The sequence below is a fragment of the Lemur catta genome, chromosome 4 (assembly GCF_020740605.2).
Source record: "Lemur catta isolate mLemCat1 chromosome 4, mLemCat1.pri, whole genome shotgun sequence".
NCBI lineage: Eukaryota > Metazoa > Chordata > Mammalia > Primates > Lemuridae > Lemur > Lemur catta.
This window is the reverse complement of record NC_059131.1, coordinates 92,855,920-92,928,008: the sequence shown is the minus strand read 5'-3', so window position 1 is coordinate 92,928,008 and position 72,089 is coordinate 92,855,920.

Below are 72,089 nucleotides of genomic sequence, written 5' to 3'. Positions count from 1 at the left end.
TGTTGTTCCACCTGCTTCCTATCATTTGGTATTGTTGGGGTTCTGGATTTTGGCCATCCTGGTAGGTATGTAGTAGTATCTCATTGTTGTTTTAATTTGTATTTCCTTGATGACCTATGATGGAGCACATCTTTTCTTGTTTATTTGTCACCTATCTTTGGTAAGATGTCCATTAAGTTATTTGGGTCATTTTTAAATTAGATTGTTTTCTTTTTGTTGATTTTTAAGACTTCTTTGTATACTTTGGATAATAGTCTTTTATTAGATATGTCTTTTGCATATATTTTCTCCCAGTCCATGGCTTATCTTTTTATTCTTTTCACAATGTCATTTGCAGAGCAGAAATTTTTAAGTCCAGCTTTTCAATTATTTCTTTCATAGATTGTGCCTTTGGTGTTGTATCTAAAATGTCATCACCAAACCCTCAGTCACATAGATTTAACCCTATGTTATCTTCTAGGAGTTTTATAGTTTTGTGTTTTACATTTATGTCAGCAGTACATTTTGAATTTTTTTTGTATGAGTGTAAGGTTTATATCTAGATTCATTTTTTGCCTGTGCATGTACAGTTATTTTTACATTATTTGTTGAAAAGACTGTCTTTTCTCTCTTGTATAGCCTTTGCTCCTTTGTCAAAGATCAATTAACTATATTTGCATGGGTCTGTTTTCTGCTGTCTCTATTCTGTTCAAATGATCTGTTTGTCTCTTCTTTTGCTAATATGACACAGTCTTGGTTACTATAGCTTTAAAGTAAGTCTTGAAGTAAAATGTCAGTTCTCTAACTTCAATATTAATTTGGCTTCTCTGAGTCTTTGGATCTTCACATAAACTTAGGATTATTTGTCAATATTCACAAAATAGTTTTCTGAGATTTTGATAGAGATTGCACCCATCTACAAATCAAGTCTGGAAGAACTGACATCTGGGCAATGTCAAGTCTTCCTATCTGTGAACATGGAATAGCTCTCCTTAAATTTAGCCCTTGACTGATTTTTTCCATAAGAGCATTGCAGTTTTCCTCATATAGATCTTACACATATTTGTTATATTTATACCAAAGTATTTGAATTTTTAGGTGGTAATGAAAATTTTGTGGTTTTAATTTCAAATTCCACCTGTTTATCACTGATATATAGGAAAGTAATTGGTGTTTGTACATTAACTTTATAACCTACAATCTTGCTATAATTGCTTATTAGTCACAGGAGTTTCTTTTTTAGTATTTTTGGATTTTCTGCATAGACAATCTTATCAACTGTGTGCATAGACTCTTTTATTTCTTTCTTCTCATTCTATATACATTTTCTTTTTCTTTTTGTCTTGTTGTATTAGCTAGGATTTCTAGTACAATGTTGAAAAACTGTGGTGAGAAGGGACATAATTGACTTGTTCCTGATTTTAATGGAAACTCTCCTAGTTTCCCAACATTAAGTATAAGGTTAGCTGTAGGGTTTTTTATAGATACTCTTTATTGAAGTTGAAGAAGCTTCCCTTTAATTATAGTTTACTGAGAGTTTTTATAATAAATGGGTGTTATATTTTTTAAAATACTGTTTCTGCATCTATTAATATGATCATGTGATTTTTTTTTCTTCTTTACCATGTTGATGTGAGGTATTACATCAAGTGATTTTCAAATTCTGAACCAGTCTTATGTACCCAGGATAAGTCCCATTTGGTAATGGTTTATAATTGTTTTTATACATCATGGAATTCAATCTGATACTATTTTGTTGAGTATTTTTGCTTCTGTGTTCATGAGAGATTTGATCTGTAGTTTTCTTTTCTTGTAATATCTTTGGATGGCTTTAGTATTAGGGTAATGCTGGCCTCATAAAATGAGGCTTCATAGAATCCTCAGAGATTATAGAGAATTGCTGTGATTTATTCCTTAAATGATTGGTAAAATTCACCAGTGAACATATCTGGATCTGGTGTTATCTTTTTTTGGAGGGCTATTATTTGTTCAATTTCTTTAAAAGATATAGGCCTATTCGGATTGTCTATATATTCTTGTGTAAGTTTTGACAGATTGTGTCTTTCAAGGAATTGATACATTTTAAATACACTATCAAATTTGTGAGCTTAGAGAGTTGTTCATAACATTTATGAAACATTCTTTTAATGCCCATAGGATCTGTAGTGATGTCCCCAATTTCATTTCTGATATCGGTAATTTGTGTGCTCTCACTTCTTTAGCCTAACTAGAGATGTATCACTTTTATTTATTTTCAAAGAACCTAATTTTTGTTTCACTGATCTTCTCTATTAATTTCCTATCATAAATTTCATTGATTTCTACTCTAATTTTATTATCTTCTTTCTTCTGCTTACTTTGGATTTAATTACCTCTTCTTTTTCTAGTTTGCTAAGGTGGAAACTTAGATTACTGGTATTATAGTTTTCTGGCATTTATTCTGCTTGGTGTTATCTGAGCTTTCTGGATATATAGCTTGGTGTCTGACACTAATTTGGGGAAATTCCTGATCATTATTATTTTGCACGTTTCTTCTCTTCCTTTCTCTCTTCTCCTTGTAGTATTTTCACTGGGCATATGGTATTCCTTTTACAGTTGTCCCACAGTTCTTGAATATTGTGTTCTGATTTTTTTTCAGTCTTTTTGTTTTTCTCTTCCTTTTCAGTTTTGGGGATTTTCATTAATATATCTTTAGGCTCAGAGATATATTAGGGTCAGCCATGTCAGTCTACTAATGAGTCCATCAAAGGCATTTTTCATTTCTGTTACTTTTTTGATCTCTAGCATTTATTTTTGGTGTCTTCATAGAATTTTTATCACTCTGCTTACATTGCCCATCTGCTCTTGTATGCCATTTGTGTTATCCATTAGAGCCATTAGCATATTAATTTTAGTTGTTTATTAATCCCCAGCCTGATAAGTCCAACATCTCTGATATTCACTATGAAAACCTGGTAGAGCTCCAAAAGGTAAAACTAATGAAAGTGTGGGGGGCCCCCAATGACTTGGTTCACTTGGAGTTTTTATCTCTCAGATTTGTCCACACTGAGCCTCCAGGGATTTGTTAATAATAGTTCAGGTTTTCCTACCCTGGCACTGATCCCTGTGAGGATTGCTGGGTTGCTGCTCATGGATTTCTACTCTGATAAGTTGTGATTCTCTGTATTGGCCTTTGGGACTCTCCAATTTTGCGGGCAGTGGTTTGTCCTGGGCAGGAGGATATGGATCTAAAGATCATATGAATTATTTCCATTGTTGATATAAGAAGAGTTGTTAATTTTTCAGTTTTTTCAGTTTCTTACATGTTGTTAGGATGGAACGGCAACTTCTAGGATTCTTAAATGCTGGAATATAAACAGGAAATTCCTGTGCATATCTTAGAATTGACCAGGCTTTCAGTTCTTTTAGGGAAAACTCTTTGCCCTTTACTCCATATATTCTTTTTTTTTCAACAAGGAGTTTATTGAATACCAGCTAGTTACTAGATATTATTCAACGTACTGATGGTACAGAAATAAGCACAATAGATAAAGTCCATGCCTTCGTGGAGTTTACATTTTAGTAATGCAAATAGGAAAGTAAACATGCAAATTAAAGGGAAGATAATATCATTAACAATAAGTACTTTGATAAAAATAAACCAGGGTCTTATAATAAAATAAGTGTCTACAATAGAGGGTGGCAACATTTGATGTGAAGCACAAAAACAAGAGAGAGGCAGCCATAGAAAAATATGGTTGGAGAGAATCCCAAGAACCTCACACCCTTACTACCTGTGTAACCTTATGCAAATTATTTATTCTGTCCAAGTCTCAGTGTCTCCTATTGTTATCTGAGGATAATAATAAGCTAGAATAAGTAAATAAGTTAACACACATAAAGTACAATTCCTAACACATGAAGACACTCAGTAACTGTTACTGCATCATTATTGCCACTATTAAGTCACTTGGATTTTATTTTCATTTCTAGGCAAATCATTGGCATGCTTTCCGCATGGGGACACTCGAATCACTAAAGATGTTTAGCATAATGCCTGCTAAGTAATTCATTTTATACCATATCATTTTCTTTCTGAAATTTTCTAAGTGAATTTTAGTCAATTAAATGATCCCTACATACTTAGAGATCAGCTACTCCATGTATTCCATGGCTAGCTTCTCTGCATAGTTTCCACTGGAGAGAATGCAAAAGAAATATAAAACATGGACCTTGATTTCAGATATATTGCTCTCAATTGAAAATTTTTATGATGTTTGTGTGTAGCCCTATTTTAGAATGTATCTAACTGTCTCCTTTTTCTTGACTGGCAGTGCTTGTTTCAGTCTATTCCAGTCTTCCTTGTTTCATGAAGAGTGATAATGTTAGTGAAGAAACAAAGTGAAGAGTCAACCATGTAGGATTGGTTAAATAAATTATAAGCATGAATATTCCCACCAATAAAAATCAGGCTGTGTACCATAGCATAATGATAGGGAGAAATATCAAAAAAATATATATTTCATAAAAATAAAGCAGATTACAAAAATTCTGGAAGAAAATCCTTTAAAATATCAGCAGTGATTAAGGCTGGGTAGTGGGATGATAGTATTATAGATTAATTTCCCCAGTCTCAGTCCATTTTGTGCTCCTCTAACAGAATACTTGACACTGGGGAATTTATAAAGAATACAAATTTATTTCTCACAGTTCTGGAAGTAGGGAAGTCCAAAATCAAGGCACTTGCAGGTTTGGTTTCTGGTAAGAGCCTCATCTCTGCTTTCAAGATGGCACCTAGAAAGCTGCTTCCTCCCAAGATGGGAAAGTGCTATTCCTCAGATGAAAGAAGAGTGGAAGGGGTCAAATACACTCCCCAAAACCCATTTTATTGTAGCATTTATCCATTCATGTGCACAGAGCCCTCAAGACCTAACCACTTCCCATTAAACCCCATTTCCCAATACTGGTGATTAAGTTTCAACACAGGAGTGTTGGTGATTAAGTTTCAACACAGGAGTTTCGGAGGGAACAAACATTCAAAACATAGCAGCCCTTTTTGATCTATATTTTCTAAACATCTCAAAAAAGTATGGATTATTTTTATAATCCAATAAAATCAACCAGTTACAAATGAGATTTTAAAAAAGAGATTCACAATCAGTACAAAAAGAATTCAAAGAAAATTACAGCAGATTGTATAATTTAATGGGATATATTTTTAGCATAAAATATGGTCCATGATTTCTATTAAATCCTGATATCCTCTGTGATCTTAGGACAATAGATTTTCTGTTGAAGAGATATAGGAGATATCCTCTGGTTATTGTCTAACCATTTCTTAACCCAAGAGGGTCCCTATAGGAAATAATTTGACTGTATATTTGTTCCAAAGTCCATACTTATTTCTTTACACTACACTGTGTCTATATTTACGTCTTCAAGAGAGACTTGAGTGTGAGATGTGAGAAGAACATTCCATTCCTTCTCTTTTATCGTATTCTGCATTGCCCTTCAATTTCTTCCAACTATACTGAGCCTATACTTCTGTTATAGTTGCTAATGCACAAATTGTTATCACCAGACTCCGGGCTCCTTGAAGACTGAGAAATGGTGTAACTCAGTCTCATATCCCTGGTACCTAGAACATTACCAAGCCTATCCGTAGCATATAATTGTTTGCAGAATTTATTAGGTAGCTGCCATTTCTTCCACATTCCTTCTATATGTCAGAAGTGTCAGTGCTGCAAAATTCTTAAACTCTGGATTCCAAGAGAACCTGAGAGCCAAGTTGCTCATTTCTCTATGGACACCTTTATATTGTACTAACATTTCAAGGATTGCTTTGCTTTCTGGCTTTTTTTACTTGTTTAGAAAATCCTGGCAATGAGATACTTTAGAGAGCAGCCCAATGTCTGACAAAATCTTTGTTTTCTGACCTGTAAAAGAAATTAAACTCTCAACAAAAGAGCAATTCTCCACCTGCAGTCCTAAGCACAGAACTTTAATGTAAATGACAATTGCAGGAGCCCTTGGAAAGGGGAAGGGGAAGGGGGTGAGGTCATGTGACAAGATTTCTACTCTGTCTCAGCCATTTTCTTTGGCATTTAGAGGAGTTGAATGACAGGTAAAGCTTAGAGCTTCGGCTGCCAGGAACAACAACAAAAAAAAATGCGGGTAAATTTAATCGTTTGTTCAAGTCTCTAAATATCCTGTATAGCTTTCAAGCACAAAGCAATCTTCCTATAAAGAAACAAACCCAGGATGTGGTCACAAGGTAGAGTTCTACCCCTTTGTGTTAAAGTGCCTTAATGATCAGGAAAAAAATAGATTTGCCTGAATGCTTTTTATGGAAAGCACTTAACACAATAGTTACGCAAGACAAACTTCAGCACAAGTGGATATAACTGATATGATGAGTCATCCTATGTGGTTTGAAGCCACCACAAGTGAATGTCTTTTAATTCAGCCTTCATGAGCCCAGAAGATCTTTTGTAGGACTTTGAGAGTATCCATGGCATTGACAAAATACATTTAGCTATTTAAATCATAAGATTGAAGGGCAGTCTGATTTAAAAATAATTCAGGTGAGTGGCATAAGGATGCCAAAGCTTTTATTGAAAGCAATATTGATCATTTCTTTTTCTGTCCAGGTATCATATTATACACATACACACACGTGTGTGGGCACATACATACAATGACATCACCTTAAGATCTGAGTAATAGAGACAGAATAGAAATATATTATAGTTGGCCATAACATCTTCCCATGTAAGCACATTAGTGATGCTTACTTAATCTTTTGGCATCAAGTCATTCTCTGGAGTAAGAAGTATGGCTTTCTGTTTTAGTTTCATGATTCAAGTTTGTAAACACCTTTGCTCTTTGAAGAAAGCAATAATCTAAGATGTTTATTACCATATTGACTATGTCTTTGATGCGTTTCTAACACTATCTGGAGATACTCTGGAGTATTTAAATTACATGTGAAAAATCTGGCCTAATTATCACTACTATGTCATGACAGTCATAACACATTGATTATGGCATTTCTTTCTGTTGACATCAAATGGTACCTCAGAATCCTTTTCAGCAAAGTGCTTAAAGAAGCCACAGTAAATCAACTAAAATGATCATGTGCAATAAAGCCTACTTTTTATTCACAGTGTGTATTAAACAACTTAAACTTCAAGGCTGTGATTTTCAAGTATCCACACTTATCCAAATGAACATTTGGCAACACCAGGTTCTGCAATAGAAATTATTAATGCAGAGGCTTGTTTTAAACTGCTGTTATTTAATTTTTCTGGTATTTTATGAGTTATCTTGATCATACATTCCTTTTATATCACATTCTTTGTAGCACAATGTGGGGTTCATTGTAGCGTAATCAATAAAAATTGTTAAGCAATCAGTTGATAAGGAGATGATTTGTTTACAAGCTGTGTTGCTGTAAAAGAAAGAATTTTGTACTAAGAAGCCAAACATTTGAATCCTATTCTGCTTTATACCTGCAAATAACTGTGGCTTTGGACATGTGTTTCAACTTTTCTGGGCCTCAGTTTTCTCATCTGAAAATAGGGTGATGAACTAAATATTTTCTAAGGCTTCTTCCATTAAAGAATACATTTATTGTTCTGAAACACATGCTTAAATGGGTGTTCAGGCTCTTTAAAAGGAATTAAGTTCAGTAAATATCTATTATCAAAGGTACATTTATTCTTTGTCTTTCCATTTTGATTTTCTGTACCTCCCACTTTTATTTCCTTAATTTATTTAGAGAGTCCAATATTCAGGTACCGTGTGGCTCTGAGAAACAGTAAAAACATCTCCCATACACAAACCATCAAACACACACATACACACACACACACACACATTAGATCAGTGAAGAAACTACCTTGAGCTACTGACTTCAAATTTTACTCAGTTTTATTCCCTGCCAAAAGGAGCTACTGGGGACCTAGTAATCCCACTGGACTCATGTCCAGGGAAAATCTCTTTATTTCTCAATAGTCCCTATCATTTGTGCATGTGCTATTCACTTTGAAAAGCCTTTCACCAGGAAAATTCCTGTGTCCTCTGATAGACTGAGCAAAAATGCCAGCTCAGGATTGATTCCTTTGTAATTCTACTTGTCAGTGCCGGGTACTCTGCAGTGCTTACTTAGTACTTTACTTGTGCCTCTGTGGAAGTTATATATTGTAATTTAAAAATGTCTGTTCCTATGTTTCTCTCCCTGCTACTTAAAAGCAGTCATAACTTAGGTCCATGTAGTTTATCTTCAAGGGATGTGCTAGACCTGCTCCTCTAAGATTCTGGAGTTCACCTAATCTCCTGTTTCAAGGCAAGTCCCAGAATGCTATTCAGGGGCATTCTTGACCTCTTTCTATTGCCATACCAACTTAATTCTGATACTTATGCATTTCAAGTCCAGAATTTCCCTGGAGAATCTCACTAAAGTTTTCAACCTTTTTTAAAAATGAAGCTTATTTGAGAAGATGATGTACAAGAAGGCTTCAGACCCTATGCTGTTAATTATTTTTAAAGAATAATAGATTTATCATATTTAAAAACTAAAATCATAATTTTCCTTCATGTTACTTCCATGATTATCTGCATACGTTACTAAAGAACCTGAAATCTATATTCTTAGAGTTTTGTTCCTGGTCTTCTAGTGCTCACAAGAAATCTGACTTCTACAAGCAGACAATTCCCAAAGGAGTTACTTCCAAAGTATGGTATTTTGCATTAATTTTCTCATCTCTAAATTCACCTCTGACATCTATCTTCACATGGGTAGAAGTCTGTGTGTACAGATTTAATATTTAACAGCACGTGGGATAGCGGGTTTAAAGCATCAACTAGCAACTAGCATATGATGGCAAATGCACTTGTCAAATGGATTGAAAAGAACTTTTTCATCTCTACGTCCACCAACACCTCTTATTAGACAAATCATCATCATTGGGGATCTCTGACAACAGACCTTTCCAAGTCTGATTCTGTCATGTACTTGGCAGACATGTTGACTGCAGCAAACAATCCCCTATCATCAAGTTTTCCAGATGTTTGCACAGCGGGTTTGGTGTTTTTAAACTATCTAAGACATGGTCCCACATGACAAATGTTCATTTTCAAAATTAAAGCTTATTACAAATTACCTGCCAAGTACTATGTGTCAGGAGAGACTGAATGAATTAGAAATGTTGTCCATTGAGAATGAATGAATAAGAAAAAAAAAAATAAACGTAAATGAGGCAAGCTATTACACATCCTAGAGGGACATAGGAAGAATTTTAAATAACAGTAATTTACTAAAAGCTGTTGCATTAATACTTATGAATTACTTAAAGATGCTTGTTCCTACCTTTTACCATGAATCAGGCTTCAACTTTTATAATGAAAAATATAATGGCTAGGAGAGGCAAGGATAATTTCTAAGATGAGCCTGTTTTTCTCTCTTTAATCATCAGCCACAGAGGTTCAGGTTTGATATACTGGGAGAAAAATGGTCTGATATAGCCATCAAAACAACTGAAGTCACTTCCCTTTTTGCTGCCTTCTTGCTGTGTAGTCTACTTCTGGTGACTAATCCTTGAATCCCAGTTTCCTCATCTATAATATGGGAACAATAAAGTTTGAAAAAACACATTGTGATTAAAATGAAGTAAACAGAAATTACTATTTGCATGTGCTTTGTAAACTATAAAGTATCATGACTTTATACTGAGGTCATAATAGCATTTACTGCCATATATTAAGTGCTTACTATGTACCAGATACTATGTAATCCTTCCCATGGATTATCTTGTTTAATCTTTGCAACTATTGAAGGTAGGCAATGTCACCTCCATTTTAAAGATGAAAATAACTGAGTTTTATATAGAAGTTAAGTAATTGACCTAAGTAACTGCTAGCTTGGGTTGTGGGGAGGATTGGAACCAAAATATCTAATTCCAAAAACATGCCTTCAACTTCAGTGCTGTGCTACTATCCTTTAATTATAAGAGCATAATGCTCAGTGATGCCACTTTGGTGTAAAAAATTTTGTAGCTTTCATTTAAAATTGCCTTCAGATACAAATTCATCAAGGCACACAAAGCAAGCAGCCTAATGGCTCTATAGACAACTCTTCCTTTTGACATCAAAGAGCATCAGTGAGTCTGTGTCTGATCATCCTGCATCTCAGGCAGAAAGACAATGAATATCCACAGCCAAGAGTTCTGTCTTGTAGAAGATTCTACAAAATTGAGATTCCTTTTCAAAATGGCTGTGGGTCTGTTTTCTGTCACATCCTCACAGCACTGGGTATAACATTAATTGTAATTCCAACCACACGGTCCATTAACTGTTTATTTACGTATTCAGCTTCCAACTAGCCAGAATTTTTCAATTACTGTACCCTAGAGGCAAGAATAGAAGGTTCATACTAATATTTGAAGAAATGAACAATGTAAATTCTCTTGTTGCTGCCTAGGGAAATTTTGGGTCCCAAATAGAGAAATATGAAACCAGGCTGACCACAGAGTCAGGGTTTACTTCATAGAGCAAAATAGAAACATCTAGATTTTCCATCTTTAGAATTATAATCAGCAGCAGGAAGCAAAGCAATACCACTGTCCCTGTTATAGGAATCTAAAAGCTTTTTATAGAAAGCACAGCAGCAAATGTTATCACTATGCTTGAAAAAGCCATTTTCATTATCAGTTGCTTTTTTTCAATTGATTATGACTTTTTCTTTAAAAAATGTGTTTAGGCAAAAATTTTCTATGCTTGATTTAGCCCAAGGGAAAATTTTTGGTGAGTGGGGAAGGAAAGAGTACACCGAGCTGAATTCCTTCTGCTGCCTTTAAGCTATGCACACATGGACAAAATATATTACATTTTACTGAAATTGTTTTTTATTTTTAACTTCTATTACTTAGAAAGAGCTTAACAATGAAAAATACAGCTTCATGGTATAACAGTCTTTATTGTGCAAGCCAACGAATGAGCACAAGGTAAATTTTTTCAAAGTTATAAAGATTTGAGTGACAGGAGAAAGAATTCTTTCAAAATCATTTCTTCTTTGTCTAAAGGGGTTGCATCGGACTGAAGCCTCTTCAGAATACTGAGGATACACTGATTCATATTAGCAACCTCCAAAGTGAGCAGAGAAAGCCATAGAGGTGAAGGCTAACATCATTTAAAACAAACTGAATTAATAGGGCCACTCAGGATATAGTGTGAAAGTATTTATATATCTGGCTTAGCCTAAAGTTTTGTTTTTTTGTAAGCAAGGAGGGAGGGCAAGAGATAAAGATGTCTAAAGCTCATCAAAGCTCTTTAGATTCTTCAGAAAAAATAACTACATAGATGAGAAATCTGAGGCTATCCCCATTATGCTGGACAAAGAGGTGGTGCTCCCTGACAGCAAATACTAAGACTTGTTTGAGCAAAGCAGGGGATTTAGAAGTCTAGCACAAAATAGGCTTTCCATTTCATAGAAAAGAAAAGACAAATAACTTTAGAACAACATTTTGATTTAGCAGATGTAAGGGACCTCTGAATTTAAATTTCGATATATAAATCCCAATTTTGCCATGTAAAATTAATAATGGATTTCTCTAAAGCCTAAGCTTCTTCAACCTCTGCTGTAATTCTCTCAAGAAAGCATTAAATGAAAGCATTTCACTTTAGTTGAAAATCAATGGCACTTCAGTGAAGCATGCATCTCCCAAGTATTATGGAGTCAAGAATCATATAGTTCCGCTAGTAAGACATGGGGCTCTGGCTTTGGTGGTAATAACTTCACACAACATAGGAGGCTTTGAAAAAATTCATGCAAAATAAAGATTTGAATATTCAGTGTGAGCATGCTCAAATTCTCTTTGAAATCCCAACTCAGATACATCAAAATATAAATAATGAGGATGATATGATAACAATAGAAATGAAGATAGTAATAAATATAAATATTTATTTACTGTTTAAGGTAGACCAGAAAACACAATTCCCAGAGCTGTGGGTAGAGTTAGAGGACAGAAGAAACAAGAATATCTCCCTGGAGGAAGAAACAGTTCAGCTGGGTTTGAAAGATGGGTAGAGTTGAAGCAGATAGCGACATGAGGCCCAGGGGAAATTTTGATGTGTAATGCCTTTGAACCTAGGGTATATTCAGAATGCCAATTTCGCTGGAATTTTTGACATATGAATGAGCAATAATGTGGGCAAGGATTAGATTATAGAAGACTTTTACTGACACTCTAAGGAGTTTAAACTTTATTTACCATTCACTGGAAAGTTGTGGAGTGGAGTTCTAATATGGTTAGAACTCTGCTTTGAGAAGATTAGTCTGACAACACATTAACTCATTTATCCAAATTTTTACTGAACAATAATCGTCCTGTTACCATATGCCAGGACTTACCCCAGGCAATGGAGATTAATGGTGAATATGACTCATTCTCCACTTGCCTAGAAATTATAATCAAGAAAGTTGAACATAGAACAGTGTCATCCATACTATAATAGAGAAAGTACAGGTTAGTACTTGAGAAGAGTACCTTCTCTGGAATTGAGATAATAGAAACAACTTCCTGTAAAAATTGATTTCAAATTGTGTGTATGGCACGTATGTGTGTATGTGTGTGTGTATGTAGGCATATGGGAGGCTCATTGGGTAAGAGAGTCAATCTGTGAAAAGGCTCAGAGGGATAAATGTGTTGCAGGAACTTGATGCAGGGCTATTTGCTTTCCAACCACATAGATTCTTAACGACCTTGGTTATTGTGCACAGGGTTCCTGGTTGCTTCACCCTGCAGACAGGGCTCACCATCCGTCAATTTCCAGGAGAACCAATCAAGCATTATGCACAAGGACCTTATGAAAGCAAATTCTGTTGAATTAAATTGGCTCTCTTCATAGACCCAGAAATCATCTGGTCTGAGATTTTTTTTTAATGCCAAATATGAATGGTTCAGTCAAGCCTGAAATAAACACCTTGATTGAGTGTGGCTTTTATTGTTCATTTATTCATTCAATTATTCAGTATTTGTTGTTTGTCAACACCATAGAACTCACTATACTAGGCACCTCCTTTTTCTAATCCTTTATTCATAATTAATCATTTACCTCATTTTTTCCTTATAATACTTTTTGTAGTTTTATTCTGTCACTGCAAGTTGTATGTATAACTGTGCCCTCAAGTAGACTGCAGCATTTTGAAAGGAGAAATTGCATCCTCATCTCTGTGCTCCATTCCAACCAATGGCAAGGATACATAGGGGTTCTGTAAATGATGGATGCATGGATAGATGGAGGGATGGGTGAATGGAGGGATGGATGGATGGATGGATGGAGACAGATATGAATAAGAAATTTTTTTCTGCCCTCAAGAACTTTACTTTTTAATAATGCAGCTCAAACATGAATAGATAATTAGAAATATTTTCCACTAGTCAGACCATAGTGTTTTCTCTTTTCAGTTTGTTTACTGCTGTAGTACTATAATCTTATCATGATCCTAAAGATACCGCAAAATAGTCTCATAGGATATTTAGAGTTTTAAATAGTTCTTTATGTTAGTTAAAGTTTGATTTTTAAGTCTCCAAAAATACTGATTGCTGAGTTTTATCTTTAAACTCAGAAAAAAGCAGCCCCAAATTCCACATTTTAACATGCTGTTATTTTGCTTAAAGTTACAAACAATCGAGGTGGATAAGAACAGAATAGGAATTCTAGAGAATGTCTGCAGTCATCATTAATTCAAGAACAAAGAAAAAGTGTGACTTTACCCTTGCACAAAATAGAATTAATGTCATTTCCAACTCTTCTATACAGTAATTCCATTTGACTGTCATTTACCCAAAAGTCCTGCCATATTTTCTTCTTCCCATTCAGTAGTTCAGCACATCTTTAGTGATTGCTCCATGCTGTGGACTTGGTCTGGTCAACCTGGCAAAAAAGATTCAAAAATTTCAATAGGGTTGTCTATGTAGACTTTTGTTTCTCAATGACTAATTTAGAGAAAAATAAGTAATACTTTTATTTCTTTTGTATGCACTATTAGAGAAGCATATCTTTACATTTTATTGGAGTGTAATAATTAAATAATACAAAAGGCGGTTTCCCCTTGAACTCAGTTAATCATGCAATATACTCCAGAAGTTAAGAAATGGCATGATGTAACATAGAAGAGTTGATAATTATAGTCAAACTAGTTCCTCAATCCTAGTGAGCTTCAAATTCCTATTCTATAAAATAATAATAATAATATTGAAATAATATTATAATGTCACTGTAGAAGTTTCTAAAGATAATACGTGTCAAAAATACCAGGCATTATTCTTACATATGATAGACTATAATTTATTGGGTGATCACTTATTGTGTGGAGACAGAATACTAAGCACTCTACCTGCATTTTCTCATTTGGTATTTCCCCAAACTCTATGATGCAGATTTTATTTTGTCATTATTTTAAATGAAGAAACTGGCACATAAGGAAGGGAAAATTTGACATAGATCATAGAGCTGACACATGACAGACCAGGATTCAAACCTACTTCTTGATGGGAGGTGGTTATAAGGTAATATTGAAATTTCTGAGCTATGTTTTTCTATCAAATAAAAAAAATCTGGACTTAGTAAGGAGAGACTTTACTTGAAAAGGGTAGAGATGGAGGGGGAAATGGACTATTGCAATAGAGGTAAAGCTCTGACCATAAGATCAGCAATATCTCAAAGGTTAGGAAAATAGGGTTATTTTTTTACTGAGACAAGGGAACGAGGCTACAAATAACTGGCTGTGAGATGTAAGGGTTATATAATTCCATAGCAGATCACAGGACATTTCACTGTGATACAAGCCTGTTTTCAGGGCTGGGGGCAGTTTAGGAGGGATTTGTGCTGACTCAGGCTGATTATTAGTCAAAATTAAGGGCCTAAGGGAAGGTGAGAAACTCAACTAAAGTTTGATTATCAAACATTTTGTTCTTATTAATCATGAAGATAAGCAATTCAGCTAATAATTTATAAGGCAAAGAATTGGAATTTAGAGTTTTTATCTAGCCTTATCATAGGCAAACAAGGGAGAATCCATGCATCTTATTTAACTCATATGGAAGAGGGTCATTCTTTATGCCCCAGCATACAAAAGGATGGGCTGATTTCTTAACCTTCACTCTTTTCCAAGATCACAGGGTTCAGGTAATGGTGAATGTTGTCACTTCCCACTGGGTAGAGATGATGAAGTTGAGGTAAACTTTGGCAACCACATGTTCAGAGTGGCAGGGTCTCTGGAGAACATTGTAATCACCCTGCTCTAGAGTGTTAATGACTCAGTATGTTCTAGGAATTTTTTGCTACAGCAGCTTACCCAGCATCCTAAATAGTAAAGTACTCAGTCTTAGAACCCATGCCCATTGTGATTTGAGCCAAGTCACTTCAGTTCATCTCATGAAACTTAGTTTCCTTATCTGCTAAATGATGGAGTTGGACTTGACAAATACATATTAGCAGAATTATACTAGCTCTGATCTTCAGAAATTTATGAAGGTGTAAAGATTTGTCCAAATGCCCTGTGGTTTGATGTGTAGAATTAGAGGCTGAACCATGCCTTAGCTTTTTCCCTGATACTCAGGCAGCATCAGTACAGGGAGCCATTTAGGGATGTCAATAACTATCTATAGCTCTTTCATCAGCCATTCAGAATAATGATATCAAAGTTGCTTTTGTCTTCCATTCTGGCAGTCAATCATGCATCTTTTGAAAAACTCTAGTACTCCCTTTGTGTTACCTGGCAAAAATGGGATGATTCTTTGATTTCTTCTTTTGTGGTTTTCCTAATTTTCTACATTTTTCTTTCAGTTTCTCTATAAATTTTTGTGTGTGTGTCATAGAGACTCAGTTTTGGGTGTTGGTTCACGCTTTTGCAAAGGCCAGGGCTGGTTTTCTACTTAATATTCAAGAAGTATTGTTGAAACTTATCTCTTTCAGGAAAAGTCCACAAAACTTACCTGCACTCAGTGGAGGACTTACTTTAGGCTCTGCTGTTTGTCTGGGTTTGGATTCTTAGCATAAGTTAATTGAAGCAGGACTCTGTGGGTCTTGAGCACAGCACTCTGAGAGATGTTAAAATTACCCACTTACCAAGCCTTTCAGGATCCTTAGAGTTTTAAAAATATACGATGCTAATAATAAATGGACTTTGTATTAAAATTTGAGTGACAGCCTAAAGTGGGTTTTCCAATGAAATAAATGTACGTTAGAACTTAAATTAAGGAGTACACCCATACTTTATTATGATTTTTGTTCAAATTGGAAAGCATTAAGTACAAACCTAGTGGACATATGGCTGGGAGAGCAGAGGTGGCAGAGCAGGTGTCCTCAGGCATTTAGGTACAGAGTGGATGAGACCTAAATGCAAAGACCTTGGTGACTTGCTGCCTGTGTGAACTGGAAAAAGTACATTTCTCCAAGTCTTAGTTTTCTCAACTATAAGATAATGACAAGAATAGTTACCATAAAGTACACCAGAGAGGAGCAAATAAAATACCGTGTGTAAAATATCTTTAGCTCTGTAGGCATATGGTAAACATCCATTAATGCTGGGCTGGTTGTTAAGACCATGGCGTTATTCAGCATCGACTTACCCAACTGGACTTACAAAAATTCACTAGTCAAAACTATTAGCTATAAACCTAGGAGGAAGAAAATAGAATCTCTTAGCTCTGAATGTGGACCACTGTGTGGGTTTATAAGAAAACTGCTCCCCGTGGAAAGACAAACGTAACAAAAATCTAAAAGTAATGTTTATAAACAGGTTTCATATTAGGCAGGTGTAGCTAGTTCCTCATCTCCTCTTCACAATTAATATCAACCTTTTCTTTCCTTTACCTTTTTTAGTAGCTGTCCTACTTAGAACACTGAGTTCTTGTCCATCGTCCTGCTTCTTACTTGATTCCGAAGGCTGCCACTCTTGGCATGTTCCCAGATGTAAATTTTCTTCATTTCTCTGCTAGAATTCCACCAGGAAACAACAACCGGGCAAATCAACGTGGAAAATCAAAATCCAAAAAAATAAAAAAATAAAAATAAGAAAAAGAAAAGAAAAATATAAAAATGTAAAAGTATATTTAAAAAAGAGAATATATGGACACAATTTTCACAGATGGATGAGTTTCAATGTGAACAAAAATAAGGGAGACTGATTTTGGCTGGTTGATTGTATCAAAAAAGATAATTGAGTTATATGGTTTGGAGTTATACAGAGCATGTATTTATGGGATAATTGAAATATCACTTACCATGAGCTAATAAATCCAGTTCTTAAAACTCAATGCTGTCAAATACTGAAATTAAATAATCAAAAAGAAGAATATCATTCTTTGGTAAGTATAATTCGTTAAACAAAAGTAACACTTCGTACTTAGGAAGTTCATAAGTATATTTGACTGGCCATTGTTATCTGGGAACTTTTTGAATGTTGATGGCAGTAATGGGACAGAAATTAATCAACTGGGGCTGGTTTTAAGAAATGGCTTCAGCCCCTAAGTGGTTTGCCAAGTTTCTGTTAAACATCTCACATTATTGAGGATACAAGTCAAAATCACTTATCAGCAATTCTTCTAAATAGCAAGGAACATGTATTAAAGAGGCCATGAAGGAATTTCTAATGAGAAAAAATGCTCTTACTTTTTGAGAAATTAACTGCTCCAATAAATTGCAAAGATAAAGTAGGAAAAGTTATCACAATAATGTCTGTTGTAATAAAACTAAACTGTACAGTTGATAACAGTTAAAATGCCAGAAGGTGAGTTAATGACATACTATTCTCCTAAAAGCCCCTTTGGTCCTTACTCTGAAATATATTTCTGAGACTCACATATAAAGGATATAGTGGGAACTCCATGGAAATACTGTATATTCACATGTTCTACAGATTAATTGCCTATGAACTTTTCAATATATGTAAATTGTAAAAAGCAGAGTATATTGAATGAAACTTTCAGGAAGGTGAAATAAAATAATACTAGGACCAGTAATTGATTCTTGAAGTGTGAAAGAGATGAAAGTTTGGGCAGAGAGAAATCTGTCTGTACCATTTGCCGGCATTGGACCATTTCTATCAAAGATCATGAGAACAGGGGCAAAGGTGGTGTCATTGAACTCTCCCTAGCACTTTCTGTGGATTCATGAATGTAGGAGAAGCCAGAAGCTTCTGTTATGATATTCTGCAACGTCCGAGGCAATCTAAGGATTGTAGCAATGCAGGGGAATTCATAAGGATAATGGAAGGGAAAGAAAGAAAATAAACAGAAATAGCACAAGTGGAAATTGGAAAGTAATCTGAAGCAGGAGAGTTTGGGGCTGATAGCTTTACTATGCATTATTGAACTTCTCTCATACGTAGTAATGATCAAAATGGCCATGCAAATAAATGTGTATTTCTCTGTGAGTGTGTGTGTGTGTGTGTGCATGCACATGTGTGTGTATGGAGATAAACGGGAGAGAGAGAGAGAGAAAAGAAGAGGAAGAACAGGAAGGGAAAGACTGAAGTTGAGACAGTGTTAGAAAGCCAAAGATACCATATGTACCCGTGCTCAGATACCAAGGCTGGAATACTCAGGGTCAGCTTCTTGCCACATTGTAAAAGCCAAATGGTCCAGAACATTTTTCAAACAAACAGCAGAAGGGAAATAAATAGAGCAGTCTCCTGTTACCATGAGTTCAAAGGCAGCCAGGCAAGCGCCCTAGACACATAACCACATTCTAACTAATTAAGTAAAAACAACAAAAAATGTAGTAGAACAATTATCCAAGAAGTAAAGGAAATTGAAATCTGCCAAAACTTCACACACACACACACAAAAAAAAAGGCAAGAAGAAATAGTGCAAACCATGACAGAAACAAACCTCTCTGCTCCGAGCCATCTGTGCCACCCATCAGCTGGTAATAATGTGACTGAGTAGCAATAGAAAGAATCAAAGGAAGAGCTTTAAGAAGGCATGGCAACACTAATAGATTCTTTTCTGGGTTTCTGGTCTTTGTTTACAGATAATTATAATTTGGCAATGTGTTCAGAGGCCCATCATATGAATGTGTCCCTTGTGTTTTATTTAAGCAACAGCTCACAAAGGACGTGCTTCTGTTTACTACCATGCCAACTAAATGTTTGTAGAGGGAGAAAACCTCCAAGTGATGCATGGATTTAAGATTATGAGTTAAGTGAATTACAGAAGATGGCCCAACCAGATTCCTAGATAAGTGTATTTAACATGTTTACCTGTCCAGTGAAGACAAATTTAGTTATCTTATTTGAAACAAATTTCTCTTTCAAGTTATGGCCATTTCATCTTATTCTATTGAGGGTTTGCTTTCATATGTTCCCAACACATCTTTATGTGTCCTTGGTTATGGTGAAATCTCAAAGAAATGGAAAATGAATAAGCTAGCTTTAACGTATATAGGAACAGCTTATCCTGAAAATGAGGAAGTACTTTACAGAGAGGATATGGAAAACAATAAGCTGTTTAAACTAAGCTCATTCATATCGTCAGATTTATCTGCAAATATGGCTTGTCCCTTTCTTTGCAATGAAATCTCAGAATATCAACGCATCAATTGGTAGTTGTTGGTTCCATGTAGCAGGAACAAATTCTGGTTAATTTGAGCAAAATCAGAAGTGTAATTAGTAAGGTAGAATTAGTCAGAGATTCAAAGGAAGTGCTAGGCAAACATATATCAGCAAGGGAAGATAAGGCAATTCCAGGAATCTAGACAACAAGAATTAATAGGCAGTTTCTTCCAAGTGCTATCCTGCAGATGGGTAGAATGTGGCCTTTTTCAAACTCGGTGTTGCTCAGTTCAATATGAAAATTTTGGTAGAGAACTTAGTTATGTCCTAGCTTGCACCATTTATCTACCCTTACCAGAGGGAGACATGACTGATCAATTTACCAAAACTGTAGCGAATGAGGAACATTGAACTGCTGTTACCAGAAAAGAGGGAATAGATGCTGGAAATACAGAAAGCAATTCTATAATTAAGTACATTCCTGATGAGAAATTAGTGTACAAAATACTCTGAAAAAACTCAACAACATAAATAGTTCAGGGATATTTCATGCTTTTTAAAATTTAATTTATAACTGCCCAATTAGAATAATGAAGAAAGTTTTATTAAGGGATTCATAGTAAGCCACTATTTATTATGGATAAGTTATGTGTTAAGCACTGTAATAAAAAGTTTCACATATATTGTCTCATTAAATTATCACCTAAAATTCCTGTTAGAATTTATATTTCTATTTTGTCCCTATGGAAACTGAGGATAAGAAAGTTATATTGACTTGCTTATTGCCACTCAAGGGTGTGATAGGCCCTAGAAAATGGCTCTAGCAAATTAATGTTTAGTTCATTTTTTGTTTATATTTCTATTATGTGTGCAGAGTGACTACATTGAGCCTATGATTGAAAAGTACGAATCTTGTATCACTAAAGTACAGATATAAGACCTGGGTAATGATCCAAAAAGAAAAAAAAAGACACAACACTAATTTTTAGGTAGCCATCAATGTTAATACTATAGCTAAAAAACATGGAAGCTCACATACAACATGATGAGCTCAGCTATACATAGCAGATGGAACACATGCTTACCATATCTCCTCCCAAAAATCTCACTAAAAGTAGAATGAAAAAGGGAAATAAAACCACCTGGGGAACCACTGGTAAACCAGAGATGAAAATAAATATTTGGAGCATAGAAAGCAGAAGAGAAGTTAGCAATACAGAAAATATAATACCAGTACATTTTCTGAATTTATGATGTTATTGACTATAAGATACACCATTAGTTTGTTTCATTAAGGAATAAAAATCACTGCTAATTATAATTTTTTAATTTATGATTATAAATGTCCAGTTATCTATTGCTGTATAACAAGCCACCCCAATCATAGTCACTTAAATCAACAATAGTATTTTCATTATCATCATTTTCACTTCAGGGGGTTGACTGGCCCTAGCTAGCGCAGGGTTTTTCAGACAATTGTGATTAGCTCGGGTTATCTCAAAGTCTTCACTCACATGGATGCTGATGATTAATACTAGCTGCCATGTGGTACTTCAGCTGGACTTATTGGCCAGGACACTTACATGTGGCCTATATATATAGCCTGTGCTTACTCAACAGCATGGTAGCTGAGTTACAAAAGCAAATATATCAAGAGAGACAGCTGGGAAGAGCCATAGCTCCTTGTGACCTATGTTCAAGTCACATAGCCTCATTTGTACCGTACACTGCTGGTTGAGGCAGTCACAAAGGTTCAACCAGGTTCAGTACAAGAAGACATACATTCCATGTATTGATGGAAGAATGGCATAGTCATGATATAAAAAGAACATGTGATGGAAGATACTTTTACAACTTTCTTTGGAAAATATAATCTGCCATAATGCTATTAAATGCAATATGATTGACCTCTTTCAAAAATGTTAAAATATGAAAAAATTATCTGAGAATTAATGAGAATGGTAATTGCCTATAGTTGAGGAGATGTCATATGAGAAGGAGCAAGTCCGTGTTGCAGAATCTTAAAAAGCTCAGGAATTTGAGTCATCAGCTACCTTAGAAGTTTTCTGTATGGCCTAGAATTGGTTTAATGTTTGAAGAAGGAGCAATTAGATTCGTGAGACTTTCTTCATCCTGCGTATCTGGGTAACTATCCTGCTTACTTGTAACTGGAGAAAGCTTGCTATGTGGAGAAGTTAAAATCAAGATTTTCCAGGTCTTGTAGATAAGAAGCACAGTATTGAAAATAAAAATATTAAGAAAAGTCTCCATATTATACAATAAGACCCTCATCCTTCTCCTTGTTAGATCTCAGAACTTTGTCTTCTTCATCCATCCCTCACTATTGTCTTTTATAGACAGAATGAATTGGAAGCTTCTTCTTGGGAAATATAAAGATGACAACTAAGCAAGTAATGGGCATAGGAAGTGCTTGGAAAAATGTACAGGAATGAACATTTGGATGCATAAAGGCAAAGACTACTAAGATCCTGTCTTAATCACTCTGCAGTGAAGCCTTGTTCACCCAGAACTTCCAATAATCCCTTTAATGCTTTAACTTGAAAAATGAATGGGTAGTATCACCAGACATGTATGGAAAACTTCAGCATGAAAGGAGATTAAACAAACAATAGTTGGAGGGAACTTACCATAAGTAGGATCAAACAGCAAGCAGGAAAAATCTTAAAACAAACAAGCAAATCACCCTGAATTTGTAACCTTGGAGAGATAAGAGAAGATATTGCATTCCCAAAATAAGAACAGGGTGATTCTAAATGGAAATAATTATAGAATAATAAACAGCTCTTGAAAAGACAGCTTTAATTAAAATTCAACAGGAATATTTAAGAAAGTAGAAGCAAAAGATCAAGATTTTGAAAAAATATATATAAGGAGAGATTTCTTTTATAATAAATGACAATCCAGGAAGTCCATCATCTGACTAATATGAATTCCAAAAAAAAAAAAAAAAAGCACAAGGTAAAACTAAAAAGAGAAAATTATCTAAGAAATAGTGCAAGGAAATTTTTTAGAATTGAAGACCCACCTGTATGCAAAACAATAAGGAAAAAAATGAAAGAAAGAGGAAAAAAGATCCACACTAAGGCATATCATCATAAAATACATAAAACTAGAATAAACTAAAATCCAAATACTCCCCTGGAGACAATAACAAGTCATACAGAAAGGAAAGAGAAGTAGAATGTCAATTGACATCTTAAGCAAAACTAGAAACTAAATGACAATGGAATAATGCTTTCAAAATTCTGAAAAAAAAATCAACATAGGATTTCATATACAGTTAAACTACCAATCAAATATAAGACAACAGAAGAAAGACATTTTTGTAAAGATAAGCTTTCAAACTATAGTTAACCCTTGAATAACATGAGGGTTACTGTCACTGATTCCCCCTCAGCACAGTTAAAAATCCACATTTAACTTTTGACTCCCCCAAAACTTAACTATTAGTAACCTACTGTTGACTGGAAGTCAGCCGATAGCATAGACAATTGATTAACACATATTTGTATGCTATATGTATTGTATACATATTCTTACAATAAATTAAGCTAGAGAAAAGAAATATTATATAGAAAATCACAATGAAGAGAAAATATATTGACTATTCATTAAGTGGAAATGAATTATCATAAAGGTTTTCATCCACATCATCTTCACTTTGAGTAGGCTGAGGAGAAGGAGGAAGAGGAGGGCTTGGTCTTGCTATCGTAGATGTGGCAGAGAGAGAAGAAAATCCACGTGTAAGTGGACCCGTGCAGTTTGAACCTATATTGTTCAAGGGTCAACTGTATTTATTGCCCAGGCGCCTTTTCTTAGGCAACTGTTCCAGCATCTCAGAATGTGTTTCATCAAAACAAGAAAGTAATCAAGAAAGAAGACCAGGAATCCAGAAAGGGTGGATTCACCTTGAAGTCGGGAGAAGGGCAACCTCAGCATGAAAACAGCATTCCAGGCCTGAGACCCAATGAATTGAGAATGGAAGAGGAGGATGAAGATCTTCAGGAACAATGTCTCCAGTGTGAATGGAGAAATAAATAGATGACCTAATATGTTTGATCACATAAAAAAGAGGATCAAAAAGTGGTTTCATATTTTTGTAGAGTTTAAGAAAGATTAAAGATAGGGACACAGAAGGTTATGCAAAATATAATTCAAGGAAACCATTTATTAAAGCATGGAACAAAACAAAATATTGCATAGGAAAGATAATTGAAATATAGTGCTTGACTTGGCTCAGGAGTGAAAATAATTACTTAGCAGCTATATTGCAAACTCGGAAACTTGCTTTATCAGAATAATTTTGATATAACTACATTGGGTAAATGAAAGAATGCAAAGTGGATAGTGAGGACATTTGAGTGTTAAGTCTCCATATTTTATTATAAAAAGATAATGAAAAGTACCTAAAATTAATAAATCCAGAAATGGAAATATTAAGATGTTATGGGAATTAAGAGTGAAGAGGAAAAGGAAAAGAGTCGCTTTTGTTGGCATTTGTTTTGTCTTGTAGTACTCTTTGCCTTTTTTAGATGATGCCTAGGCATTATGTTGTTAAGAATCATTTGTAAAACTATAAGAAAAAATAAAGGCTTTCAATTAAAACAAAATAAGGTCTAAATCCCCATTCCTCTACTTATTACCTATACTTCTCTTCTATAGTTTCAGCTTTCGGTATGTAAAATGAAGAAAATAATAGCAATTACCATGTATAGCACTTATAATTTGCCACACTAAACACTTAAATATATTATTTCATCTAATCATTATAAAGGTTCTATAACTTTTCATGTTATTATTCTAATTTTACAGATAAGAAAAATGTATCACAGAAAGATTCAGCAATTTGTCCAAGTTCATGTAGCAGGTAAGTGATGAAATGGAATTTGAACTCACACAGCAAAATAACAGAAATATCCCCAACTTGTGCCATTGCAAAGTTAATATGGAATTTAAATGAGAACTTCTAGCAGTGTACTTGGCAAAGAGTAAATGCTCAATAAATATTTGTAAATAAGTGAGTGAATGTCCATTTAACAACTTCATTAAATGCATAAAACACATATAATGCACATGTAATAATGTTGATGTATTGAGTTCTCACAGTTGTTAACCAGGCATTACCAGGACTTCAGTGTATGATTTGGGCATATATTGAAATATACAGACACACAACTACCAAGGTATCTACAATTTAATGAATCATACGATAATGAAATTTACTATATTGATTTATCCTGCTGCCTAGTTAGAAAAAGTTTACAGACTGTGAAGGAAATTTTTCATTATGAAAGTATGAGCAGGTAAAGAAATTTCTACTGTTACCTAATAGCTAGAAATTATGTTTTTCTAATCTGTGCTTCATGAAGCAAACTCTCCTGCCAGTTCTTCCTTCTCATCTTTGTACTGGATCAATTTCCCTATTGATTATGCTAATGTGTGTTGCATCAGACATGCCACCCAGAAGCTGGAATGTCTAGAATTGAAAGTCTGTTAGGGGCTATGAATGGATTTCTTATCACCCTGGTTAGGTTGGCCTCTGTATAATATTTTCATCACCCTTTGAGGGACAATGTTACCAAAACAAGTTCAGATCTCATTTCAGTCAACAGTTAATTATCAAATATCCATAAAAAAACTGTCATTAAGTGTTTCAAATCCTAAGTGCCTCAAAGAGAGCTCCACATGCCTCAAAAATGGCAAAAATAATTTCTTCAATGATTTTAAAGATGAAAATACTATAAGGAATACTTTGATAGCCACATATAGCATTAGAACTCAAGAAAATTGGCTCTTTAAAGATTTAAAAAGGAATAGTAAAAAGGATTTGTTCCCTGCCAGATCAGATTTATTTGGTGGACATGATTCAAGAAGTTTAAGCTGAAACACAGATTTCCTAATTTTTCTTTTTTAAATTTCAGATTATGGGATTACAAATGTTTTGGTTACAAGGATTGCTTTTGTACTGCTTGAGTCAAAATTATAAGTGTATCTATCACCCAGATAGTATATATTGTACCTGTTAGGTATGGTTTCACCCACCCCTTTCTCCCCTTTCCCACCTGCATGATTTCCATTGAGTTTTATTTCCATTTGTGCACGTGTGTGCTGATCAGTTGGTTTCAAATTAATAATGGGCACCTGTGGCATTTATTTTTCCATTTTTGTGATACTTCACTTAGGAGGATGGTCTCTAGTTCTATCCAGATTATTGCAAAAGGTATTAATTCATTTTTATGGATGAGTAGTACTCCATAGTGTACATACACCAAATTCTATTAATCCACTCATGAATTGAAAGGCATTTGGGTTAATTCCGCATCTTTGCAATTGCGAATTGTGCTTCTATAAATATTCTATTGCAAGTGTCTTGTTGATAAAAACGACTTTTTTTCCCCTTTGAATAAATACCAAGTAGTGGGATTGCTGGATCAAATGGTAGGTATACTTTTAGTTCTTTGAGGAATTTCCATATTATTTTCCCTAGAGGTTGCACTAGTTTCCAGTCCTACCAACAGTGTATAAGTGTTTCTTTCTCTCTGCATCCATGCCAGCATCTACTGTTTTGGGACTTTTTGATAAAAACCATTATCATTAGATTTAGGTGACATCTCAGTGTCGTATCACCTATTACAGTGAGGTGAGGTGATGTCTTATGATTTTAATTTTTATTTCTTTGATGATTAGTGATGTTGAACATTTTTTCATATGTTTATTGGCCATTAGTCTATATACTTTTGAAAAACTTCTGTTCATTCTTTTGCCCACTTTTTAATGGGGTGATTTGATTGTTTTTTCTTGCTGATTTGCTTGAGCTCTTTGTAGATTCTTATTATAAGCCCTTTATTGAATATATAACATGAAAATATTTTCTGTCATTCTGTATGTTGTCTACTTGCTCTGTTGATTGTTTCCTTGGCTGTGTAAGAGTCTTTTAATTTCATCCAGTCCCATTTATTTATTTTTGTTGTTGCTGTGATTACACTTGCAGCCTTCTTCATAAATTCTTTGCCAAGGCAGATATCTAGAAGAGTTTTCCAATATTTTCTTCTATACTTCTTACAATTTCATGTCTTAGATTTAAGTTTGTTATCTATTTTGAATTAATTTTCTGTGAGTAGTGAGAGAGACGAATCCTGTTTCAATCTTCTATATGTGGCTATCTAATTTTCCCTGCACCATTTATTAAATAGGGATTATTTTCCGTAGTGCATATTGTTGTCTCCTTTTCAAAGATCAGATGGCAATATAAGAATGGATTCATATCTGGGTTCTCTGTTCTGATTTATAGATCTATATGTCTCTGTTTTTGTCCCAGTACCATGCTGTTTTGGTTACTATAGCCTTGTAGTATAGCTTAAAGTCTGGTAAAGTGAAGCCTCCAGATTTGTTCCTTTTCCTTAAGGTTGATTTGGCTATTCAGGCTCTTTTCTGGCTCCAAACAAAGTGTAGAATTATTTTTTCTAGATCTGAAAAAAATGATGTTGGTATTTTGATGGGGATTGCATTGAATCTGTAAAACACTTTGGCTAGTGTAGACATTTTAACATGTTGATTCTGCTGACCCATGAGCACAATGTTTTTCCATTTGTTTGCATCATCTGCAATTTCCTTCCTTAGTGATTCATAGTTCTCTTAACCATAAATAGAAAAGAAAGGACTCAAATAAGCTTGATTAGAAATGGAAAAGGAGACATTACAACTAATACTACAGAAATACAAAATGTAATCTGTAAATACTATAAAAATCTCTATGTACGTAAACTCAAAAATGTTGGAAAAATGGAAAAATTCCTGGAAACACACAACCTCCCAAGGCTCAATCACGAAGAAATAGAACTCCTGAACAGAATGATTATGAGCAACAAAATTGAAGCAACAATAAAAAAATCTTCCAGCAAAGGAAAGTCCCAGACCAGATAGTTTCATAGCAGAATTTTATCATACCCATAAAGAATTGGTACCATACTGCAGAAATTATTTCATAACATGTAGAAGGAAGACATCCTCCCCAACTCATACTATGAAGCCAATATCACCATGACACTAAAGCCAGGAAAGGACACAACAACAACAAAAAGAAAACTACAGACCAATGTCAATTATGAATATAAAAGTCAAAATCCTCAATAAAATTCTAGCAAACTAAATTCAGCAGAACATTGAAAAAATAGTCCACTGCGACTAAGTTGGCTTTGTCCCGGGGATCCAAGGATGGTTCAACATAAGTAAATCCATTAATGTGATTCACCACATAAACAGAAGCAAAAGAAAAGATTATATGATCATCCAAGTAGACATAGAAAAAGCATTCAACAAAATTCAGCACCCTATTATGATAAAAACTCTTAACAAAATAGGCATGGATGGAACATAACTAAAAATTATAAAAGCCATATGTCACAAACCCACAGCCAACACCACACTGAATGGGGAAAAGTTGAAAGCATTCCTACTCAGAACTGGAACAAGATAAGTATGCTTACTGTCACCAGTTAGTGCTGGAAGTCCTAGCCAGAGCAATCAGGCAAGAGAAGGAAATTAAGGGTATCCAAATGAGGAAATACGAGGTCAAACTATCGCTCTTTGCCAATGATATGATCTCATATTGGAATTGATAAATAAATTCAGTAAACTCTCAAGGTACAAAATTAATGTACACAAATCAGTAGCATTCCTATACAACAATAACAGTCAAGCTGAGAATCAAATCAAAGACTCAATGCCTTCCACAACAGCTACAAGGAAAATACCTAGGAATATATTTAATCAAGGAGGTGAAAGATCTCTACAGATATCTTAACTTTATTCAATATTTTTTCAACTATCCCACATTTTCTGCTTTTAAAAAATAATCTCATTGAATATGATGAATTATAGAATAAAATGATTAAAGATTACTGAATTTGGATATTAAATAAAGAATACAATCACTGGTTGCTCACATATGTCATCATGATACCTTGTTCAGAAATCCCAGAAGTTTAAAATAGCAATTGGACTTTTAACAAGTTTTCTACTACCAGAAGATGCAAACCAATTTCTCATTGCTGTTCATGACTACCAAACTCTAAAAATTAATTTTGTTTTCATTTGAGCCTTAGAAGACTTAGTTTTGAATGAAGAAAACAGAACTAAGAAATTAAGATTGATTTTAAAAGAAGATGGATATTAGGAAAGCTTACTTTATATTTTTAGAGGAGTATCCACACTGTTTGGAGTTTCTTTGGAACTCATCTTGGCATTTTATTATAAGATGTACATTTTAGCATATATTCATTCTTACTTCTTTTAGGTAAAAAAATTAAATCTATCATTTTACCATAATACATTAGCTATGCTGAAATTTAAGTAGTTCTTCTCCTTTTAAAATAGATTCACGGTTGTGTTATATTGCCCAGGTTGATCTTGAACTCCTAAGCTCAAGAAATTCCCCTGCATCAGTCTCCTAAGTAGCTGGGCTATAGGCATGAGCCACCATGTCCAGCTTGAAGTAGTTGTGGGCTTACTTCTTGCTGGTTCTAAATGGCTGCTGCATGCTAATTTAAGAAAAAAATGGTTTATTAAACTAATGGTCCTTTTGTTTGTCAGCAACTCTCAGAATTGTATTTTGAGTTTGTTTTTGAACATATTGAACCTCATTCTGTCCTTAGTAATAAAAACATTACCAATTATTTACCTTGGTAGTCAAAATTTAGTAGGGAACTGCTATTCTTAAAAGAAAGTAGACAGTTAATCTGAATCATTCAGGTAAGATAAAATTCACTCCCAGTAACATCATGCAATTGTGACTGCATTTACCAAGAAACCATAAAAAAAATTCTGCAAGTATTTTCAAGATGTATCTGCTTTGAAAGAATATCATATAAATAGTGTAGGTAGAAATGACTACCTCATTGGGATCTTGTCATTTGAACATGGTTGATTACCTTGAATGTCTTCAAAGAAATGAACACTGATATTTAAGAAAGTATTGTGATTCTTTGGTCCAAATGATTATAGAAAGGAAAACCGGGATCTGGAAAGGGTCCAAAGGATGGTATTTGAATTTGGTTCTGAGCCCATCCAAATGTTACCATTGTTACGGTTTGGAAACATCTCATAATGGGAGAATTTATTGAACTAAATAGTGATAGGTTTAATGTATGATCCTCACATGGAGCAGGTCATTTAGGGATTCAGACTACCGATAGACTTGTAGCTTGGAAACTTGGTGAGACTGTTCAGTGGAGGGAGATGAAGGAGCAGTCCAGAGGAGCAGGCAGATTGCATCATGGTGCTCCACAGTATGCCTTTGTAATTTGTATACAAGTGAGTGGAGGAGCACTGAATCAAGAAAACTTAATTTTGACAGGTCTGATATGTAGTCTATTTTGGTTAACCAAAAGGAACACATACATTTACTACATTAGAGAAATTTCCATTATTTTTCTCTCAGCCATGAAAATCGATTTTGATGTGATTACACTCAGAGGATGCTTGATCTGCCTCTGACAGAACAAAATGGATAAAGACAGTGGGTGGTGTAGCATGTGGGATACTGTGGTTGAGCTGGACTCTGTGACAAACTGAAAATGGCAGGATTCAAATACCAATTAGGATCATTTATGTGAAAATGGACCTCTGCTGTATTTAAATCGTGAGAAGAAATATCACAACACATCAAGTAACCAGATATTTTCATCATTTCATTTTCACTGTAAACTTTATTTAGAAAAGTGCAAGGATATCACTAGTTATTACCAGTAAATATTTTATTTATCTTTTTAAAAAATATTGAGCTTTTATTATATGCAAGGCATTTTATTTAAGAAATCTTTATTGAACTTCAGATTTGATTTTAAAAGAAGTAAGAATTGGAGATTGTGTGTTAGCTGGAAATTTCATTTGTGTTTCTGTTCAGAGCTCTTCTTTTACTATTTATAAAACTATCCTTACTTTCATTCATTCACTCAATAAATATTTATTGAGCATCCAAATGCAAGGCACTCATCTACATATCTGGGACACAATAATGAATAAAGTAGACCGTACTTGTTCTCGTGGAGTATAGAGTCTAGTTGAGAATGCAAACAAGTAAAGAGTAATTACCATAAAGTGTGGTAAGTTCTATAGTAAAAGAAACATAGAGTTCCACAGGAGCATCTAGAAGGGATACCTAATCTAGTATGGCATTCAGAAATTTACTGAAGGAAGTTATATCTAAATTGAGCCATGAAAGAATAAGTAGACTCTATTCAGTAATAGTTAGTCAGAAATGGGGGGTTAAGAGAAGGGTTGGGGTCTGTGAGTATGTAGTATATCAGGAAGAGGAAATAGCATGCTCATGGGTCAAGAGGGGAGAGAGTGCATGACATAGAGAAAGAAGACTAAGTGTTTATATTACCTAGACAGTAGAATGTGAGAGGTGGGGTAGGAGTAGTAACGGGGAATAACATCAGAGTGTAAGCAATGATCACTCTATGCAGGAGAAAACAATAACAAGGAGCTTAGACTTTTATCTGAAGAAAATGGAGGTCATTGGATGGTTTTAAGCAGCAATATATATATTTTTTCTTAATTTTTATTTTTAATTATTATGGGTATATGATAGTTGCATATCTTTATTGGGTTCATGTGGTGTTTTGATACAGGCATATAATGTGAATTAATCAAATCAGGGTAATTGGGGTATCCATCACTTCAGGCATTTATCATTTCTTTGTGTTAGGAACATTCCAATTCTACTCTTTTAGTTACTTTCAAGTATACCCTAACCTATTGTTGATTATAGTCACTATGTTGTGCTATTAAATATTGTATTTAGACTTGCACTTTAGTAAGAGAATTCTAACTACATGGAAAAAATAGATTGGCTGTGAATAAGATTGAGAGAAAAACAGTAGGGAACTGTTCACGTAATTCAGGGAGGAGACTGTGGTAATCCTAACAGGAATACTGCCAGTAGGGATTGAGAGAAGTAGTAGACTATTAACCTTTTTAAAACTTTTTATTTTTTCATTTATTTGAAAGAAAAATTGGTATAAGTATGTAGTTTCTTGGGTCTGTGGATTGAGGAAGAGGCAATATAACTGCAACAAAACATCTAAAGCCTACAATAAACGTAGGCATCACCAATTTTGCAAGAAATGGTCCCTAAATTCCCCATCTCTTATTAAAGAGAGAAAGAAAGAAAGAAAAATAAAAGAAAACATTTAATTTATGCCCATAAGACTCCCACTGTTTAAGCAACAAACACATATTCAACAGAGGAAAGCAAGCCCTTATATCTGAGGGTTGGCATAAAGAAAAGAAAAAAAAGAAAAGAAAAGAAAAGATAATTAAACAAGTAATTAAACCAAGAATTCATGAAGTTGATGAAAATGTTAGGCATAGAATATAGAAGAGCACTGTACATAAGGTATAGTGAAATAGGAACTGCTGTCTTAGAAGTACTTAGTTAAGAGTTTATTATAATAGAAATGAAAAGATACATTGTAGACTGTGTAACTTCTAAAATTAAGCATATAATGGTTGAAATTAAAACTTTGATTTACTAGATTAAACAGTAGAATGGATACAGCTAAAGAGAAAATTAGTGAACCAAAATATATTAATATATCCAAAAGTAGTCAATAGAAAGCAGAGAAAAAAAGATAGAAAATGTGAATGAGACGTTGCAAGATATAAAGGGCAATATAAGTAGATTTAGTACACATGTAGTTCATTCCCAGATTGAGAGACTAGATGAGAGGCAATACTTAAGGAGATAATAGATTTTCTAATATTGATGTAAATATATATCTACAAATCCAGGAACTGACATCTTCTTCAAGCAGGATAAATGTAAAGGAATCAAAACTGTAACATATTGTAATGAAACTTCAGAAGAATAAAGATAAAACTTTAAAAGCAGTCTAAGAGACATAGTAAGTGCTCAACATTTTAAGCTGTTTTGATTACTAATGGATTTAACTCATCAGACTGCTTTCCGGGACCCAGGCAACGCTAGCAGCTTGTGTAGTTCACAACTGATGACCCAAGTTAGGGGGTAAGTGTACTCTTCCTGATTTGGCATAAACTTTTGGGCATGTCTCTGAATTAACTGTTTCTATGCTATCTCATTCTGTCCTGTTGGAAACCCGGTGAGGTTGATATTGTTATGCTCACTTGACAGAGCGAGATGCTGGAACTTAAGGAGATTTTGTGATTTGCCTGAGGTCACACAACTAGCAAGTGACATAGTAGGGACATAAATCTGGACTTCTAATTCCAAATGCATTTTCCTCTGAATGCTGTTCCTTGTAGTGGCTTGCCTTCTAGTTCTTATTATAGTGAGTCCTACGTTAGAATGTCTTCAACTTAAAAAATAGAACATAACTATTTTTTAAATATTCAAATAAAAAATAATTTAAATAATTAAAAAGTAGCCAAAGAGAAAGTACAGATAACCAACAAATGAAGAACAAATGAATAAATAGAACATCATTGGAATCCAAAAAGTAGTAGCAAGAACGTGCTGAGGGAAATGACTGCTAACTTAGAATGGTGTCGCAAAATCGGTCTTGGGTAAAAGTGTGAAATAAAGCCCAGTGAAAATGAACACTGGCGAGAAGTTATCAGAAAGAAAACTGGACTAAAGAAAATTCTAAATAATATATGTAAGGAAGAAGGAAAATCAAATTAAAACAGGGCATATATATTGTACAAGTCAGGGACAGAATGATCAAATTTAGAATTCTTTGATTCTTGAATTATTATGAAGGAGGGTTAAGACATTATTAAATTTGGAACTTACTAAAACTAAATTTGCTTGCTAAAATTTCAAGGGTATATAAATTCAGAAAATAATGAAATGAGGAATAAAACATTAACTAAAATTATAAAATAGTAAGAATCATGGTAAAAAGGAAACAAATATAAATTGAAAAGTAAGATGGTAAAAATGGACCCAATGCATTATAATCACAAAAGTTAATAAATGCACTATGCTCATGAAATAAGAGACAGAGACATCAGAATGGATGTTTAAAATGCCATTATTTGCTATCTATAGAGACATGGCTAAAAATAAAGACATGGAAAGTCTTAAAGTAAAATGATGGAAAAGATTTATGAAACAAATATAACTTTAAAAAAAGCTGACATAAAATTTTTAATAGGAGAAAAAATATATCTTAAGATCAAAATCATGTTTAGGGATATAATTCCTTATCAGGTAATGATAAAAGGTGAAATTTATCATATTACTATGCTCCTAATAAAACTATCTCAAAATAAAATGTTGATAAAACTTCTGAGGAAAGTTAACAACTTCTTCATCTTTGTGGCAAATTTAACATTTTAAATTTCTCAATTCTTGATAGGTAAACTGGAAAAGATAATCAGTGAAAACACAGAAAATTTGAAGAACATTAAGAATCCAGAGTTGATAGACTTATATGGAGTCCCACACCCAAGAATAAGAGAATATGGATTCTTCTCAAGCACCTGAAACATTTATAAATACTATGTACTGGATCATAATGTAGGTTTTGACAGATTTCAAAATATGGTCAATATAAAAACCACATTCTCTGATCACAAGGCTATTAGTGGCAAAAAAGTTATCACGCACACATACTTCTACATAACTCACGTATTATGTAAAATTGTTGTAACTGAATGGTAGCAAAACTACTTTATATAAAAACTTTTATTTAGAAGGAAATTTACTAAGTGCTTGTACATAAAAAAGGAAAATCTGAGTAATAATGAGCTAAGTGTGCAACTAAAGAAGGTAAGACAAAACCTCAGCATAAAAAAAAAGAAAGGATGCAATAAATCTAACAGCATGATAAAATGAGAAATAATTATAAAATTATTTTTAAAACAAACAAATTTTGTTCTTTGAAGAATGGATAAATTTCTTTGAAATGGATAAATCTCTGGAGGATTGATCAAAGAAAAAGAAATAAGCATAAATAATACAAAGAGAAGAGTGACATAATGAGTGTACAAAAATCAAAATAATATTAAATAACAGGAAAGTGTTGGGAATGAGGTTCTTATTGGATAACTATGCCACTCAGTGAATTAAGAAACACATGAAGAAAAAGAGACTTGGAAAAATATATTCAGACATTGAGTTTCTGGGCTTCATGGGATAATACAATGACGGTATCAAATAGCCATTTGGCATGCAAGCTTCAAATTCAAGAGAAAGATTTATAGGTAGAGGCAATTAAAAATAGAAAAAAGTGTATTAAGTATTTTCTACATGTCACTGATTCTCTTAAGCAATGTATACATGCTTAATTACTACATAAAATAAACAATTTTCAACAATTTACGAATAACTGATCTGAAGCTTAGACACATTAAATAACTTTTCTACCAGATACCAAGTAAGTAGCAGAATAAGAATTCAAGCCTTAAGCATGGGTCTCCTGTCTCCAGAATTCATGTTCTTAAACATTGTCCCACACTCTTCATCTGAGCTGGAGGTTTATAGATTAGAATTATCGGGCTATAGTTGGAAATTGATGTCCTGGAAGTAGAAACTATTAGGCAGGGAAAATATTTAAAATAAGTAGGTAAAAGGGTTTAGAACAGAGTCCTGAAGATTGCCAATAATTAAAGGGTAGGGCAAGGATAAAGAGATGCTCACAAAAGAGGCAAAAATGAAAGGGTCAGAGAAGTATATGATAAGTAAGGAGAGTGCTGTAAGAGATAAGTCATAGTGAGAGGGCATTTCAAGAAAAAGGAAGCAGTCAATAGTGTCAAACTCTGCCAAGTGTTCAGGTAGATAAGGCCTGGAAATTGTTTATTGGATTTAACTACAAGGCCATCATCGCTGACATTGACAAGAGCAGGATCAGCAGAGTTGGGGAAACAGAATCCAGATTTTGGAAGGTTGTGGAGTGAAAAGGAGAAACAGAAGCAGAGACCACATTCAGACTTTCCTGATGTGTTTGGCTGTGAATAGGAAGAAAAAAATATGTTGGTTACTGGAGGAAGAACGTAGGAGTGATTTTTTTTTTTCCCAAAGAGTGTGTGTAAATACTGATTATAAATTAATGTAGTAGTAGATTTGAAATATATAGGAGTGAAGGAAGAGATAATTTGTCAAGCACTTTTATTATGCTTACTTTTGTGAGGTCTTTATAAATTTTTTTTTCAATTCTCGCTGCAACTCTATGAAATAGCTACATTTCATATCTGCATTTTACAGTTAAAATATGAGCCTGAATAGAGCTAAGTCACTCAATAAATGAGGATCCCAGGTTCAAATGCAGGCAGTCACTGGTTTCTTTCCACCAATTACCTATGGATGAGTAAAAAAGCAAAGCCTTTGAGGAGAAACAGCCAAAGGGATTCAGCAAACAAGTTGAGAGGTGAGCCTTGGATAGGAGGAGAGACATTTCTCACATTGCAATTAAATGCAAGAGACACTATTGTGAAGAACCAAGTATGTTTAATTCTGTGGCAGCTGAAAGTTCAGGGAATTTTCATTAAAAGGATTTTGTTCTTACTGTAAAGTTGTCATTTAAGGACATCTAGGAGAGAAGATGGGGTTAGAGATTTGAAGCAAGTGGAGATGGTTTGACATAGTGTAACAGAGAAATGGAAAATTGAGTTTATTGCAGACACAGTAGGACTGCAAGGCAGCCACATGAATCATTTTATATTAATGGCTACCAATTAGTGACAATACCAGCATGCAGGGTTATGTGTTTTTCCCCTATCAGTGTTTAGAAGCTCAAGGCAGTAGTTTTCAATGAGGGCTTAAGCTTTGCCAGGTAGAAAACGTGAAAGGGATCACAGAGGAATAGAATCAAGGCAATTGGCAAAAGGGCAATTTGGAGTGATAAGACTTGCAGTCCAAGCTCAATAGGAAAGGCAGCAAAGAGAAAAATGTGAGTGGAGATACCAATACCCCAGGGCAGTTGTTCTTAACCTGCCTACACAGTACTTGGGGAGCTTTTATAAAATACCAGAGCCTAAATTCAAAACCTAGAGATTCTGAAACAATTGGTCTTTGATGAGACAAAAAGCATCCATATTTTCTTAAAGCTCCTAAGTGACTTGCATGTTGGCAGTCAACACCCAACACCTTGGGTGTTCCAATTAGGTGGAAGAAATGATGTGAAAGAGTTGAGTTTGGGAGATGTAGGAATGGGAGATTGAGAGAGACAGTAAAGTCATCGAGTTATTTCAGAGACAGGACTTTCCCTGATGAGGACAAAATTTAATTGGCAGCCAGGTTGTGGTTCAAATTGGTGGCAATGGCCAGGATTGTGGCACAGAAGTCATCCTGGATAACAGTAGGATTTCGGGTGGAAAGGAAGAGTATGGCTTTAGTTGAGTGAGAGGATTAACTCAGATGTTTGTGGATACCCCAAGGAAGGAGTACAAAATGAGTTAGCCAGATACTATGTGCTTCAAAGAAGGATATTTTGTTTTGCTTGGATTTTTTCTTTGTGCGGGTGAAAGCATAAGGGTCAGAAGATGCATGATAAAGACAGTAGGACTCTCAATCTTTTTACCTTGAGATGTTTTGCAAGGGCACAGGAACAGCAGCTGCTATTTAAGAAAGAAAGTGGAATCCCCTAGGCTGGGCCAAATGTAGTTAAGATCGTGGGGGAAGAATAATATCAGGCAAAAAGGTGGGGGTTCTAATGTAGCTTTTAGCAAAGATGGATAATTAATGGGGAAAGGAAGGAAATAGAGACTGGTCATTAACAAGAAATTAAAGGGATGGGAATTTTTTGGAAAAGTACATAATTGGATATTTGAATATTGAATGTGTAGCAATCACATTGAAATCACAGATAAGGGAGAGATTCACCTTACCACATAATTATTCTAATAGTTTTAAAAGCATTTCAATTTCTTGCAGTTGCATTTTTTTTCATTTATGGCATTGTCCGGAGAAATAATAATATGTGTACATAATGATTATTTTGTTTTTCTTGCCAATCTTTGTGCCATTTCTCCTTGTTGTTTTGCTATTAATGTTTTTAGTAAAGACTTTCTTTACTGTATAAGGAAGTAGTCTCTATTCAAAATATTTATAAGAAAAATAAAGATCTACATTAACATCTTGGTAAAATAATAGAGTGAGCTTAATTGAATTTTGAAGTGGAATTGAATTTTTAACATTGAATATTTCTCAGGCCATAGGCCATCTTTCAAAACCTCATAGCAGAGATGAGAGGTAGGAAATAAGTATGTACTTATGTCAGAAAATAACCTAAAAGCAAATGGATGTTTTCTTAAAAAAATCAATTTCCTGTGGTTTTCCTATTTGTTTCTAAAAAGAATCTAAAATCAATTTAATAAATTGAAGATTCTGATTAATTCATTTTAGTTATTTGATGTTTTACTATATCATAATAGAAAGAATGTGTCTTAGTAGGTATGACAATAAGAAAAGAGAGTGTTCATTAAATCTTAAATAAATTTTGTTTTTGCATATTAAAATAAAAAAATATTTATAAGAACTTTATAATTTTATTAAATGCCTTTGGCTAACATTCAAGATATTCATATGGATCTTTTCCTTTGAACAATTGATGTATACATATAAAATGCATGTCATATATCAACATAACTATTAATCTGACTAACATAATAAACAATCACCCTTAAATTTCTTGGACCCAGTCCATTATATCATCTTATATTGCTTCTTTCATATAATACTAGCCAAAAGGTGGTAGTGTTTTCTTGAGAATCTTTAAATCTATAATCCTAAACACAGTTGCTATATAATGTACTTCTGTATATTTTTGAAGGCTTTGGATCAATCTTTTGTAAGCTTCCTAAAGTATTGTGTGTGTTCTAAAGCAGTTTTATTAACAAAAGAATGATTTTGACATAACTTTTCCATAAAATCATCTAAATTATCTTTCTCTGGCACCATTTTGGGAGATTTTTTTTAAAGTTTTATAATTGTTAGTTATATGCTTTTAATGTGTTAAGTTAATTTTGATATTAATATAATTTTTAATATTTTGTGCCATTAGTATTTTCTAAGTTTTAGATCATAGTGATTTCCCATTAAAATAACATTGTGATTTTAATCTAATCCTTCTTATTTCTAGTGCTTCATAATTGTGACTTTCTTCACATACTTCCTCTCTCTCAATTAATGTTGCTGGGTTTGACTATTCTATTTTTTAAATCGTCTTTTATACTTGTTTTTCTATCCTGCTACTTTTTGTTTTTATCTCTCATTCTCTTCTTCTGTTTCTCCTATCTTAATCCCTTTATTCTGTGTTATTCATTTAATTTTTGTTTTGCTTTGTCATGAATTCTTGAGCTGAATGTTACTTCTTTCATTTCTAGTATTTCTTGCTTAAAATATGTGTATTTAGGTTTAAAAATTTCCCTCTAGATGGGGATTTGACTGCATTTCATTAATGTAATACATGACACTCTCATTTACGTCATATTCTATGTCATTGTTATGGAAAACTTAATTTATGTATTGACCTTGGAGTTACTTATGGAACTTTTATTTGTTTTTCAAGTATTTTAAGCATGTGCTTTTCTTATTAATATCTAGTTATGTTGCATTATCATCATTTAATATGGAACATACACTTCTTTTAAATATACTGAGTTTTTTTTGATGGCCTACTACATGTTCTGTGCTTGTAAAAGATCTGTGATGCTTAGCAAGGTATACTTTCTCTTTCTAGGATAAAATGTTTTGTATAAGTATATATTATACATAATAAAATAACATATAATAAAATTTTATAACATTTTAATATATAATAATATATAATTAATTATCACAGAAATAATAATTTATAGCATATAGTATAAATTCATAACTTCCATAACCTGATTAACATTTGCTAACTAGATTTGTCAAAGATGTAGATGAGTGTGCTGACTTCCATTAACAGTACTTTTTAACTTCTCCTCTATGTATTTTGAGCCAATTTTATTTGCTATCTGACATTTATATTATTGTGAATTATACTTATTATTGCTATGAAATGGCTTTTTTTGTCTTGTAAAATGGTTTTGCCTTGAATTTTATTTGACAGATATTAATATTGTGACCTCTGCTTACCTGACATTTACGCTTACCAGAAAATATATTTGCTCCTGCTTTGTTTTTAATCATTTAGTTTAGCTCAGGTTTAAGTGTTTTGATTTTGAATTCCAGTCTCAGGGCAAGCCTTGCAATTCTGCCAGGGCCGGTGCAGCTGAGTCTCTGAGCCTGTGCTCTTTTTTCCCTTCAGCCCTGTGTCATCTTGAGAGGTTTCCCCATCGTGCGACCTTCCCTTGCAAGATCAATATTGTGTCCTGCCACTCTCAGCTGTATTCTCTGTACTTCAGTCACATTTTTCTCAAAGCAACTTTATGATATCGCTCATATTTTACATATGCCTTCTCACAGTAGTGCTGATTCCTTGAAAATAGGGATCATGTCTCTATTTGTATTTTTTTTATCTGAAGTACCCAATAACAGATGCCAATAAATGCTTATGAAATAAGCAAATGAATAAATGAGTGGATGGAAATATCTGTAGGCAGCATCCAGAAGTAATGAAGTTTCTTCCCTGGAGGTGTTCCTACAGTGACAAGATTATATAGATTCTATTTTATACCATATATATGATATATACAATGTATATATTAATATTTTATATACTATACATGCATAGTCTTCTATCTATATATGTATATATACTGTGTGTATGTGTGTGTGTGTGTGTGTGTGTGTGTGTGTGTATTCTTCTATCTGTTTACCTACCTATATGTCCATCTATTTATTTATGTATCTACTCCTCTAAGGTGTTTTTCAATCCAGGAAATTCTATATGAAAAAATAAATATTTGTATAACAAAAAGTTTCTTTTATGTCTTAGAAAACAAAATTCTCAGGGAATCTTTTGTTCTTATAATATTTCCCTTCTTCTATTCTTATTTCACAGAGAAACTGGTTGTTTTTTTTTTTTTTTTAAATATCAAGCCATGAACAGTCTACTGTATTATTTTCTAAGCCATTTATGAAACCAGGGAACTTCTATTACTTCAAATAAAAAAAAAATTCTTATTGCCAACTTATTTAATTTAACTGATTCCCCTAAGTCTTATGTGGAGTTTGTGTGTAGCGCTAGATGCACTTCCTAAGACAAGTTCCTATAATTTATAGGCACCTTTTCAGATCTCCAAATAAAGTAAATGAAGAAACAAGCCAACAAAATTCTGTAAACATCAAAACTGAATGAAATGTTTTAATAACTAATAAATATTGATTTTATGTTGTGCAACTATACTACTCTTCTAAATTAAAACTATTGTTTAGTTTTGCAATACTCGTATCAATGGATATATGTTCCCTTGATATTAGCAGGAATGGAAATTAAGTTCAGAATTAAAAACAAAAAGTAAATTTTTCCTTAAAGTTATATATTTTCCCCCACAGGACAATCACATGATTGAATAGGAATTTTTTAATCTAATTTTTCTTTTGTGTTCTGTAAAGGTATCCCTTGCTATAAAGAGTTACCACACATATACACTATTGGGCCGTTTTTATATTAACTGACAGCTTAGGGGTTCTCTTCTGTCTACCTCATTCTTCATATTTGGGGAAATATAAATATATTAGAGGGCTTTATAATGATTCCCTCTGGTTTGACAGTAACTATCATGCATTGAATTCATTCTCACTGCTAACATTCCCTGTTCCTTTTGTTAACCCGAGGTCTGGCTCAGCTGATGGATAGTATAAACTATCTCAATCCCTACAGTAAAGATTGCTACAAATCATAGACTTTGTAATGCTGTGGAAATAACTCTTCTTTTGTATTCTAGTCCCAGCATTGTCACTAATTGTATGAACTTGTATTTTCTCTTTACCCCTGAGTCTCAATGTCTTCAACAGATAAAATAGGAAGTTTGTAATGAAGAAATTGAAATCTCACTGGGGTCTGCAGACAGAATACAATGAGAAAACTAGTGGCAGGCAAGTGGAGGTGTTCTAGGAAGAGAGGAAGAAACAAGTGCTACAAGGTAGAAAGTCACTGAGAATATTGACCAATGTGTTCAGTAATGAAAAATAAGGTGGAACATGTTACTTTGGGCCAAATTATGGAAATGTAAAATATCACATGAGTTTTTTAATCTGACTTTCATATTTTATTTTTTGGACTTCGGCTTAATTTGTCTCTCACTTCATCTATGTCTTAGTTAATTTTTTCTTATTCATTTTCACTCAATCTGCCATGTCCCATTTTTGTGGTTTATTTGTTTTGCTTTTCTGTTTTCTCAGTATTCCATTTCTATGGCTCTGGTGTCCATCTTTCCTCAGACACAAAAGAAAGAACAAGTCACAGATATCCTTGATTTTGCTGGAAATTTTAATGGATTTTGCTAACAGTGGTCCATGGATTTATCCAATACTTCCATGTAATGGCATGTAAATAAATGCACAATTTATTGTGTTATCTTGGCTGAAGAGAAATAAATCAAATGAGAATGTCTGGAGAGTAATAATGTTTCTATTCATCCATAAACTCACCAGTCAATTCATTCATTAAACTGATATTATTGAGCCCTTTCTCTGTGACAGTCACTGTGCTAGGGGCTAGAGACAGAGTCCCTATTTTCTAGATACTTAAGATCTAGTGTGGAAAACAGGCAGTAGACAAGTAAACAGATACTTAAATATATAATTATAAATTGTGATAGATGCTACAAGGGAAAGAGCTAGTACTATGATAGACTACTGGGGTAGATGTAATTTGTATTGAGTATTCAGCACAGGCCTTGCTGAAAAGTATATTCTTAACTTGGCTTTAACTTTAAGATAAGTAATTTCGGGGGAAATACTGATCTCTATTTGGCAACTATCCTGACTATTATCTTTCAGGTCAACCACTAGGCTACATTTTTTTTTCTTTTGTGGTGATTTGTCAACTTTTCATATCATTCATGCTTTGAATCAACTTGACTTGCTTTCCTGACGTATATCAGGAAACGTCCTAATTTGACATTCTGAACTCAATATAGAAAAGCACATCTATTTTTTTACCTTAAGTAATATTTTTGAGTCAGAATCCCTATTTTTTCTGAAAGGTCGATAACTTCAAAAATCTATTTCGGCTTGCAGTTAGTTTTTAGGTGCCAAAAATAATTATAACAACAACTGAAAGGGAATTAGAGTTTCTATGTACTTCTATTTTATTTATATTATTTCTAAAATTCTGCAAAGTAAGTGATGCTACCATTTTATGGCTGAGAAAATTGAATAGGAGACATTTTAGCGAATTTCCTAAGATCAACAATGCAACAAATGGCAATTCAAATAATTAAATATTTAGCTACTTAAATCCCTAGGTTATATTCTTTCTTCTCTGTTTGGTTACTAAACGCTTTGAAATTTTGTGTGAACTTTAGAAATGATTGTTTGGGTTGAATTGTGTCCCCCACCAAAATATTTGTTGAAGTCCTAACCACTAGCACCTCAGATTGTGACCTTATTTGGAAATGGGATCATTGCAGATATAATTAGTTAAGATGAGGAGTAGGATGAGTCGTTTTTCCAATATGATTACTGTCCTTCTGAGAAGACACTATGAAGACACAGACACATGAGGGGAGAGCATCCTATAATGACAGAGGCAAAAATTGAACTGTTGCAGCCACATGCCAAAGAATGCCAATGATGGCTAGCAAATCTCCAGAGGCTAGAAGAGCCAGGGAAGGATCCTTCTAGACAGGTTTTGGAGGGAGCATGGTCCCTGCTCTTTGATATAGGAGCTGAAATGTTGGAGCAAAGGGAAGGCTAAGTAATAGTAGTACAGTTTCTTTGAGAATTACTAAAACCCTGGAGAGTCATGCTCAAATCAGATGCTCCTGGGAGCCTGCCCACTTCTCTCCAGGTTCTTCCTTACACCTGGACTGAGAGTGGGGCAGCCACTGCTTCAGTTTTGCCAGACATGACTCTGCTGCAAGCATCTTCTACACTGTTACCCTCACTGGGAATGGCAGACACAGGGAGCCCTTACTTTCGGTGTAAGGCAAAACACTTACCCATGCATGGGGACATGATGATGCTTTGTTCCAGCACATATGTCTTTTGTCAATGACATATTATTTTTAGGGTCATATATTAATTTCTTTATTCAAATACTATTTCCCCAAAGAGTTATTTCCTGACCATCTGTCTGACTCTCAGCTCCTATTACTTTCTATCTCCTCATTATGGCTTAATATTATATTTCTGTCCTTCCTCTTCCTTTTTCTCTCCTTCCTTCCTTTTCTTCCTTACTTCTTCTTCCTTCCTTCTTTCCTTCACTTGCTTTCTTTACTTTCTCTTATTTTCCTACTTTTGGTTTATTAAAGACTGAATCCTCAGCATTTTGAAGAATACCTAGGCCCATGATAATGCACTCAAGAAACACTGGTTAAATGAATAAATAAATAAATATATGTAAATGTGCACATATTTGAGGGGAGACATAAAAAGCTATGTCTCATTAAACTACAAACTCCGTAAACATTACTTTGTATGATCTCAAATCAATGACAACTTGGAAAAATTCAAACAATCTAGCAAAGAATTGTTTGTTTACATGAGCCATGAGTTTATTCATAACTAAAATAATTTTTATGACACCTTATGGACAACATAGATGAACTGAGAATTTCATAGTCCATGGGTTAATAATTAACACAATTATGCTATTCTCTCTGGAAAAAAATGCCTATAAACCTGTGAATAGGGACCAAGTTTAAGCAAAATAAGAAAAGTGGGGGGACTTGAAAGAATGCAATTTGTTTCAATGATTCTTACCTTGGGTTCCCATGTATATAAAACTACTTTTCTGAAAAGGTTTCAAAAGACTTTCAAAATGATCCATGGCACAAAACAGGTTAAAACCTCTGACCTAGGATGACCTTGATGGTGGCGATGGGCAGCCCTAATGATTTATAACTGTGCCTCTGGCGAAGACACAGACTGAAGTAAAGCACTGTAGTGTTTTGATAATTTTAAATGAAAGATGTTAAGCAAATGGATAATGTGCTATTATTGTCAGTTTGAAAGGTATGGTTTTAGAAATTACAGCATTTTTTCCCATGTAGTCTTGGCTGGGATGGAGGTCCTCTCTGTCCTCTTTTGTCAAGTTATACTTGATAGATATTTCCAACTATTCATTAAATAATATCTAAATCATAAAGCAATAACCATCATATGACTCTCACATAACTATCTGTTTCTCAAAGAATTATAGCGCTGATGGCTTTTAATGGCCATTTACAATGCCAGAATACTCTTAGGTGATCTCCAGTGGAATCAGTCCAAATTGGTTACCCAGTGGAATTGATCTTTAGTTAAAGGTCAAATTCAATTTTACCTTCAGAATTGAGGAGACTTGGATGTGAAGTTTGCCTCTTAATAATAAACTTCAGTGTAAAATCACTCTGTATTCATTTTTTAAAAACTTTAGGTTGAAGAAAAGGAATAATGCCATTCTTCCAACACCCCCCAAATTTCAAAAGGATTGACAGATTGACACGGAGACTATCATATGGAGATTTAAATCGTCACTATTCTCTCTATATAAAACTCTTTTAGAGAAAGTCTCTGTGGAACTGCAGCAAACTAGCCTTGCCAACACTTCACCAAAGATTTAAGTCTACTCATCTAGTCAAACACAATTGCTGAACAGACAGTCACCCCATTGGGGATTTGACTCTTTAAAACTTACATTGCAAAGAATTAAATAATGCACGTTCTCTCTGCAAAGTGGAACCAAGTAAAGTGGTTCCTAAAAGAAGAGAATAAAAGGGCTGGCTAAGCGGAGCACGTCCAGTTGCTTTTTCCAAACTTATCTGTCAAGTAACATACTGCTATGGAATGATAGAGACCAGAAGTCCCTTGACATGAAAAAAAGAAAAGAAAAGAAAAGGGAAGCATGAATCTCTAGTAGTCATTTCAATCTTAATAAGTCCAATGCTGCAATGTGAATCTTCCTGCCACCCTCCCTCTCACCTCCCTCCCTCCCTATCTTTCCATATCTTTAAATGGCAACTTCCTCCTTGAGGCCTATTTTTTTCTCACACATCCCACTTCACAAGTCTACGGGTTCAAACCTTGCCCCACATAAGTTATTCTCAATACTGCAACTTGAGCAATCCTGTTACAGCAATGGTCAGATCTTACCACTCCTGCACAAAACCCTGCAGTGGCTCTCACTGCACTCAGAGTATAAGCCCTTGTCCTTACAATGGTTATAAGGCCCTGTGTAGTCTATAACCCATTACCTCCCCATGTCCTCTTCTAACACCTGTCCCTTACCTACTCTGTTCCAGACTCTCCAGCCCTCTTGTGGCTCCTTAAACCCCCAGGTGTATGCCTACCCCATGGCCTTTGCACTAACTGTGCTCTCTGCCTAGAGACATGTTCCCCAAATATCTTCTTGGCTGATTTCCTCTCTTCCCTTAAGTGTTTTTTTCAATGTCATCTACTCAATGAAGCACATTCTGACCATTTGTTACTTCAATTTATCCCTGTTACTCTTTTTTATCCCAGCCCTTTTGCATATCTTTTTTCCATAGCATGTAACAATTTGTAACATAGTCTAAACTTTATCTATTTTTTTCAATATCTATTGCCTGTATGTCATCATTATATTTCAAACTATCTAAGGGGAGAGATCTTTGTTTTGTTCACTATTCTATCCCAAATACCTAGGATAATGTCTAGCCCATAGCAGGTACTCAGTAATTTTGAATGTATGAATCTATCAGAAAATCATATTAGCTGAGTACTCCATGGTATATACACATACATACCACATTTTCTTTATTGACTCATCAGTTGATGAACACTTAATGTACACTATTCTGGATACTTCAGCATGATACAATGCATCTCTGTAACAAAAAACACTTGTACCTGCTAAATTTTTTGAAATAAAAGAAAAAGAAAATCATGTTGATTCTACCTTCAAAATATAACTTGAACCTATTTTGTACCATATTGTCACCAAATCCTTTGTCACTAACTTGGTCTCAACCATGATTTTAATTTGCCTGGATTATTGCTATTAACTTTTTTTAAAAATTTCAGAGTATTACAGGGGGACACACATTTTGGTTACATAATTTGCTTTGTATAGTTTCAGTGAAAGTTATGAGTGTGCCCTTCCCCTGGGTAATGTGCATTGTACCCATTAGCTGTGAATTTACCCATCCCCTCATCTCCCCTCTGACCTACTTGATTTCCTCAAAAAACTAAAAGTAGACCTACCATTTTATCCAGCAGCCCCACTAATAGGTATTTACCCAAAGGAAAAAAAAAGACACTTGTACTCGAATGTTTATAGCAGCACAATTCACAATCACAAAGGTGTGGAAACAACCTAAGTGCCCATCAGTACATGAGTAGATTAATAAAATATGATGTATGTATATGATAAAGTACAACTCAGCCATAAAAAATAGTGATCTAGTATCTTTGTAACAACCTCGATAGAACTGAGACCATTCTTCTAAGTGAAGTATCGCAAGAATGGAAAAACAAAAACCATACGTATTCAATATTGTTAACTTCTTAAATATGTTTTATTTATACCTTTGTTTGCCCTCCTTTAGTCTCCTTTAAAACACATACACACACAATGCACACACATCACAAAACAAGCAAACACAACAACCACAAATGGAAGATGTAAGTCAGACAGGGTCACAGCTCCAAACCCGCCAGTGTGCCCTCCTTTCAATCTGAGTAGAATGCACAGTCCTTACAGCAGCCATCGGGTCCCACAGGCCCCTCCCACGACCTCTTCTCCTGCCTGATTCACTCCACTCCATCACTTCAGCCTCCTCGTGGCTCCTTGAAAACTCTAGACTCACTTTTGTCTTGCACCATCTTCCTGTGCTATTTTCTCTGTCTGCTATGCTCTTTTTCCAAAAATCTTCATGGCTGGCTCCTTACATCTTTCATGTATTTGTTTAAATGTGCTTTCTCAGTGGAGACTTCCCTAATGACCCCGCTTTAAATTCCAACCTCCCACTATCTCCCTTCCTTGCTTTATTTTTCTTCCTGATGCTTATCGCTATATCTCATATGATTTTGCATATTTGTTTTGCTTATTGTCATTTTCAACTAGGATGTAAGCTTCATAAGGGCAATGGTTTTCATCAGCTTTGTTCACTGCAGTGTCCCCATGGTCTATAATAGTGTCTGGTACATGGTAGGCACTCAATTAATTAATTGTAGGCAAAATAAAATGAAGTATGTACTCTTGGCATTTGGAAATGCTCAAAGGAAATACAGGTGTATTAGTTGGTGTCCCAGCAAGAAACAAATGGCACATTCAAACTAATTTGAACAGAGTTTAACAGAGGGACTACTTACAAAGGTGAGGGCAGGGTGTAGGGAGCCCACATGGGAGAATGTTTTATCCCTGGGTTAGACTGTCTCCTTTTCTCTTGAATGGAAGCCAGAAAACAGGAGAGCACTTTGATGCAGTCATCCTTCTGAGCATCAAACAGTTGGAAGAAGGATGCAGAATAGAGCTAAAGGTAGAAACAGATAATACTTAGAATAATACCATCAGTAATTTTTAATGATATGATTGAAAGAGAATCAACAACTTCTGACCACATATTCTTCTTCTTTCTCTATCCACCTCTCTCTTTCTCTCTCTCTGTATGCGTGTGTGTTTGTGTGTGTGTATATATATATATATATATATATTTAATTCTTTAGAAATGCACTCACCAATTACCACTACCCAATTTAAAGCCCAAAATTTCCTCACTTCTAAGACTGACCACTTTAGGTGCCATCCTGTAGAAGACTTCCTGGTTTCTTGGAGGCATGGGTTAGTGTGGGGCCACTAAAGCTAAGAGGTGGAGTTATTCATTTAATAGGTCATAGTGGTATATAATATTGATGACTTTGTAAGCAATTGAATATGAGTTTTACAAACAAATAATATCAAGTGGTTGAAATATTGGGAAGGAAATCGTTAAGGAAAACTGTTAGAGCATAATAGTGGATCACTTCAAATAAGGTGGGCAGGACATCTCTGAAAAAGTGATCTCTGACCTTAGATCATAATGAAGAACAGGAAACCAAGTCAAGGGGAGTACCAGAGAAAGAGCATTTAAGGCAGGGAGAAGAGCTGGTATAGAGATAAGTTTGGGGAGCAAAAATCTCAGTAGACTCAGAACATAGTGAGTGAGGGAAATCTGGAGAGGAGGACACAAGGAATAAAATTAGGCAAGGACCAACAAGATGATTTGTGACTTTGTAGGTCATTGAAGAAATTGATACTTAATTCAAAATGCAGCAAGATGCCATTAGATGATTCTGAACCTTGGAATAACATGGTCAGATATACATTTAAAAGCTATTATCTGACCAATTTCTAAAGAATATTGTAACTCTTTATTTTTGTTAAAAGGTGACTGTAATATCTCTTTTCATCTCTTCTCACATTTCCATGTCATTTATTTTAGCCTTCCCTTGAAAAGCACGTTGTTTAATTTTTTTTGTTTTCCTTTACATTTCCATGTTTTCCTTGAATTTACACCAGCCACCTTATTTTTGTTTCTACTCTATACTTTTGTTTGGATTTCCAAATTTTCCACCTTTTTCAGAATTGGCAGAGTACTCTTTGTTGCATTATAACTTCTTCTGTTTGTTTGAATATCATACATTTTACTTTCCATCATGTAAGCACTCGTTTGTAGCATTTAAATTTAACAAACAAATTGGTTAAAGGCATAAACTTTAGAACCAGACATAGATTTTAACCCTCATTCTACTACTTACTACCTGTGTGTTATCTTAGGCAAAGTTCTTCATCAGTAAAATGGGAAAATAGCACATAGTTCATAGGGGAAGATTACATCAGTTAATACATATAAAGCACCTAATACTTGATCTGTTGTAAGTATTACAAAGGTTTGCTTTTTTAAAATAAATATTAAGAACTGTAGTGTTTAAATTGTGACCACCCAAAAAGGTAGTTCCACCTAGAAACTGTGCATATGACTTTATTTGGGGGAAAAAAAAAGGTATTTGCAGATGTAATTTACATAAAAATCTCAAGATGATATTCTGGATTAAGGCAGGCTCTAAATCCAATGACAGTTGTCTTTACAAGGGACAGAGATGGACACACAAGACTGGAGGCCATATAAACATGGAGACAGAGTTGAAGTGATGCATATGCTACCCAAGGAACACCAAGGAACCACCATACAGCTACCACAGAAAACTATTAGAGAGGTGTCAAATGGATTTCTCCCTCAGAGCTTTCAAAAGGAACCAACACTGCCAATACCTTGATTTTGGACCCCTGAACTGTGAAAGTATAACTTTCTGTTGTTTTAAGGCACTCGGTTCCTGGTAATTTATTATGGCAGTCCTAGGAAACTAATACACATATTCACAATGCTTGAAGTCTTTCAATTCCTCCCTCAAACCTAGACAAAATTCTTAGCTTGTGGTTATTTCTCTGTCCTGTATCCAATGCCCTCACATGTGTGTATGTTGAAATCATCTGGACTTATACATTTATTTTGTCATACTTGTGCATTTTGTCTCCATATTTTTACAAGTAATTCTTTTAACAATTGCTTTTAAAATTAGACAGTGATGAAATTTACTGATATCTTATTCCCTGATGTTCCTTGCATCACACATCTTTACCTGTTAGGAAGCTATAAAATAGAAGCATGTGGCAGGTGGAGCCCTAATAATTGAGTTCAAGGTGTGATGGAGGTGAACCTTCTTTAATGTATTACCTTTGCTATAATATGAGTATGGAATATCTAGTATAAACTTATAGATATGAAATGTAATTTATATACTTAAATGTTCTCTGATTATTATTATCACTGACGCTATCCTTATCATCGTATTTAAGGCAGCATGACATATAGTTCCAAACCTTCACATTGCAAGAACAGGTGAAAAACGAAGATTAAAATGTATCATTTGTGTGTGTGATTACTTTTTGTTTTTTACTTTTCAGTCCTTTTTCTACTTATCTCTCCCTCTGCTTACAAACTTAGTCTAAATGCCAGTTACTCAAACCTGAAATAAAAGAGGTGAGAAATCTTTCTGTCTACATGTTTTTGATTTCCATACAACATATATACAGAGCCTAAGAGCATTAGAAAAAATGCAGTCACCTTTCATTTTCTCCTCCATTATTTACATATTTTTGGAGAAAAGTGACAGAAATGAACACGTTTTAAAATGTGCATTCATTAATTTCTAAATAAAATTGCTTACATTGCCCAGAAGAGTGGTTGGGATCTTCCATTGGCAATGCAATTTGGCAACACTGAAAAGTATCCCCTAATTCATGGAATTATTTACAGTGAATTAGTTCCTTGTTCCCATTCATATTCCCTCAGCCATTCATTTACTCAAGAAACTTTGATCACGTACCTAAGATAGACTCTGTTAATAATACAGAAATTCCAGAAAGTGAAGAAAACAGATGACGCTCTAGCTCGTGTGAAGTTTTCATTCTAGCAGGATGTCATAGACCATAACCAAGCAAGCAAATGAAAATGCAAGTCGAGATAATGATAAGTGGGACAAAGAAAAGAACACTGTGAGAGAAACAATGTGGAACTCTGCTGTTCTGATAGGATTTGATGATAGCCTGAGAATGTCTGTGTTTTTGAATTGGTGTTTTGTGTTTTTGTTTGTTTTTCTATTTTACTTTTAAGTTAACCCAAGACATAAACATACCAGTCAACATCGAGGGAGGGCTCTGTAGAAAGGAGGCAGGGAAAGGCCCTTGTTGAGTCAAAACTGAGGTGTCCACAACATTGATTATGGCCAGTGATTCAAACTGCTCAGCAAGAGCATGGTCAGAGTGATTCAGCATAAGGTCTGTGTGACAACACCATGAGGACTCAAACAAAGGTGACATCTAGAATACAGCTGACTATGGCAAAGAACTTTTAGACTTGAGCTCCAGAAATGAAGAACATGAACACCACTCAATCATCTACAATTAATGACTATACCATCAGTAAAATAAATAAGTAAACAAACATTATATGTGCATGATGTTTTTGTAACCTGTTTATTCTTCCTATTCATGTCATTTACCAGAAAAAAAAATGCTATGATTTTAAAAATTCCTATAATTTATTTCCTACCTTATGTAATTTCTCTTGTGAAGGTTCATTTAGAGCTAAGCTTTCTGAATTAGCGATTGCTTTAGTCAAACTCCCAAGTCATTGCTTAAATTGGGAAACAGAAGTTAAAGAAAGAAACAAGTAAGAGTGAGGGAAGGTGGGGCACACTGGGATGCAGAATCAATTTCAGCAGCCAAGGGGCAACATTAGCCAGCGTCAGTGTCCAAGAGCAAGGACGAGGGCTCTGACTGAGAAAAAGGGAGCAAATACTATGTTTACTCTCTTGGACATTTTCCCTAGAATTGCCAAGCCATCCTTCTGGGGAAGGCCACCCTATTTTTTTTACATTTTAGTCATCCATCTCTTATACTTTAATGCTCATTAAGTCATTTTTCAAATGAGCCTAGAGGTTTCACTGGTCTCTTAAATGATACTAGATTTATTTTTGCTGTTTAAAATGGAAAACAGTGTGCTAAACAGATTGGACTACTCTCGACTGCACAGCATGCATGAAATAGCCAGTCTTCTTTGGAGTAAAAGACCCTTTTTTGTCTCTCATACAAACCAGATTTTCTTATAACTTCAGCACTTTGTAATACTGGATATCTTATGCACACCCCATTTAGGATAGAGCTCCTAAATAAAAACTCTCAGCATTTTCTCTTTTGCTCATCTTATTGGCATTACTGTAAAATGTGGTTCATTCTCATTCTACAAAAGGAGCAGAATTTTTACCCTCATCTTTTTATATTGATTTGATGAGTATAAAATGCAGGTAAATCTTGATATCCATGTTGTTTTCATTGGGTTGGAAAGTTATTGGCATTGCAGGAATCAGGTATCTATATGCCTTTTAGGAAAAGAAAAAGGGCCTCAATCCTGTGCACAGCACTGTTTTTCAGTATATTTTGTAAGTTATACTTCCTCTAAATGGGCTTGAGTTCCTCCTTAAAACTTGCAGACAAGATTTCCTAAAATCCCGTCCATTTATTCAAATCCATAGTTAGATGGTATAGAAGCACAGTAAACCCATGCAATTTGCAAATGATGATGGGGTATTTTCCAAAGGCTTCTTTACAGTATGATTTTTAGGAACTTGGAGCATTTTTCCAGGATCTATTGTTCTACTTTGGCAACCTCTGTTAGCTTCTTCTAATGGCACATGGGATGATGGTGGTGAGCACCTGAAGGTTGAGGCCTGCTAACTTGATGACCACCAACATAAAACTCATCTTACATGTTCTATTTGTTTCCAGCTAGAATTTCACAGCAAAAAATGATTTGAAAACTATTGTGCTGTCTTCCTTATTCATCAATAGGAAATTCTAGGTATTCTCAAATGGTACAGCTACAAAATATGTAAGGTGCCATAAAATCCTGTTTCAAAACTCTTCTTAGTACACAGTTAACATCACAAGAAAATAGGAGATATCTCTAAAATTAGGACCCCAGACAGAAATAAATCTAGAGTGGTAAGTGGGCAAAGAAACTAAAGGCTGCTCTGGTGCATTAGGCAAGAACAGCAATGTAGAGCTTTAGCCTTTAAAGATCACACAAGTTTAAAAATATGATACTTGAGCCTGCTCAAAACAGGACCTGGAATAGAGACTTCTGCATAAAGTCATGATCTGCAAAAGCCTTCATGCTCAGGGAAAGAGTAGACTAGGAAAAAATGCCTGCCTGTAAAAAGAAATGGCAAATAATATTATCTTTTCCCATTGTTATAATGGAAAAGAAATACAATTCTTCAATGAATATGTGTATACATAAAACAGGCTAAATTCTTATTTTCTAATTTGCTGAAAACCTCCAAGCTGAGAAGATGATTTATAGTGGTCCTGGTTTGATAATTCCTCCAAAAGCCTTGCAAAACTAAATTCATTTAATCTCTATGGAAATATTTATTAAACCTAAATATAATAGAATTCCCCAAAGTAAAGACCTAAGAAATATGCATAGATAATTTTTTAAAGTAAATAATGTTTTCACTTTATTTTCTTTTTTAAGTGTATTTTGCTAATTATTAAATTCAAGGTTGAAGGTTTTTTAAAAATTTTTTTGGTTTTTATTTGTTTGTCTTTTGGTTAGTTTGCTTGTTTATCTCTCAGAACTTTAATATAACTTATACAGTTGACCCTGAACAACATAAGTTTGAACTGCATGGGTCCACTTATACACAGAATGTTTTTAATAAATGCATTGGAAAAAATTTGGAAGTTTTGTGACAATTTAAAAAAACTCACAGATGAAGAGAGTAGCCTAGAAATATCAAAAAAATTAAGAAAACATATGTTAAGAATGCATAAGATATATGCAGATACTAGTCTATTTTGTCATCTACTACCATAAAATATACACAAATCTATTACAAAAAGTTGATATTTATCAGAACTTATGCACACAGATCATACATGGTGCCATTCATGGTCAACAGAAGTGTAAATACATATAAAAATGTAGTATTAAATCATAAGTGCATAAAATTAACCATAGTACATACTGTAGTATTATAATAATTTCATAGCCACCTCCGGTTGCTGCTGCAGTGAGCTCGAGTGTTGTATCTGCTTAAATCATGATGTGACACAAATTATCCTCATGTGAACAGTTTGTCCCTCCAGTAAATTTGTAAAAAGTAAAAAGTGATCTCTTATGGTTCTCGTGTATTTTTCATCATGTTTAGTACAATATTGTAAACTTTGAATAACACCATGAGAGGGACCCAGGCAGAGGGCCACTGATGATGCTGGAATGAAAGTCATGACATTGCAAAAAAAAAGTTGAAATGCTTGATATATACCATAGATTGAGGTCCAGTTGCCAACAATTTTGAGATAAATAAATCTAGTGTAAGAACCACTGGGGAAAAAAAAGGAAATTCATGAAGCCAATGCTGCACTATGCCAGCAAGCAAAAAATACCTTGTATTTTTGCAAAATACAGTTTTATCTAATATTGAAAATTCCATTTTTATGTGGGTGCAGGATTGCTATAAAAAAAGCATACCTATAGAATCTAATGTGATTTGAGAAAAAGCCAAGCCATTACAGCATATGGCAACTTAAAGCCAAAGGAAGGTGAAAGATCTTAAGCTGGAGAATTTAAAGCCAGCAAAGGATGGTTTGATAATTTTAGAAAGTTTGGCTTTAAAAATGTCAATAGAAGAAGCAGCTTCTACCAACCAAGAGGCAGACACCATTAAGAAAATCATTGAGAGGAAAGGAGGTACGACTGAACAGGTTTTTAATGCAGATGAAAGTACTCTATTCTGGAAAAAAAAAAAAAAAAAGAACTCCACAAAGGGCAATTATTAGTAAGAAAGAGAAATGAACACAAGAATTTAAGGCAGGAAGGGATAGGCTAACTCTACTGTTTTATGCAAATGCAGTCAGGTTTATGATCAAGCCTGGCATTATTTATAATACTGTAACCCCTGAACCTTGAAAGGAAAAGATAAACACCAGCTGCCAGTCTTGGTTGTGCTATAAGAAGGCCTGGACAGTGAGAACAATCCTTTTCTGGATCGGTTCCATTGATGCTTTTTCCCCCAAGTCAGGAAGTACCTTGCCAATAAGAGCCTGCTTTTTAAAGTTCCTTTGATGTTGGAAAACACACCGGGCCATCCAGAACACCACGAGTTTAACACTGGAGGAGTCAAAGTATCTACTTGCCCCCAAACACAGCATCTCTAATTCAGCCCATATCAGGGAATCATAAGGACCATTAAGGCTCATTACATTACACACAGTACTCTAAAGAAAGGATTTGTTAATGCTATGGGAGGGAACCCCAATAGAGAGAACACCATAAAATTCTGAAAGAATTGCATCATTTAAGATAACAGTTTTGTTATAGAAAAAGCAGTGAAAGCTATCACTCCCCAAACAATAAACTCCTGCTAGAGAAAACTGTGTCCAGGTGTTGTGCGTGACTTCATAGGCTCTACAACTGAGCCAATCAAGGAAATGACGAAGGACATTGTGGATATGGCAAAAAACATGACGGGTGAATGGCTTAGGGATATGGATCTTAGAGAAATTCAAGAGCTAACAGACACCACACTGGAGGAATTAACAGAAGATGACTTGAGGGAGAGGAGTGCTTCTGAACCAGTGCCAGATGATGGGGAAGAAAACGCAGAAGCCCCAGTGCCAGAAAACAGACTGACAGGCCATCTGGCAGAGGGATTCTGATTATTCAAGACAGCTTTTGCCTTCTTTTATGACATGGGCCCTTCTATGATATGGGCACTGAAAGCTAAAGCAAATGGTGGAAGAAGGATTGGTACCATATAAACAAACATTTTTAGAGAAATAAAAAAGCAAAAAGTCAGACTGGAATTACGATATATTTTCTTAAAGTTACGCCAAGTGTGCCTGCCTCTCCTGCCACCCATTCCACCTCCTCTACCTCTTTTGCCTCTGTCACCCCCGGGGTGACAATTCCAACCCCTCCTCTTCCTTCTTTTCCTCAGCCTACTTAATGTGAAGATGACGAGGATGAACACTTTTATGGTGATCTACTTCCACTTACTGAATAGTATTAATAAATATATCTTCTCTTTCTTGTGAATTGCTTAATAATATTTTCTTTTCTCTAGCTTACTTTATTGTAAGATTATAATATATATAATACACATAATATACAAAATATTTAATAATTGACTGTTTATATTATTGGTAAGGGTTCTGGTCAGCAGTAGGCTATTAGTAAATTTTGGGGAAGTCAGAAGATATACATGGATTTTCAACTGCACAGGCAGTCAGTGCCTCTAACCTCTATGTTGTTCTCGGGTCAACTGCATAAGAATAACAAAAGATACTATCAAAACTGATCAGACATTTTTTTAAGAACCAAATATGTTTTTCATGAATAAATTTATATTTGAAATTTAAATTTCAATGGATGTATAAACAGATTTGATTTAGCTAAAGAGAGAGTTAGTGAACCAAAGATCGATCTCATAAAATTACCTAGAACGCAGCACAGAGATATGAAGAGAAGTACAGAGAGCAGACTGATAATGACTACCATAAATCTAGTAAGATTTCCAGAAGGAAATAATATAGAGAATAGAGTCAAAATATTTGAAGTCATAGTTATTTAGAACTTTCCCGAAAAGATGAAATGAAATCACAGTCAGGAAATATGTGAATCAAAATCAGGATGAATTTTTGAAGATCCACACCCACCCAGTTAATCTGTGTTTTTAGAATGTAAAATAAGGTCTTAAACATAGCCAGAGAAAAGTAGACTTCCTCAAAGAAATGAACATTATATTGGCTTTCAAGAACAGAAATGGTATTTTGAAGATATTACAACAAGGTTACAGTAATAACTTTAAAGTGGTGGAAGGAAACAGTTGCTAATTTAGAATAGTAAACACAACTAACTTGTCAAAAATGCAAACAAAATTACATTTTCAAGCAAAAAAAAAATGAAAGATTCCATAACTAAAAGCATTTCTAAAGACCTATTTCAAGAAGCAAAATAATTCCAGGGAGTCTTAAAATCAAGAAGAAATGATAAGCAAAGAAATCTATAAGGCACAAAGAAACTTAAACTCCAATGATGTAAAAAAAAATAAGAATGCGTAATATGTGGATATGGAAGGTAGAACTAAGTTTCTAGTCCAGTGTATTATAACTATGCAGTGATTTGCTTAAAAATTCTCTAAGATCCTTATGTTATTCAGGATTAAGTTACTTATACTTGTTAAAATATCTAGAATAGTCACTAAGATTTGAAATAGATGATATAACTCCTAAATATGCAGAACAAGTGTAAGAAAATTTTTTGAAAACTAAACCCTGAAGAAGTCAGAAAAAAAATAAAAAGAGGACAAAAACACATAAAATAAGGTGCTATAAAAACTCCAATATAGTAACAATCCCTCTAAATATAGACTAGTTTTGATAGTAAATGATAAAACTTGTCATGCCAGTTAAATAAAACAGTATTCATTTATAAGCTGCTTATAAAAGACATGCTTAAATCAAAGTAAAACAGAAAGGTTAAGCAAAAAATTATTGAAAAGTTTTTAAACATTTACTAAATAAAATAAATTGTAGCTATCTTGACATAAAAGAAAAAAAATTAAACTGGAGGGCATTGTTAGAAATAAAGAGTATCTCACTATAAAAACAAAAGTTTCAGTTTAACAGAATTACATGATAATCTTATAAAAATTATAAGATTTAAAAATCTTATATTGCCATATTATATTATGCTTATATTATGCTTATATTATAAAAATCTTATATTGCCATAACATAAATAAAATTTTATAGTATTTAAAGGGTCAATTATTAAAGCAGCATCATATTAAGAGCATTTAAGATATATTCAGTAGTTACTGAATCAAGTACCAAATAAAGAAAGATATAGAGGATTTGTACAATTTGATACATTCAATATATATCCTGCATCCAAGAGTTTGAGAGTAAACATTTTTATCAAAAATTTGACTACTCATGGGGCCATGAAGTATGACCTCAACAAACCTCAAAAAGTCATTATTATTCAGAGTATATCCTAAGACAACAATGCAATTAAGAAATAAATAATGAAATTTAACTTTAAAATGCCAAAAAATTGGTAATTGAAAACCATACATTTCCAAATAATTCAAAGATCAATGAAAATTATCAAAATGGAAATGTAGTAATTCTAACAACTGAATGATAATTAAAATACACCAATAATTGAAGTTTACAATTAAAGAGGTAATTCATGAGAAATTTATTAACTTCACTGTTCATGTTAGAAAGGTGAAGAGGCTAAATGTTTATCAGAAATTAGGTAAAGAGCAACAGAATAATCCTGGCAAAAATACAAATAAATGAATTGATTAAATATGAGATACAATTATGAGGATTTACAAAGTCAATTTACATTCTTTGAAAAGGCTGATAAAGTAGATAAATTTGCATAAAGATTGATTGGAAAAACAAGAGAGAGGAAACAAATCAATAATATATTGCTGGAATTTAAAAGGGAATGTAGCTTTAAAATGCATTTAGAATTTAAGGGACAAAAGGAGAATATTATGAACACTCTTATATAAATAAATTGTAAAATTTAGATTAAATTTACAATTTCCTTGCAAAGTTGAACTTACTAAACCTTAGGAGGATAGCAATAATTGATTGATTTATTATCATTGTAAAAAATGCATCACTAGTTTAAAATCTTATGATGGAGTATCAACCAAGTCTTGAAAATTGTATAAGCAAGTTTGACCAAATATTCTAGAAATAGATGATTATAATATCATTAGCATCTTGAAGAAAATATGAACAAAAAAAGGACAGGGAAATTATCTCCTTTTTGAAGCCAGCCTTACCTTGTTGCTAAAATCAGACAAAGGGTAGCATAGAGGAAGATTATTACAGGCTAATTTAAAAATCCCCAGAATATGCATTGACAAAACAAATAATACACTGTGATCCAGAAATGTTTATCTCAGGAATGCAAGTCTCATTCAATTTTAGAAAATCTATTAATATAACTCAGCATATTAACATTTTAATAAGAAAAAATATATGAACATGGCAACAGAGGCATAAACTGCATTAGGTAAAATTCAATACCCATTCATGATGACAAAAACTCTTCACAAATCAAATAAAGGAAGAAATGTCTTAAAATGATGAAGGATGTCTAACAAAACTACAGTGAAATCATACATAATGATAAGACAATACATTTGTTCCCTTTAAAATCAGAAATGGGTTGAGAATTTTCACTGTTAATTCTTCTTTACATCATTTACCCCTCATCATTTACAGAAGGCCCAAATGGTAAGATATTGAAAAACATGGTATAAAAGTTCAAATTAATAAACAATAGTACTGTTACTGATAATGAGTAAGATTGCCCACACTGGAAACTTAAGTGAATATGTTAAAAATGTCTTAAAATTATTAAGATACTTTATTACATTTACTGGATATAAGACTAATATATAAAAATAGCCTGCATTTCTATGATATACAAATAGAAATATAATTTTAAAAGAAGATAGAAATATATACTACATGAGAATAAAATTAATGAAAAAGGTACATGACCTTTAATGAATTTAAAACTTCATTATTAGGCATAAATGAAGACCTAAATAAACAGAGATATGCCTTTTACAAATAAAAGGTCTCAACATCTTAAAATGTCAATTCTCCCCAAATTAATGTATAAATTCAATCTAATTCTAATAATAATTTCAAAAGAGTTTTCCATGGAATTTGAAAAGCTGATTATAAAATGAATATAGATGAGAAGTGGACCAAAGTTAGAAGATATGTCTTAAAAAGAATCGGATAAGGGACATGTAATATATATTAAGACTTTTTATAAAAGTATAATAAGTAAGACAACCTTGTTGACACAAACTGAGAAAAGGAGAGTAATAAAAAATTGAACCGTATCTTCATGCAAACTTGATTTATGATAGAAGTGACATTTCAGAGCACTGAGAAAGAATGGACTTTTCAATAAATGCTCCTGGCATAACTGGTTATCTATCTTGAAAAACATAAAATTTTCTCTCTGATGCTATTAAAAGGCAAATTTTTACATTATTAGAATGAAATAGAGATCTACTTTTAATTCTTTGAGAAATCTCCAAACTGTTTTCCATAGAGGTTGTACTAATTTACATTCCCATCAACAGTATAGAAGTGTTCCCTTTTCACTAAATCCAAGCCAACATTCATTGTTTATTAACTTTTTAATAATGATGATTCTGACAGGGATAAGGTGGTGGTAGCTCATTGAGGTTTTAATTTGAATTTGGCTGATGATTACTGATATTGAGAATTTTTTCATATGTTTTTTGGCCACTTGTTTCTCTTCTTTTGAAAAATGCCTATTCTTGTCTTTTGCCCAGTTTTTTTTTTTATTTCAGCTCATCATGGGGGTACATAAGTTCAGGTCATATACATTGTCCATGTCCCGCCCATCCCCCCGAGTCAGAGTCCCAAGCGGGTCCATTCTCATTCTCCAGACAGTGCGCCTGGCACTCATCATGTAGTCATACCTCCATCCCCTCCCCCCCCACCTCCCTGGGTCTGCACCTTCAAGCATGACCATTCCCCAGAGGGTGTGCAATGCACTCATCATGTAGGCATACACCCATCCCCTCCCCCCATCCCCCATCCCAGTCTGATATCCAATTGGTATCCTTCCCCGATGTACATTTAGGTGATGATCAGGGAAACCAGTTTTCTGGTGAGTACATGTGATGCCTGTTTTTCCATTCTTTGGATACTTCACTTAATATAATGGGTTTCAGCTCTCTCCAGGAGAACCAAAGAGATGTCGTATCATCGTTATTTCTTATAGCTGAGTAGTACTCCATGGTATACATATACCACAGTTTACTAATCCATTCGTGGATTGATGGGCATTTGGGTTGTTTCCACATCTTTGCGATTGTGAATTGTGCTGCTATAAACATTCGGGTACAGGTGTCTTTGTTAAAGAATGACTTTTGTTCTTCTGGGTATGTGCCCAATAATGGGATTGCTGGATCAAATGGTAGGTCTACTTGAATCTGTTTAAGGTATCTCCATATTGCTTTCCATAGGGGTTGCACTAGTTTGCATTCCCACCAGCAGTGTATGAGTGTTCCTGTCTCTCCGCATCCACGCCAACACGTGTTGTTTTGGGATTTTTTGATAAAGGGCATTCTCACTGGAGTTAAGTGGTATCTCATTGTGGTTTTGATTTGCATTTCCCTGATGATTAGAGATGTTGAGCATTTTTTCATACGTTTTTTAGCCATTCTTATGTCTTCTTTTGAAAAATTTCTATTCATGTCATTTGCCCATTTTTTGATAGGATTGTTTGATTTTTTCTTGCTGATTTTCCTGAGTTCTAAATAGATTCTTGTTATCAGTCTTTTATCTGATGTGTAGTATGCGAAAATTTTTTCCCATTCTGTAGGCTGTCTGTTTATTTTCGTGACTGTTTCTTTGGCTGTGCAGAAGCTTTTTAATTTAATCAGGTCCCATTCATTTATTTTTGTTGTTGCTGCGATTGCCTTAGGGGTTTTCTTCATAAATTCTTTGCCTAGACCAATGTCTGTAAGAGCCTTTCCTACATTTTCTTCTAGAATTCTAATCATTTCCCATTTAAGGTTTAAATCTGTTATCCACCGTGATTTGATTTTTGTGAGAGGTGAAATCTGTGGGTCCCGTTTCAGTCTTCTACATGTGGCTATCCAGTTTTCCCAGCACCATTTATTGAATAGGGATTCTTGTCCCCAGAGTATGTTTTTGTCTATTTTGTCAAAGATTAGATGGTTATATGAGGATGGCTTTATATTTGGGTTTTCTGTTCTGTTCCACTGGTCTGTGTCCCTGCCCTTGTGCCAATACCAGGCAGTTTTAAGAACCACAGCTTTGTAGTATAGTTTGAAGTCTGGCAAATCAATACCTCCTATTTTGTTTTGCCCACTTTTTAATGAGGTTATTTGTTTTTTTCCTTGCTTATTTGTGTGAATTCCTTGTAGATTCTGGATATTAGTCCTTTGTCAGATGCATAGTTTGCAAATATTTTCTCCTATTCTGTAGTTTAATTTTTTTCCTCTATTGATTATTTATTTCTTTTACTGTACAGAAGTTTTCAGTTTAATTAAGTCCCATTTATTTAGTTTTGGTTTTGCTTTTGGAGTTTTAGTCATAAATTCTTTGCTTAGGCCAATGTCAAGCATAGTTTTTCCTAGGTTTTCTTCAGTAATTTTTAGAGTCTCAGGTCTTACCCTTAAGTCTTTAATCCATCTTGAGTTATTTTTTGTATATAGTGAGAGATAGGGCTCTAGTTTCATTCTTCTTCATGTGGCTATCCAATTTTCCCAGCACCATTTACTGAATAGTGTGTCTTTCCCCCAGTGTATATTTTTGTCTGTTTTGTTGAAGATTAGTTGGTTGTAGTTCTATTCTGTTCTTTTTTTTTAGTATGTCTATCCCTTTAGTAAATTTTTCCTGAGTTGTTTTTCTGGTTTCTTTGAGTTGGTTTTCCATTTTCTCTTGGATTTCATCGAGCTTCCTTATAATCCATATTTGGAATCTTTATATGTCATTTCAATATTTTGAATTGGGTTGGCATCCATTGCTAGACAGCTGGTGTGCCCCTTTGTGGTTGTCTTTTTGCTCTGATTTTTCATGCTTCTGGAATTCTTGTGCTCCTTCCTTCTCATCTGAAGCAGCTGTCACTCCTTTTGGATTTTCTTTTGTTTAGGTGGGACTTTTTCCCCCATACTCTTAAGGATACATCTGTAGCATATGTTGGGTAAGAACTTTGGCTTTGCTTGTAGGTGTTTTGATGGGGTCTAGGCTCTGGATGGATGTGTTGGTTATAGATATCCTTATTGTGGTGATTTACTCAGTTGCTAATTGTTTGTAGGATACAGCAGTGGTGAGCTATGTGTGTGGGCAGATTCCCATCTCCTGTTGATGAGGGAGGATGGAGATCTTCAAAATCCTTTCTTTTACCCTAGACCTGTGGTCTTCCTAACAGCATGAATTATATTTGAATGCCCAGTTTAATCTCTGCAACAGTAGATGGTGCTTGTGGGGTTCAGTTGGTTGTAGATATATGGTTTTATTTCTAGGTTCTCTATTCTGTTCCATTGATCTATGTGTCTAATTTTATATCAGTGCTATGCTATTTTGGTTACTCTAACCTTGTGGTATAATTTCAAGTCAGGTAATATGATGCCTCCAGATTTGTTTGTTTGCTGTTGTCATTTAGGATTGCTTTGGCTATTCAGGCTCTTTTTTGATTCCTTATGAAATTTGGGATTATTTATTCTAATTTTGTGAAAAAATGACATTGGTATTTTGACAGGAATTGCCTTGAATCTATAGATTACTTTGGGTAGTATGGACCTCTTAACAATATTGTTTCTTCCAATCCAGGAGCATGGGATATTTTTTCATTTGTGCCTTCTACAACTTTTTCATTAGTGTTTCATAGTTCTGCTTGGAGAGATCTTTCACCTCCTCGGTTAAGTATATCCCTAGACATTTTTTTGTACCTATTGTAAAGGGAATTGAGTTCTTGATTTGATTGTCATCTTGGTTGTTATTAATGTATAGAAATGCTATCGATTTGTGTACATTGATTTTGTAACCTGAGTCTTTACTGAATTCATTTATACATTCTAGGAGTCTTCTGCAGGAATCTTTAGGGTTTTATAGGTATAAGATCATATCATCAGCAAATAGAGATAGTTTGACTTCTTTTCCAGTTTGGATCCCCTTTATTTCTTTCTCTTGCCTGATTTCTCTGGCTGGAATTTCCAATACTATGTTAAATAGAAGTAGCAATCCAACTATTGTGTATCTATCCAAAGGAAAATTGGTCATTATGTCAAAAAGACACCTGCACTGATATGTTTATTGCAGCACAATTCACAATTGCAAAGATATGGAATCAAACTGAGTGCCGATCAAATGATGAGTGGATAAAGAAAATATTTTATACACACACATATACACCATGGAGTATTCCTCAGCTATAAAATGAATGAAATATCTTTTGTGGCAACTTGGATGGAACTGGAGGCCATTATCCTAAGTGAAGTAACTCAGGAATAGAAAATCAAATATCACATGTTCTTACTTATAAGTGGGAGCAAAGTTATGGGTATGCATGGTCACACAGAGTGGCATAATGGACATTGGAGACTCAGATGGGAGATGGTGGGAGGGAGGAAAGGGATGAAAAGTTACCTGTTGGGTACAATGTACACTATTTGTGTAATGAGTACACTAAAAACCCAGACTTCACAACTCTACAGTTTATTGACATAACAAAAATAATTTTTAACCACTAAATCTATTGACATAAATAAAAATATGTTCAATTTTTTAAGAAAAGAATAAAATATACAACAATACCTTCATGAGCTTGGTACAGAGAAGGATTTCTTAATACACTCCATAAAAGAAAAAACTTAATAAATACAAATGTGTTCAAAAAATTTTTTAGCTTCTAGTCATCAAGGTTTCACAAGAACAGTTAAAAGATAAGCCACAAACTGAGAGAAAATTTCTGTAAAACATAGATCAGTAAAGGACTAGAATCTGGAATATGTAATGAAAATATGAATGAGTAATTAAAAGACAATACAATAGAAAAATGAACAAAATGCATGAGCAGACATTAAAAAACAAGAAATATGTATCATAAATACAGTAAAAGGAATAGTTAGTGAAATAAAAATAAAAATCACAATGAGATATCATTTACAGATTGAGTAAAAATTAACCATTTTGACAATATCCCAAGTAGTCAAGGATTTAAAGTAATGGAGAATCTCATACACTATTGATAACACCACTGCAAACAATATTGGGGGAGAAATTGATATTATTTAGTGATGTTGAAGATATGAAAGTCCTATAGTGCTACAATTCTTCCTCTAGATATATATGAAGGAACTTTACTCATCCAGAGAACATGTTCAGAGTGTTCATAAAGCCCAATTTTAATAGTCCACTCAAACATATCCCAGAAGTCAACAACAGGGCGATATTTAAATAAACTGTGGTTTGTTCATACAATTGTGAAAATATGTTATGTAGACTACACACATGATCTTTAGAAAAGATACATTCCTGAAGAATAATATAATACTTGTAGTAATGTAATAATAGTCAAAAACAGGCAAAGTTATGATAAACACACAGTTTAGATTAGGGCTTATATCTGGAATGTATAGATGGAGATGGAAAGAGCCCCACAGAGCGCTACAATGACCCTGATGATGTGTTACTTATTTAACCAGAATCATGGGAGAGTTTGTTATAATGTTATATATACACAATACATATATACATATCAAGTATATAATAATTTTTTGAAATATTGTTTCATCATTCAGGAGTCCTCTGATTACAAGTAAAATATAACATAACCCAAATTGACCTGAGCAGAAAGTGAATACATTGGCTCAGGTAATTGAACTGACAGGCTGGAAATGATGATTTAAATGATATTCTTAAGGCTTGATCTCTTTGCTGATTCTTGCTCTTTCCTTTTACTGGCTTCATTTGTAGTCTCTTCGTGGTGGTAAAATAGCTGCAGTAGCTCTGATTTTATAATCCCTCAGGTCAGGTCCAAGTCCAGTAGAGAAGGATTAATGCCTTCTTATGATCCCACAAAAGCAATCTCTAGGATTGGCTCTGACTGGATTTAGCTCTCTTGGGTTGAATCATCTGCCCATCTACCCCTGAATCTCTCTCTACAACCAGGACAGGTGATGTTCTAGCTCATTAGATTTGTTCCATGTGTTCTGTATCTGGAGACAGTGGTAAGGGCTCACCTCACGAAAAGCAGGTACTGCATTTCAGAGTGTTGTTTCCCGAAATCCCATTTGGAGTGCTAAAAAGGAAGGAAATTAGTAAATAGGTACGGGTAGGTGAAGGTAGTCAAATACCCACAAAAACCTGTTTAAGGTCAAATGAGCTATAGTTCAAGTAGAACCTGAGTACCATTCATTAATCAGTTTGCTGGAAGGAGCTTTACTCTTTTTTTTTCTTTTTCTTTCTTTTTTTTTTTTTTGAGACAGAGTCTCCCTTTATTGCCCTGGCTAGAGTGCAGTGGGGTCATGATAGCTCACGGCAACCTCAAACTCCTGGGCTCAAGTGATTCTACTGCCTCAGTCTCCCAAGTAGCTGAGACTACAGGCATGTGCCCCTGTTCCTGGCTAATTTTTCTATATTTAGTAGAAATGGGGTCTCACTCCTGCTCAGGCTGGGACTTCTGAGCTCCAGCAATACTCCTGCCTGGGCCTCTCAGAGTGCTAGATGAGAGGGCTGAGCCACCGTGCACAGCCTGGAAAGACCATGTGCTACAGTGGTTTTTTAATCGGACAGAACTGGGTGAAGTCCCAGCTTTTCTCTATGCTATCTGTGTAACCCTGTGGTTTTTTACAACATGGAAATTATATTTCTACCTCACTAGAGTGTTGTGAGGATCAAGTAATACATGTAAATTGAGTTCTCACAACATAGCAAATATGAAATAAATGTAAACTACCTTCACCATTATTGTCGTCATCATCATAAACTTTATTTTCATCATTATCATCATCATCATCACTATTATCATTAAGTGAATATTTGTTGGGAATATGTTTCTTTGGGCAATAATTTTGAGAGTGTCTTTTAAGGGGAATCAGAAAAAAATTTTCTTTTATATCCCACATCTTTTTTTCAATGTATCACATTGTTCTATTATGGTACTTATCACAGTGTATTTACATTTCTATTGTCTCACTAGATTGAGATCTTCTTGCAGATAATATTTAATTCATTATTGTATCCCTAGTATAATTCCTTGTACATAATGGGGAAGGAGGCAGAGTATGGCATAAGGCATAAAAGGAACTCATTGATTAATAGTCTATTCTGTGTAAAATAGTATATGACATATATTACATACATTATGCTATGTCTTCCTCCTAAGAGCTCTATTATATAAGCAGTATTGTTCTCATTTTTAAATATGAATTTATTAAGTCATATGACCTAGCTAATATGAAACACTTCATAAGTTCCAGAGCCAGGATAAGAATTTCAGTCTGTTTGAAGCCTGGAGCTATCCATTTTCCCTCCACAGTAGCATTTCCCAAACTGTGGAATAAGGTCTCTGGAATTCTAAAGATAAATTTTTCTGGGTTCACATGATCTCTGTGAATATTTTTGTTGGAGTTTCAATAACGATATTAAAAATAAATATGAACATATTCTAGATGATCATCCTACAACTCAGTGCTGATACAATGTTTCAAAGGCTCACATTAGAGTTTGTTTTCAACAACATTAGTATCGAGGGAACAACTAAAGTGACAGTCTTTAACTTTTACTGCAGTGTTTCACAGATTGGCCTCTGTAGACCCGTGAGGATCACAGCATTCTACTTGATAAATATTTGTTGAATAATAAAAATGATAAAGTTCTCTTAAGAGAATTGATCTACCTGGTGGCACATTTGGGACTTTCCTTTCCCCTAATCCCCTCTTACTCATCGGTCAGTCATAATAGAGAGTCCTCAATTTCATTTCAAATTCCAGTTTTCATGGCCTTGAGAAGCCAGGGGCTGGGATGGAGATGGGGAAGGACCTGGGAGGCTGAATGCCAGATGGAGATGAAGACATCACTAACTAAACCAGGTAGGTAAGGTCCTGTGGGAACCTGAGTTTCACCACCTTTAGTCAATGTAATCTTTAGGAACACTGTGCCAGTCCTGCCATCCTACTAGTAATTCTATCAAAGGCACAAAGCTGCCCCATTCTGTTGCATCATATTTTTGCTTCCAACCAAACCGGAATATTTCCTTCTGCTTTCATTATCCCTGATGAAAACAAAGGAATTCTGAGGCTTTCCAAGAAATAATCTTACTGCATAAAAGTATGTGCAGAAGTATACACATACCTGAGAGATATCTTGAGTTCAGTTTCAAACACCACAAGAAAGAAAGATTGTGATAAAGTAAGTCAGATGAATTTTTTGTTTTCCTAGTACATATAAAAGTTATGTGTACACTATACTATAGTCTATTAAGTGTGAAATAACATTATGTCTAAAAAGCAATGTATATAACTTAATTTAAAAAATATCATTGCTAAAAAATTGCTAGCAATCATCTGAGCCTTCAGCAGTCATAATCATTTTGCTGGTGAAGGATCTGGTATAAGTGCTGATGATCAGGGTGACTCATCAGGGTGACTCATCAGGGTGATAATGGTTGCTGAAGGTTGGGATTGCTGTGGCAATTTTTAAAAATAAGATAGCAGTAATGTTTGCCATATCAATTGACTCTTTGTTTCACAAAAGATTTCTCTGTAGCATGTGATGCTGTGATGCTGTGATGGCATTTTACCCACAGTAGAAATTCCTTCAAAGTTAAAGTCAATCCTCTCAAAATCTGCCACTGTTTTATCAATTAAGTTTCTGGAATATTCTAAATTCTTTGTTGTCACTTTAACAGTGTTCACAGAATCTTCACTAGGAGTAGATTCCATCTCTAGAAACCACTTTCTTTGTTCATCCATTAGAAGCAGCTCCTCATCTGTTCTAGATTTTCATGAGAATACAGCAATTCATTCACATCGTCAGCCTCCACCTCTAAATATAGCTCTCTTGCTATTTTCACCACATCTGTAGTTACTTCTACCACTAAAGTCTTGAGCCCCTCAAAGTCATCTGTGAGGGTTGGAATCAATGTCTTCCAAACTCTTGTTAATGTTGATATTTTGACCTCCTTATGTATATCATGAATGTTCTTACTGTCATCTAGAATGTGACTTTTTTCTAGAAGGTTTTCAATTTACTTTGTCAAGATACATAAAAAGAATTACCATCTATGGCAGCTATAGCCTTACAAAATGTATTTCTTAAATAAGACTTGAAAGTTGAAAGGACTCCTTGATTCATGCACTGAAGAATGAATGTGTTCACAGTCAGGAAAACAACACTAATCTCTTTGTACATCTTCATCAAACCTCTTGAGTGACCCAGTGCATTGTCAATGTATGGTAATATTTTGAAAGGAATCTTCTGTCTCAATAAATAGATCTCAAAAGTGGGTGTAAAATATTCAGGAAGCCATTCTGTAACAGATATACCGTCAACCAGGCTTTGTTCTTCCATTTTGAAAGCCCAAGAAGAATAGACTTAGCATTATTCTTAAGGGCCCTAAAATTTTCAAAATGGCCAAGTAGCATTGGCTTCAATGTAAAGTCACCATCTACATTAGCCTATAACAAGAAAGTCGGCCTATTCTTTGAAGCTTTGAAGCCAAGCATTGACTTCTCCTCTCTACCCATGAAAGTCCTAGATGGCATCTCCTTCTAATAGAAGGCTGTTTAGTTTACATTGAAAAATTGCTGTTTATTGCAGCCACTTCCATCAATTATCTTAGTTAGATCTAGATAACTTGCTGCAGCTTCTACATTATCACTTGCTGCTTTATCTTGCATTTTTATGTTATGGAGAGGGTTTCTTCCTTAAACCTCATGAACCAACCTCCATTAGCTTCAAACTTTCTTTCTATAGCTTCATCACTACTCTCAGTCTTCAGAGAATTGAAGTTGAGTTAGGGTCTTGCTCAGGCTTAAGTGTTGGCTTAAGGGAATGTTGTGGCTAGTTTGATCTTCTATCAAGACCACTAAAACTTTCTCCATGTCAGCAATAAGGCTGTTTTGCTTTTATATCATTGTATGTTCACTGGAGTAGTATTTTTAATTTTCTTCAAGAACTTTTTCTCTTTTTTTATTTACATAATTTTATTTTATTTTTTATTTCAGCATATTATAGGGGTACAAATGTTTAGGTTACATATAATCCCTTTGCCCCACCTAAGTCAGAGCTTGAAGTGTGTCCATTTCCCAGATGGTGCACACCACACTTGGTAAGTATGAATATACCCATCCCCCATCCCTCCTCCCACTTGCCCGACACCCAGTGAGTGTTACTTCTATATGTGCACATAAATGTTGATTGGTGGGACTGCAAACTAGTACAACATCTGGGGAAAGTAATGTGGAGATACCTCAAAGAGCTATAATTAGAACTACCATTTGATTCAGCAATCCCATTACTGGGCATCTACCCGAAGAAAAAAAAGACATTCTATAAAAAAAGACATCTGCACTAAAATGTTTACAGCAGCACAATTCACAATTGCAAAGATGTAGAAACAACCCAAGTGCCCATCGATACATGAGTGGATTAATAAAATGTGGTATATGTATACCATGGAGTTCTACTCAGCCACAAAAAAACAATGGTGATCCAGCATCTTTTGTATTATCCTGGAAATAATTTTTTTTGCATCCCTAACTTGGCTAACTGTTCTGTGCAGAAGTTCCAAGCTTTTCACTTATCTCAGCTTTTGGTGTGACTTCTTCACTTAGCTTAATCATTTCTACCTTGTGATTTAAGGTGAGAGACATGCAGCTCTTCCTTTCACTTGAACACTTAGAGGCCATTGTAGCATTATTAATTGGCCTAACTTCAATATTGTTTTGTGTCAAAGAAGAGGGAGGCCCAGGGAGAGGGAGAGATGGGGGAATGGCCAGTGACCAGAGCAGTGGGAATACGCACAGCACTTGTCAATTATTTGCCATTGCATAACACTGTAGTTTGTGGTGCCCCAAAACAATTACAACGCTAACATCAAAGATCACTGATGAAGATTACCATAATAATAATAATAATAATAATGATGATGAAAAAGTTTGAAATATTGCAAGAATTACCAAAATGTGACACAGAGAAATGAAGTGAGCAAAAGCTGTTGGAACAACGGCACTGAGAGACTTGCTCAACTCAGGGTTGCCTCAAGCCTTCAATTTATAAAAAAATGCATGTCTGTGAAATGCAGAACAATTGAAGCATGATAAAACGAGATATGCCTGTTGCATTTAATCCTATAACTCTTCACATTGTACTTCAGTATTTTCTCATTGTCTTAGTCCCTCCTTCTCCAAAGAGGGGGAACAGCTGACTTCAGTTAGTGAGCACCCAGCGTGGGTAAGACCACACTTTTAGCAGTGGGTGTGAGCCTGTCGCAACAGATCACTGCTCAGGTTGCGCATGGCCTCTTGCTGTCTTGGAACTGCTTACGCATCTGGGGAGGGAGTTTTCCTTCTCTGTTCTCTGTTCCCATGAGATAAGTGCCCTGGAAGAGACCTGCCATTTCTCCTCTCTTTCTCTCTCACTCTCTAGTAACCATGTGTGAGGCGGGCCTACAGTTCTTTCAGCAGTCTGGTTTTGCATAATTTGGAGTCTATTTTGCTGACCCACCTCTCCCTGCATGCCTTATTTTGAAATGAAAATATGAAAATAAAATGTTTTCATCAGGCTTTAGTTCTATGCTATATTCTCCAACATACTTTATCAGGAGGCCTATGTTAGGAGGACAATTGGGCAGCTGATTAGCCATTAGCTAAGTTAATATTTTGTCACATTTAGCTAGTGATCCTTGTGTCTATTTTCTATCTTTCTGACATGGAGGGAAGTAGAAATGATGACTCTTAAGCCCTGTAATCTCCAAAACTAAATTTTAAGGGATTCTTCCTATGTCATGTTCTATCTTTTCTTATTTAGATGCTGTAGATAGGCAAAGATACATATTGATGATATTTTTCTGGTAGAAAAAAGTGACTTGGTATATTTGTGGAAGAGCAAGATGAGGTCTATGATGCCCAAAGGTTACCTGAAAATGTAAAAAGCCCTGGGACTAAGAGGAAGACCTTGGAACAAAAGGAATAACAGTAATTTGTTGGGAAAAACTTCCCTTCATCATCCACTTATTTCCTATGAGCTATTTATACATGATGAGAATATAGAAAATTAGCAGAACAATGGTTAGAAATGTCTTTTTTGCTAAGAGAATAAAGTCATAATAATGAAATCA